Consider the following 71817-nt stretch of genomic DNA (forward strand, 5'->3'; position numbering starts at 1 on the left):
CACGGAGGAGGGGCACGGCCGGCGTCGTGGACGAGGAACGAGGGCACGGACAGCATGGTGCTCCGGCGTGGGGCGGTGGACGGCATCGCGAGCGCTGGCGTGGGACTAACGGGGACACAAGAGGGGACGCATGGTCGTCGACGTCGAAGAAGAGGAGCGCGGGGTAGGAACAACGGCACGGGGGGCGGTGGACGTGTGCGCGGGGGCGGTGGTGCCCATCGGCACGGGGTGGTGCTCCGGGGGCGTGGGGGGAGGGGTTGGCGCGGGGTTGAAATGACTTTGGAAAATTTCACCCCGCGCCTTGCTTTTATCCCAATGGCTCATCACTGCCGGTTGCAAGGTCTAAACCGATAGTGACCTTGCAACCGACAGTGATGAGGCAACATCACTACCGGGCCATTCTTGGACCCGATAGTGATGGGGTGCAGCGGTTACGGGTTAAGTAGCATATCTTTTCCCTTTCTTTCGAAATCCTCCGACTAGCGCAATGGTTAAGACTACGCAATATAGCCCCCGAGATCCGTGTTCGAGTCCCAGGCGGCCCAATTTTTTTGGTTTAATTTTATAAATTATTAAGCGCTCTAAAAGGTCAAAAAATAAAAAATAAAATACGCCTTGACACACGTCCTATACTAGCGCATCGGTTAAGACTCAGAACTTTGGTCCCCGAGACCCGAGTTCGAACCCCGGCACAATTTTTTTAATTTTTTTATAAATCACTGCTGGTTTTCAAAACTTACCGACAGTGATAACCAGCATCACTTTCGGTTTTGTCTCATCACTGCCGGTTTTTTGAAACCGAGAGTGATGTTTATATATATATATATACAATTCCTTTTATATACTAAATAAATAGAAGCATGTGTATTCCTATGTTGACATGGCTTAAAATTTTTTTGGCAAGCATGTATACCCAAACTAAGACCCCACATGGGATCTTAGGTTTTTCTGATCATTTTTTTATTTATTATATTTTTCTGTGTGCTGAATAAGACAAAAGAGGGTGAATTTCATCTTGGACCCAATAGATTTTTTCATCGACCTCCACAAAATTCTTATTCTTAGGGCACATGAGAGCCTGTGTAAAAGTTTGGCACTATTCCAGATCTTTTCGTGGGTAGACTCCGTTCAATCTATAATTAATCGGTGACGTCGCGTGGAAATTCAATTAAACCTTAGAAAGTAGCGAACCATCTCTAGAAAATCCCAAACTTGGGGTTTCCTTCACCCGTGATATGTGCAAGCCTAAGAAAAAGTTTGAGACCAATATGACACCGGAATGCATATGAACCACAGAAACCTTGATAACCTATGTGTATAGTCATGGTTCGATGAAAGGGCTGATGTACCTCTATGAAGCATGTATACTCTGCCTATGTCAAAATGGCTTAAATTTTTTTTGGCAAGCATGTATACCCAAATTAAGTCCCCACACAAGATCTTAGGTTTTTTTGTTCATTTTATTATTATTATATTTTTCTCTATGCTGAATGATACAAAAGAGGGTGAATTACATCTTCGACCCACTAGATTTTTTTATTGACCTAAACAAAATTCTGATCCCTAGGGCACATGAGACGCTGTGTAAAAGTTTGGCACCATTCCGGATCTTTTTGTGGGTAGACTCAGTTCAACTTATAATTAATCGGTGTCGTCGCGCGGAAATTCAATTAATCCTCAGAAAGTAGCAAACTATCTCTGGAAAATCGCAAACTTTGTGTTTCCTTCACCCGTGGCACATGCAAACCTAAGAATAATTTTGAGACCAATGCGACATCGGAATGTGGATTTCTAGTTGCCCAACAAATGTGAGAGTTCGTGGGTGGGTAGGATCGATGTATGTGGCCAGTGATTTGTTTTATATGGGGGGGGGCATGCACATCACTAGTCGGTTTTTAGTTACAACTGATAGTGAAAGTGAATATCACTGCCGGTTTTTAAATAGAACCGACAATGAAGGTGCATATATATAATGGATCGTGGGAAAGTTTTAACAACAACGATATATTTATTTAGATAGAGTACAGAAATACATCAAAAAATAATAAAAATATTAGAAATAAATTACATATATGATAACAAAGACCTTACACTAAAACTACATATATGATAACAAAGACCTATTTGCGTACATGTCAATGTTACAATCAATGTGTATCAACACATTATAATTTAACCACCTAAGTTGCAATCTTCTAGCACCAACTAGGGTCAAATAAGCAGCGCCGAGGTGGTCTACGAGCTATACCGGTTAGAGATGACAAGGTGGCATCGATGAATCCATGCCTCTGTTATACATGGCCTTTTTCTTAGGTACAGTCCAGAGCACACCGAATTCAGCTCGGCACCGCACCGATGAACCAATGCCGCTCCGGGATAGAAAATTGCCCAGAGCACACCAGGTCTCTCTAGACATACAGTCTAGAGCGTACCGCAGCTGATGGCTCAGAGAACCTCACGACATCTCCAATTTTCGGCGTTGCTCTATCTTTAGTAGGATTCTTCTAGTACCTCTTGTATGCTCCATTTTAGTGGACTACGACACATAATGATATCTGTACATGGAGGGCTTTCTTCCATAGAGAGGCCATGTATGTGGAAACTAGCAAGCAGAGAATGAACTAAAGAAATAAATAGCAAACAAACAGAGTTGCAAAATAAACACAAGTACTAGCCGTGGAGAGGCTCCCTAGCAGGGCGCCATTTTATAGGCTAGCTGTCGTGGTAGGTGGAAGCAGTGCTCCTACTGTAGTGATTAGCGTGAGCACTGCTGGCCCGTGGAGGGAATATTCATATCACTGTCGGTTTTGATAAAAAACCGGTAGTGATAGGGATCCTTAGTGCCGGTTTTTAGAACCGGTAGTGATTCTATGTATCACTGTCGGTTTTTATGCAAAAACCAACAGTGATAGGCCTGGCAAAGCAGCTGCCTGCAGTCGCAGGCACTCAGCTTTTATTTTTTTTTAAATCAGAGCCAGTGCCACGGGCTTTGGATAAAAAAATAATTTTTTTTGTCCCGCCTAGGTTTCGAACCGAGGGAGCGAGAAAGAGGGATTAGTGGCTTAACCGCTTCGTTAAAAGAGGATTTACGTTAGGAAACGTTTTGTTATCATTTTTATAGTTTAAGTTGAGGTTCATTGAATTTTATAAAAATATAAAAAAAAGTTTGCCACACCTAGGATTCGAACCAAGCGCATGGGCTTCATAGTAGCTGGCTTTTACCACTGCACTATGATAGGGAGTACGTCAAGGTAGGTTTTCTTTTTTGTTTTATCCTCTGAACAGGAGTTAATTAATTCGAGGTCCAGATTACAGGGCCTTAAACGCTGTGCTAGCATTAGGGATTACATTAGTTTAGGTTATGTTTTTTCTTTTATCCGTTTAGTGCATGTAAATACATATAATTTATTGTAAAATAATACAAATATTTGTGTCTCGATTATTTAATTCCATGATAATTAATTAATGGTCTATAATTATCAAATAATAGTGTTTCTGAACATCATCTCAATATTTGATTACATAGTCAATTATTTAATTTTAGAGAAGTGCACAAAATATAAATTAGATTACATAGTTGGTGAACAACGTTCGAATAATGATTACATAGTTAACAATAATCTAACTATCTTTAGGTGCATCAACAATGAGGGCCTCATTGTGATCAAGCCGTACGTAAGAAGGTTCGTCACCCTCTTGAAGGATAGGTAGGGGTACGTTCGCCCCGAATGGAGGCATTTTCTAATAGCCCCTGTAGTCTTCTTCGTCCGTCACTCCATCGACACCGACAATCTTCCATTTCCCTTCTAGGACTACTTTTAGCCTTCCTTTTGTGTTGTTGTCCCTTGCTTAGAAGACTTGCATAACATCTCTTGCAAGGACGAAGGGGTCGTCTCTGTATGCGGTCTTAGTGAGATCAACGGTAGTGAACCCTTCGCTGTTAGTGTTGATTTCCTCAAGCCGGACCCACTGGCAGTGAAAAAGAGCTGCCTTCAACGGACCGTAGGCTAGCTCCCATATCTCCTCTATGAAACCATAGTATGTCTCCTGCACGATGCCGTTTTCGTCGTGAGTATCAAAACGAACACCACAATTTTGGTATGTTCTCTTTCCATCTTGCTTTTTTGTGTAAAATGTGAATCCATTGATCTCGTACCCTTAGTACTTAAGATATGTACTTGAAGGTCCCTTGGCTAAGGCATACAGTTGATTACCCAACTTTATTCCAAGCAAGCGGCATCGCAACCAGTTGACAAATTCCTCCTTATGTTTTTTATCCATCCAAGCCTATGACCTGCTCGGATACAGAGTTTGCAGCGATTGCCTGTGCTCATCAATGTATGGCATCACACCCTCGGCTTGCTGGAGAACAGCGAACTGTGCCCGTCTGAAAGAAATAAGGTCGTCTACTATAACAGATTTCTCCCCGATCGTTTTTTTGCCACGCAGTCTTCCCTCGTGAGGAGATTCTAGAACTCTGACCCTTTTGATGTCCAGATAATATGTGCAGAACTCAATGGCCTCTTCCGTTGACCATCCTTCAACCATGCCCCCTTCTAGCCTGAATCTGTTCCTAACATACCTCCTAAAAACTTTCATTAATCTTTCGAAAGGGAACATCTGATGCAGGTACATTGGGCCAAGGGCTCTAATTTGATCAACAAGATGAATGAGCAGATGCAATGAGATATCAAAGTAAGCCGGTAAGAAATGCATCTCAAGCCTAATGAGAGTTTTGACTATGTCCCGCTACAGCTGCTCTAGCATGGACACATCAATGACCTTTTTTGAGATCGCGTTGAAGAACGAGCACAACTTTATAATTGGGGCATGAACCTTTGGGGGAGGATACCATGCAGGGCAACATGGAGCAGCTAAGTCATAATGACATGATAGTCATGGGCCTTCATAGGGCCATAGTTGAACATGAGTTTTCTCATGTTCACTAGCCTCTTCGGGTTCGCACAGTAGTCCTGTCAGGACTTTGAGTTCATTGAAGAAAGAAATAAGCGTACACTTTTCTTCCTTCTTCAATGTCCATGACGCAATCGGAAGTTTGAACTGGCCATTCTCTAGCTCCATGAGATGCAGCTCCTTTCTGATTCCCAAGTGTTGGATGTCTAGGCATGTGGCTAGTGAATCCTTCGATGTCCCCCGGTGTCTATCAAGATGTTAAGCGTGTTAGCGCACACATCTTAGTGATGTGCATGGGATCAAGACAGTGGCGTACACTCAGAAATGGCCAGTAAGGTAGTTTCCAAAAAACCAATTTTTTCTTCCAAATGCTCCCATCAGGCGCTGCTACTGCATTGTCCCCCTTCCCAAGGACAACCTCCAGTTTATTGAGTTCTCGAAGTATCGTAGGCCCGTCTCGATATTTTAGAGCTAAGCATTTCTCAATAGTACCGTTGAAATCTTTTCTGTTCCTACGGTAAGGGTGATCCTTAGGTAGGAACCTACGGTGTCCCATATAAACTATCTTCGAGTTATTTGGCTAGATTTACCGCATCGGTGTCGTCCAAGCACTCGACACATCCAGTATAGCCTTTTGTCTTCTCTCCGGACAATGAACCTCAACCTGGCAGGTTGGTGATTGTAGCGATAAGTACTCCCTTGATCATGACATGTTCCTTTTTATACTCATCCCAAACATCTGGCACACCCTTTTTAAACATCTCCACTAGTTTATCGATCACTGGTTCTAGAAACACATCGATGTCATTCGCAGGTTGTCTTGGCCCTTAGATTAGTAGTGGCATCTGGATGTACGACCGCTTCATACAGACCCAAGGTGGAAGGTTGTATATTAAGAGCGTCACTGGCCAGGTGCTATGATTGCTTCTAACTTGGTCGAAAGGATTCATCCCATCTGTGCTCAAAGCAAACCAAAGGTGTCTTACCTCTCCACCGATGTCCTTATAGAACAAAGTATTGATAATCCTCCAGTCATGCCCATCGGCGGGGTGCCTCATCATTGTATCTTTCTTACGCTCTTTGCCATGCTAGCGCAACAGCTTGGCTGACTTTACACATGCAAACAGCCTATGCACCCAGGGAGCTATAGGAAAATACCAAACGACCTTTATGGGACCTCCTCTAGTCTTGGTACCCTCATATGACGGTCCTTCCTTGTACCGTAGAGCTTCACACTTCAGGCACTTGTCCAAGTCTTTGTATTTTTCTCCATAGTATAATATGCAATTATTGGAACACGCGTGGATTTTTTCAACCTCGAGGCCGATGAGGCAGATCATTTGCTTGGCCAAGTATGTCTTTTTTGGCAACTCATTTTTTCTAGGAGCATTTTCCTTATTATACCTAACAACTTATCGAAACCTTTATCGCTCAATCCGTTTGTCAATTTAAACTTTAACAGCATGATGTTGGCTTCCAGTTTGCTCATTGGATAATTCTTATACAATGGTGTTTTGCCATCTTGTCTTATTTTCTCTAGCTTTCTCAACTGTCTTTCACTAAGACATCCGGTCTCTACATTATGTAACAGCTGAGAAATGCCATCGTTATCCTCAGTGTCGTCAGCTAGCGTGTTCCTAAACACATGATTAACTGTGGCATAGGTTCTGTGTTGACACCAGGTTCCTCATCAGCATCGTGGATGGCTACGTCAGGCATGTCCACATCATCATTGTTTTCCTGCAGAACATTCACACCAACCTTGCCATGCATAGTCCATATCATATAGTTTGGCATGAACTCCCTAGTAATCAAGTACGATCGTATAGACTCAATTTGATGAAAGTTCTTTAGATTCTTGCAATTTTTGCATGGGCAGAAGACAGGGTTCCCATTTCTAGCATGGGCTTTGGCATCGGTGATAAACTGGCTGACGCCATGCATGTACCACTTGTCCGTTCGGGACAGATGCATCCACTCTCGATCTATCTCTGCAAAAAAAATATTGAGACAATAATTACAAAGAATTAATAAGAAATCGAGCTTCATGAACAACAATTGTAGCTCGAAAGTACCATTTTTGGAAAATATTATTGTACACTAATTATTGAAAAAATTGAAATTGGTAGCCCCGGCCCTGTAAATTAAAAATCGTAGTAAAAAATAATTATTGCACAATAATGAAGAACAACTATTCTACTCCATGCCATATAAAAATGGAGACACTTATTTTAAAAAGACTAAAATTAGAGACATGATCATGAACAACAATGTAGCTCCAAACAATGCCCATATAAATTGAAAAACGTAGCCCCATAAAAAAATTATTGCACAATAATGAAGAACAATTATTCTACTCCATGTCACATAAAAATGGAGACACTAATTTAAAAAAAGTCTAAAATTGGAGACATGATCATGAACAACAATGTAGCTCCAAACAATACGTTATTATGTGACACATAGATTAATTTTCTCAATAAATTATAAAAGAATCTACTCTACTTCTAAGAACTAATTATAGCATCACATACTAAAAATGATGATCTTGACCACTATGGATAATTAGCTAGGAATTGAAATGTGTTCATAGACACCAACCTTTTGGATGATGGATTCACCACAATTTGAGTCTCGCACAAATGTCCAATTAGAAAAGTGCTCTCTAGAATGGAGAAAGAACTAGAATGAGAATCAAGCAATGTAGCCATCAAAACGAAGCTAATTAAGCAATAAAATCAAAGGAGTGGATGTTTGTTACTAACCTTAAAGCAAAAAGATCAAGTCATTCTTCAAAATCCAAACGCTAGCTTCATGGTGAAGAGCAGCCGCAACAATAGAGGAAAGGGCACAAACGCGAGCCTCTATTCTTGGGATGGAAGAGAGGAGGAAGTAGAGGACGGCTGCAGCCTTTTGTGCTATAGGCTTATCACCGTCGGTTCTTGGCTAGAACCGACAGTGATAGAGCCCAATCACTGTCGGCTCTTGGCTTGAACCAGCGGTGATATGTGGCTGTCAAGCCACTGCCGGTTAGAGACACAAATCGGCAATGATAGTTGTCATCACTGTCAGTTCGGTCATATCTCAAATCAATTTCTGGTTTTCAGAGCCCAAAACCGGTAATGAAGGGTCAACACTGTCGGTTTTCCTAATTTCGGTAGTGACGAGGCCAGCAGTGAAGTGCTATTATATAGTAGTGAATAGATATGCATGGTTGCCTACTGTCGGTCTGAACATCAGAACATGTACGTGGCTTGTGCGCTTTATGCTTGGCTAGCTCACTAACCGGTCGCTTCTAAGACCGGGCATGTAGCCATCATCCGTCGTCTGTCTTAATCCATTAGCTAGCATGCACACAAGCAACTGTTGAAACAAGCAACAAAAGAAAATCAATTAAGGGACTCCACTGAAAAGGTTTGGCTAAAGGCTAGCTATATATGCGGGGTTGGTAGGTTAGTAAAGTCATGTTTGTATCGATCTAGATCTCGATTGGGCCCCGTATCAAGTATTAGTACTACAAACCAGTCACATGTTTCTTGGCAATCTCCGTGTCGATCTTCTCTGGAGAAGTTGCCCATCCAGTAGTCAATTATACTTGACGTACGTTCAGACAGGGAAAACAAGTTGTTTAGCTTGTTTTTTTGCTGCCCAAAACATCAACTAAACATGACTTGAGCTAGTATTAAGCCACTCATGTGATCAATAATAAATAGAGCAGTTCAAGGCTCCTCTGAGCCCTAGAGTATGTTCGGTAGAGATCCAAATTCTATTAATTAGAAACATTTTGGACCCATATTCCCTCAAAAAATATTTCGGACGATAAATAGGTCGTTCAAAAAAATGTTCTTTCATATAAATGAAAACATTTTTTAATTTTTTAACTTTTTGTGAGCAAAGAATAGCTTAAATACAACTTGTTTTAATTTGTTGCACTTAAAAGGATTAATTGAAAAAAAATATGACGCGGGAGTCGATTGGTTAAATTATTCTTGAACACAGGGATAAATTAGCTCCAAATTAAACCGTAGTTAGCAACAAAATCTAGATCAGGGGCCGATTGGGTAATTAGCTAGCTTGGAGACACAGACACTAGACTTAAAAGCATGGATATCGTATTGACAAAAGTAGAGTTGTGCAAGCGTCATGTAGTCGTCATTTTGGTGGCTCAAAAAAAGCTACAGCTTTCAAGAATTGATCTGTACGGTCTACGGCTCGGTTGGATACTTGGATAGGCTGTTGCGCATGCGTCCGTACGTATTGGAGATACAGTATGTAGGTACAGCACGAATTCTTCAACATCATGCATGTCATACTCCGTATATACATACATATCCTAATAGCAGCAAGACTGAACAATTAACGGTAATGCTAGGCGTCTCACGTCCGACACGAGCAAATGGTCGGAAGCTCCCGCAGGGCCACCGCCTCGTTGTTTGCGCTTTTATCCCACCGCTCGCTCTGCCAGTGAGTTTATCTAAAAAAAATCACCCATCCTTATCCCTTCCGCTTCCTCCTCCCCTATCGCCTTGCAGCTACCTAGCCATGGACGTAGACGAGCACTCCCCTTGCTGCTACCGCGCGCCCCATCCGCCACCGCTCACTCACGCCCCGTCGCGCGCTGGTGCTCGTGGTGCTGGCTCCGCATGTTGCACGCGCCGCCCGCCCCAACTGACCCAAGCCCGCTGCTGGTGGCGGTGGTGCTTCGCGCGCTACCACTCGGCGCCGGCTCCCACCCCCGACAGCCGGAATTGATCCGCATATGCGCTCCCCCTCCCCTATGTTGCAAATATATGTTTCAGGTGTTTCAGAGGTATGTTGCAGGTGTTTCTATGGATTTTGCAAAAGTAGATCGGAGATGTTGTTGCACATGTTGCATATGTTGCAAGTTTTTCAGAGACATGTTGCAAGAGTTTATTCAAAATGTTTTATCTGTTCCGAACATATGTTGCAAGCGTTTTGATTTGGATGTTGCATATGTTTCATACATATGTTGCAATAGTATGTCCGAAATGTTTCATCCGTTCTAGTCTTCCGTTGCAGCAAGTGTTTTCATGTTGCAAGTTGCTAGTGTTCTATCTGGTTGTTGCATATGTGTTTCACATATATGTTGCAAGTATATTTTCTAGATGTTTCATCTGTTTTAAATGTATGTTGCATGTGTTTCATGCTGTTTTGAGAGTCAGGGGCGCGGGGGAGTGATGGTGGCATGGCACGGGCGCCGAGGAATGGGGCGCGGTGAGCCGGTGGCTGGCGGACGTGGCGCACGACGCTCTGGGGGCCAGCGGTCAGGGGCACGACGGTGCGGGGTGCACCTACGGGGCGGATCGAATCGAGGCGGACGCGGGCTGATGTTGCGAGCGAGTCGTACGGACGCGACGACGGCGTGATGCGTATGCGGGCAGGACGAATTAGCGGACGAGGGGCATGCTGCACAGGCACGCGCAGGAAACAGTCGTCCGACGGAATCCTGCCTCGGCGGATGTTCGGGCGCCAGCGCATCCCAACAATTAATGTAGGTAGCACGATCCTCTTGAATACTCTAATCATAGACAAAAACTATACCAAATTCTCAAGGACATTCTTCCGTAGACTCAGAAGAAACCGAGCTCTATAGTGTTTCAATAAGCCCGATCCAATAAGATGTTTATATGCTACCGATCCACTTGCTTAATTAGATACGTTATATACACTCCACAGTCCACACACCAAGAACCCAACAGAGCCTAATGGATAATCCTGGTACCTACGTATGTTGCTCAGCTAACTACGCCACCTCCGGGCTCCGGCACCGGCAGCAGATTTGCATCTTGCGTCAGCCGTGCATGCGCGCGCGCGCTCCCGCGTGGCCTCCAAATCAACCTTGTCCTTGCGTCCACCCCACCGCATCCTGCCTGTCCCTGGACCTCCTGCCGGCCTACGTTCCCTCTCCGGTCGATCTCCACCACAGCGCCGGGCGCTGGCTTGCTGGCTCACACTCGCGAACAGCCACCCCCTTGCCCCTTCATCTCTTGCCTTCCGGACAACCTCGTCTCCCGCGCTCACGCAACCGCCCCTTGATCTCCACAGCCATGGCGACATCACGCCGCCACGCGCATACACTGGCCGCGTATATATGCACCGCACTGACGCACCCCTATCGATCATTGCATCTCCATCGAACCTTGAAATAAACAGACATTCAAAGCTCGAACCTTGAAATTAAGTAAGGGATCGATCGATAGTCAGATCAATGGACGTCTCCGACCGGTCGGTGCGGCTGACCATCGAGGCGCAGCCGAGCGACCCGCCAGCGGGTGCCCCGGGGTTCATGGCGGCGGCAACACCGTTCGAGCCGCAGCTCTCGGACTCGCCCCCGCGCCCGAGCGTGGCGGCCGACGACGACGACAACAACGAGGCGTCGTGCAGCGCGCGGGTGCGGCCGGACCCGGACGACGACGGCGCGGCGGGGCCCGAGCGCCGGCTCACGCTGCTGGCGCTGCGGCTCGCCGTGCTGGAGAAGGCGGCCAGCGGGCTGGGCGCGCTGGGCTTCATCTGGGCCACCGTCGTGCTCCTCGGTGGCTTCGCCATCACGCTGGAGCGGGTCGACTTCTGGTGCGTCACCGTCATCCTCCTCGTCGAGGGCGCGCGCATCTTCAGCCGCAGCCACGAGCTGGAGTGGCAGCACCAGGCCACGTGGTCGCTCTCGCTCAGTGCCGCGGGAAGGTCCAGCGTCCGACTCGTCGCGCGATCCTTCCGCTTCGTCTTCCGCAAGGGCGCCGGCTGCGGGACGAGCGGGAAGGCGGCCGGCGGAGCCGCCGCCTCGGCAGCGTCCTGCAGCAGCCACGTCGGCCGGAGCGGATGCGGATGCGGCTGGCCCTGGATGAGCTGGAGCTGGAGCTTCCTGTCAGGCCACGTCGGGCGGCTGTTCTACTGGCTGCAGCTCACCTCCGCGACGGCGTGCGTGGTGCTGTCCGGGGTGCGCCTCTCCAGGCAGGACTTCGGGGAGGCCGTGGACGCGCGGACGAACCGGCGGTCGGCGCTCGACATCTTCTACGGCCTGGCGCTGGCCGAGGCGCTGCTGTTCCTGGCCGAGAAGGCGGCGTGGGAGTGGGAGGTCAGCCACGGCCGCCTGCTGGAGCGCGTCGCCGCCGAGTGCCGCCTCGCGGGCGCGCCGGGGCTCCTCGCCATCCGCCGCTTCTTCTACGACGCCTACTCGCGGTGCGTCGAGGGGAGCATCTTCGACGGCCTCCGCATGGACCTCGTGTCCTTCGCCGAGGAGCTCATCGTGGGGGGATCCCCCGACGAGCAGCGCATCGGCGCGGGCATCCTCGTCAACGTGGCCGCCAGCCCGCGGCTCGGGGACGCCGCGCTGCGCCGCGTCGGCACGTCCCCCGCCGTCGTGGAGCGCCTCGTGGAGATGCTCAGCTGGACGGGCCCCGCCGAGCGCGGCGCGCGTGCGTCCGCCGCGCTCGTCGTGTCCAAGCTCGCCAGCAAGAAGCGCAACGCGCTCCGCGTCGCGGGGGTTCCCGGCGCCATCGAGTCTGTGTCGTCTCTGCTCTACGCCGCCGACGAGGAGTGCAACCTCCTCGGCCTCCTCATCATCAAGAAGCTCGCGCGCGACCACGACAACTGCAGCAAGATCGGCACCGCCCGCGGCCTGCTCGACAAGATCATCGACTTCTCCACCATCGGCGTCACAGGACCGCCCGCCACGTTCGTCATGGCCCCTGCGAGCGCCAAGGCCGTGCAGCGGTCGCTGCAGGTGATCAAGATGCTTGCCCAGACCACGGGCAGCACCGGGAAGCAGCTCAGGCGGGAGGTGGCGGAGATCGTGTTCACGGTGAGCAACATCCGCGCCGTGCTCCGGCACGCGCCCCCCGCCCACGTCGGGCTGCGGCGGCTCGGCGCCGAGGTGCTGACGCGCCTCGCCATGGACGCGGACGCGCGCGAGCGGATCGGCGGCACGGGCGGGCTGGTCGCGCTCCTACTCGACATGTTCCTCCGCCCCGGATGCTCCTCCTCGGACGACAAGTCTGCCGACGCCGACGCCTCGCGCGTCGAGGCCGGCGAGGCGCTCGCCATGCTGGCTCTCGAGAGCCCGCGCAACTGCCAGCGCATCCTCAGAGCCGGTGGCGGCAGCTCGAGCTCGGCCACCACATCCACCACCACCGTGGACAGCCTCGTCGACGCGCTCGGGGACGCGGCCATCGGCGTCGGGGCGGGCAGGATCCTGACGAACCTCTGCGCGTACACCGGCGGGAGCAGCGAGTGGTTCCCGCAGCTCCGCCGCGCGACGCACGGCGCGGCCACGGTGCTCCGGGACGTGGCCACCGTCAACGAGTCAAAGCCGCTGGAGGTGTTGCTGGGCTTCGCGGCTCAGCTCGTGAGGCTGATGGGCCCGCACGAGCTGGCCCACCACCTCGGCAACGCCGGGGTCAGCGAGGCGAGCCTGGTCAGCCGGCTGGTCAGCGTGCTGGCGACGTACGACTGCCCTTCGATCAAAGCGCCGAGGATCCGGAGGTTCACGGTTGAGCTCGTCATCGCGCTGCTGAGGACGTCGTCTCCGCCGGCGAGAGAGATCGCCGAGGCGATGGCCGCAGCGGGGATGGGCGCGGAGCTGCGGCGCGTGGCGGAGACGACGTCGGAGCTGGAGTGCTTCCACGTGTTCTCCGGCAGCGCTGGGCTGAGCAGGCACGCCGTCGGGCTCGCCGCGCTCGTCGACACGGCGCTGGAGCTCATGGGCACCGTCGCCGAAGCCGAGCCCCACGGCCACGTGTGACTACTGACAAGTGTGCGTGTGTGTGACCGTGTGTCGCTGTTGCGTACGGCGGTACGGGCAAGAGCTGAGGAACTTGTTGTGTACAGGGATTCTTGGATAAATTTCAATCAAATGCATAAAGAGGAACTTGTTATTTTTTTTTTTTTGCATGTAATCACGTGACTAATGACTGGGTTAATAATTGATGAGAGGGGTTCCTGAATCCTGACTCTTGTTCCTGCTTATCTTTTTTTTTGGGTGCAAGTGTCATGTTTCTTTTGCGTTAATTTTGTTCTGCGTGGACATGAAGCTGAAGCGAGTGGAGACGCGCAGTTTGCAAGACGTGCAAGGAACGGAGAGGGTTGTACTAAGATTCAGATGATATGGCAGGATGGATGATTAAATTTAAACATACCAAATCACTTTTTAAAGAAGGGGGAAGGGGACTTGGTGCCGCCGCAGGTGCACCGTGGACACCACTTCTGTGTTATGAGATCTGAGAATTTTTTCCCTACTTCTGTGTAATTTGTAGCTGGAGTCTTTGTGTTGCTACTTTGCTAGTTAGTTGGTCAAAAATTAGAACTAGATTTCGCTGTGCTGTTTGATCATTGAACTCAGAACTGAGAATCTTGCTGTCAATTTTGTGTCACATGCCGGAGTTCTTTACTTCTCCTATGTCATTGTATGAACTCAGAACTGAGAATCTTACTTGTCAATTATATGTTGTTCAGTTGTGTCAGTTTCTTACATGCCAATTTCAGTGCTAAAATATTGTTGTCCTCCTATATTAATTCATGATGATATACTTTCTGTGGTGCTGCTATAAAATACCCAACGAGCACCTAGAACCCATCGGGTGACCCACGAGTGTGGGTGTAACATTTGACCCATTTTCATAAATAAAAACATTTTACCCACATATAGGGTGTTTTGAGGACGAGTGTGATAAAGTCTCTGTGTTGTCGAGGGCGGGTTTTTAGTCCACCCATATGCCATTCGAGCTATTGCCATCACTACCTTCCACCCACCTTTTTTTATGGAAAAAGTCTACTTAACCCCTCACCTTTTATACTTGGTCTACTTCACCCCTCAAACTATGAAACCGTCTGTTTTACCCTCTTGAAACTTTCCAAAACCGTCTATTTTACCCCCGGGTGGTTTTTGACAGTGGTGTGCTACAGTAAAGCGAGTTTGGTAAGTAACGGTGGTTTGATGGGTTTGAATTTTTTTTATTTTCGGTGTATTTTTGAAAAATCATAGTAAATCATAAAATGAAAAATCTAATTTTATTGGACTCCACATGAGTAGATCTACACAGTGAATATATAATACGGTATGCTTTAGTACAAATTTTTTTTGTAGCTTTAGATTAATTGGAAAATCCAATTTTGTCTGTAATTAATTAGAATTTATCTATAACTAAGTTATACATAGTCCAATGAGTATGAAATTTTTACTATAGTTCAAGCATACAATAATTAGCGTACCATAAAAAATTCACCATAATTGGACCATAGAAGCTGCAGCTATGAATTATTCCAATTAATTACAGACAAAATTAGATTTTCCAATTAATCTAAAGCTAAAAAAAAATTGTACTAAAGCATACCGTATTATATATTCACTGTGTAGATCTACTAATGTGGAGTCTAATAAAATTAGATTTTTCATTTTATGATTTTTCTATGATTTACTATGATTTTTTAAAAATTCATCGAAAATAAGTAAAAAATTCAAAACCACCGACACTGTAGCAACACATCGTTACTGTAGCAAACCGCTGTCGAAAACCGTCCAGGGGGTAAAATAGACGGTTTTGGAAAGTTCAAGGGGGTAAAACAGACGGTTTCATAGTTGGGGGGTGAAGTAGACCAAGTATGAAAGGTGGGGGGTTAAGTAGACTTTTTCCTTTTTTTTATCTCCTATGCTTGCACCATCATGAGCTCATGGCTATAAGTCGTTAGAATTTCAGCTTGGGGGTCAACGGAGGGAGTATTTTTTTTTCAAAACTTTTCTCAACCATCGCAGCCGTCGTCCTCCCAGTAAACCTGCTCGGTCCCATCCTCTCTCCTAACGATCTCGCTAGCTGGACAGAGGACCGGGGACCCGACCCCTTTTTCCTTTGTAGTTTTACATTGGGTTTGTGGATCTTTGTTGATCTAGGGTGTGGTTCTAATGACATGGACGAGGTAGTGGCGATGATGTTACTTTGGAATTAGGTCTCTTCCAGTTCCTCCCTGTCTCGACGACGTTTGATCTGGCATCGACAAATGATTAGTGTCAGTTTGGTCTATCAGATCTGTGATCTTTTTCAGATTTTGGTAGTTGGTGTGCTTATCAGAAGAAGTAGTTGGTTAGCTTTCGATGAGACGATCTAGACCTCTTCTTTTTATCTGTTCTACCCCAAGATTCGGAATCTTTAATACTTTATTTTAATGGTGAATGATTGTAAGCTAGTGTTTTTAGAGGATTTCTCCGGCCGATTTTCTTTCGGTGGATATTAAATTTTGTTGTCAGCAACGAGTGGTTTTTGCAGTCTTCAAAGCCATGTGTCGGGTACCTTAGAACGGGGTACCCCGAGCGAACATCAAAGGGGTCGCTTAAGTCCCATCAAAAAACAAAGCTAGAAGGTAAGCCGTGGGCCCCTCACCGCCACGACCGAGCCCACCAGGCCCTCCGCCTCGCCTCGAGCCTCGCGCAGGAGGTCTCGGCGTCCTGACGCAATCTCCGCCTCACGCGAGGCTCTCCACGGAAGGCCTCGGCAGGGGGTGCATTCTTCGTATCGTGCGAGGCCTCTCACGGAAGGCCTCGGCAAGGAGTCCAATCTCCGTCCCGCGCGAGGCCTCATTCTCCGCGTCGCTCGAGGCCAGTTCGTCCACAGCCCGTCGCCCCCCCGCCTTGGCCGACCCTCCCGACAGCGCGTCATGTCTCATTAATACTTCAACCACTCCCGCAATCTCAGCCGGACGATGGCTCGATGCCACAGAATGGCCGACGGGACCTGAGGTCGCATCAGCGCCATACCGGCTGGGATAGGGCACGACAGGGATTACCGGCCACTGTGTTCTGACGCTGTGCCCACGATCAGCGCCCACACTACACTGTGTCCCGCGATCCCCGCCTCGAAAACAACATCGCACGCACAACTTGGCCTGGGTCATCACCGCCTCCAAGCCGGCGCACCAGATTAGCCGCCCGCTCGGGGCCTCGGCACTGTGCACCAAGGTCTCGGCTATCTCGGGGTCTGTGCCCGCCGAGACCCCCCACTGCGGTGCAGCCTCGGCACCGACCAAGCCCCAGCCTTGCGCATAGTCCGTCCACAATGGCACGCACGTCCACCGCCGCACCCACTCCGAGGCAGTCCCGGGGCTCCCACGACACACAGGATCGGACGGGACTAGCACGCCGCCCCAGTGCTCCAAGGATGGACCACTCCAACGACCACGCCGCCACAGGAACAGGCCACAGGGCTCGGACATGCCGCCCCTATTAGTACGACGCCGCATAGTTAACACATGTACTATCCTTGTCCTCCCTTCAACTATAAAGGAGAGGACTTGGGCCACTTAGGGAGGGGGACAAAAAAGAGAAGAACACCTTGTAACACACACACACGCACACATCCCAGCCGCCTGAGAGCAACGTCTCAAGCGGCCCACACGACCCCTTGCCGAGACCTGGGACTAGCTCCCTCCCCTAGCTTGTAACCCCCTACTACAAGTACTTCGGTGTAAGGAATACAAGATCGATCTCTCAGACTGGACGTAGGGCATCGATTGCCTGAACCAGTATAAACCTTGTGTCTCTTTGCATCACCATCCGGGATTAGGGGCATGCAGTTCAAATTCACTGGTTGGTTGAGGACCCCCCGGTCCGAAACACCGACAGTTGGCGCGCCAGGTAGGGGCCTCTGCGTGTCAGTTTCGTCATCCCAACAAGTTCCGAATGGCAGACCTCGTATGACCATTATGTCTTGGCACGGTGGTTTGGTTTGGAAGCCTAGAGTTCATGTCTCTAGGGCATGAGTACGACATGGTACTCCTCACTCCTCGAGCCTCACCAACCGACGATGAAGTCATGCACCGGCAGCCCAGGCGCAGGCGGCGCCCGGGCGGCCGCTCTCGCTACGCTCGCCAGGCACGACGCGAGCAGGACCACCCCGACGCTACGCGAATCCGGGATGGCACACCGCTCCCCTGCCGATATCCTACGGCCAGCTGTTGGCACAGGGTCCCTGGCTAGGGGACCTGTCTAGCCTAAGCTTGGACAAAGGAAAATCGCCGATGGCACGCGGCGATGCCCAGTCGTCAAGCTCCGCTCCACCACTCCCTTGAGGAGCCGATCCCGATGGAGCAAAGTCCGGCGACGGCACCATCCCCATACCCCTTTGGGTTGAGAAATGCCGCTGCCTCTTATGCTTACTGCTTATGCTGCTGCTCACGCGGATCCCTCGGCACACCGCCAACGCTTCGCCCTCGACTTCGACATCACCGCGTCGACCCACACCTATGCTGATTCCTCGGAGGAGGACGAGGCATGGGCTAGAGTGGATTTCTCCGGATTCCATGACCCTGGGGCTATGCGTCAGTTCTTGGCCGCAAGCGACTACTGCTTAGGCTACTCCGACTCCGACGATGAGGGCACCTACGACCCCACTCATGAGTGCTTCCACGTCGGGCTTGGAATGCCGAGGGCGAGCGAGGACAACGAGGGGGTAGGCAGCCGTTCCCCGCTTCGCCTAGGTACAGGTGCTGCCACACCTCCACGCATTGTCCTGCCTGGCCACACGAAACGAGAACGTCGCTCTTGCGCGACCTCAGCGCCCAGACCTAGAACAGCTCCGTGAGCTCCAGGCCAAGGTCGAACAAGACCAACTTCTTCTGCAGCAGCTTTGAGACTCTCTCGAACAGGAACAGCGAGGTCGTGGCAAAGGCGGAGGAGCCCGACGGAGGGCCTGCGATGTGCATCACCGCATCCATGATGATGAAGGCAGTGAGCAACCCCTAGTCTTCAATCACGCTAGCCAGAATGTCACGGCTGTGGCAATGCTGGTCCACGCAATGCCTGAGCCTTCTACCACAGAGGGGCGGTGGGTCCGCACAAGCTCCGGGATCTCCTAGAGACCACCGCGGTCCAGCAGGCCGAGAGTTCCGCCTCCCGACGGCACGGGGGCGTCTCGAACCTGCCCACGGCTCCGCCTCGACAGGACAGGGAAGCCTTGGCTCATCCCGAGCCCACTCGAGCACCAATAGCCCACAGGGTCCTCATGCTTCTGGACTGCCTCGGCAATTGATGCGAGGTGCAGGGAGACCATGATGTGGTCAGCAGGCGACGACGCCACGACAACGAAGGGCCTGCTCATGGTTACCACCCGCACCAAGGTGGCCGCTATGACAGCGAGGAGGACCGCAGTCCTTCTCCTGAACCGCTAGGCCCTCGGGTCTTCAGCAGGGCCATCCGCGCTGCCCTTTTCCCGGCCCGGTTTCGGCAACCAGCCAATCTCGTGAAATATAGCGGCGAGACCAACCCCAAACTCTGGCTTGCCGATTACCGCCTGGCCTACCAGCTAGGTGGCACGGACGATGACCTGCTCATCATCCGCAACCTCCCCTTGCTCTTGTCAGACTCAGTGCGAGCCTGGCTCGAGCACCTTCCTCCCTCACAAATCCACGACTGGCGCGACTTGGTTAGGATCTTCGTCGGGAACTTCCAAGGCACATACGTGCGCCCTGGGAACTCCTGGGACCTTAAAAGTTATCGCCAGAAGCCGGACGAGTCTCTCTGAGACTTCATCCAGCACTTCTCCAAACAGTGCACCGAGTTGCTCAAGAAACCCTGCCCTTATCACCAAGGCCCTGGTCAAGCACGCCCTCGAGGAGTGCTCCATGCTATGACATTACTACGCTAGGCTCGGGCTCCCTGACGACTGATGCCAAGCAGAAGGACACCGGCGACTGAGACGAGGACAAGGACGATGGGTTCCCTGAGGTACGCAATGCCTTCATGATCTTCGGTGGACCCTCGGCGTGCCTTACGGCGCGACAGCGCAAGAGGGAACGCTGAGAAGTCTTCTCGATCAAGGTGGCCACCCCCAGTACCTCGACTGGTCTTGGGAGGCGATCACCTTCGATCGAGATGACCACCCTGACCATGTTCCGAATCTTGGACAGTACCCACTGGTTGTCGACCCGATCATCGGCAACACCTGACTCTCCAAGGTGATGATGGATGGAGGTAGCAGCCTCAACATCCTCTACGTCAATACCCTAGAGCTCTTGGAGATCAACTGGTCGAGGCTCCAAGGCGATGTCGCCCCCTTCCACGGCATTGTGCCAGGGAAGCGCACGTGACCCATCGGGCGCATCGACCTTCCCATCTGCTTTGGCACCCCCTCCAACTATCGCAAGGAAGTCCTTACCTTTGAGGTAGTTAGGTTCGGGGGAGCCTACCACACCATCCTAGGGCGGCCGTGCTATGCCAAGTTCATGGCAGTCCCCAACTATACCTACCTCAAGCTCAAGATGCCAGGCCCCAGCGGTATCATCATGATTGAGTCCACGTACGAACATACGTACGACTGCGACGTTGAGTGCATCGAGTACGCCGAGGCTCTTACGGAGGCCGAGACCCTCATCGCCCACCTCGACTAACTTAGTGGCAAGGCGCCTGACTCCAAGCATCGCGTAGGGGTGTTCGAGCCCGTGGAAGCCATCAAACTCGTCCCGGTCGACCCTGCCTGCCCCGACGACCGAGCGCCGAGGATCAGCGCCACCCTCGACATCAAATAGGAAGTCGTGCTCGTTGACTTTCTCCATGCAAACGCTGACATATTCGCATGGAGTCCCTCGGACATGCCGGGCATACCGAGGGAGGTTGCCGAGCACGCTCTAGACATTCGGGTCAGATCTAGACCGGCGAGGCAATGCCTACGCCGCTTCGATGAGGAAAAGCGTAGGGCCATCGGTGAGGAGATACAGAAACTCTTGGCGGCCGGATTCATCAAAGAAGTGTCCCACCTAGAGTGGTTGGCTAACCCCATGTTAGTCAAGAAGAAAAATGGGAAATGGAGGATGTGCGTAGACTACACCGGTTTGAATAAAGCCTGTCCAAAAGTCCCCTTCCCATTACCCCGAATCGATCAAATCATTGATTCCACTGCAGGGTGCGAGACCCTGTCTTTCCTTGATGCGTATTCTGGTTACCATCAAATCAAGATGAAAGAGTCAGACCAGCTCGTGACTTCTTTCATCACACCATTCGGCATGTACTGCTACGTGACTATGCCTTTCAGCCTCAGAAACGCAGGTGTCACGTACCAGCGGTGCATGACCCAGGTCTTTGGCGACAACATTGGGCGGACCGTCGAGGCCTACATGGACGACATCGTGGTCAAGACCAGAAAAGCTGAGGATCTAATCGACGACTTGAGGATAACCTTCAAATGCCTTAGAGAGAAGGGCATCAAGTTCAATCCTGAGAAGTGTGTGTTTGGGGTCCCCCGAGGCATGCTCTTGGGGTTCATAGTCTCAGAACGCGGCATCGAAGCCAACCTAGAGAAGGTCTCAGCCATAACCAGCATGGGACCAATCAGAGACCTCAAGGGAGTACAGAGGGTCATGGGATGCCTTGCGGCCCTGAGCCGCTTCATCTCGCGCCTCAGCGAAAAAGGTTTGCCTCTAGTACCAACTCTTGAGAAAATCCGAGCATTTTTCTTGGACCCCCAAGGCCGAAGAAGCCCTCGACAGACTCAAGAGGCTGCTCACAAATCCTCCCGTCCTGGTACCCTCGGCTAGGGATGAGGCTCTCTTACTCTATGTCGCCGCAATGACCCAAGTGATCAGCACTACCGTAGTGGTAGAGAGGCAGGAAGAGGGGCATGCTCTACCCACCCAACATCCTATTTATTTCATCAGCGAGGTGCACTCCAAGACCAAAGCACGCTACCCTCACATCTAGAAGCTGGTCTACGCCGTGGTCTTGGCCTAGCACAAATTGCATCACTACTTTGAGTCACACCCAGTGACTATGGTATCATCTTTCCCCCTGGGCAAGATAGTTCATAACCGGGAGGCCTCGGGCAGGATAGCCAAGTGGGCCGTCGAGCTTATGGGGGAAACCTTGACTTTTGCACCTCGAAAAGCGATCAAGTCTTAGGTCTTGGCCGATTTCATGGTTGAGTGGACAGACACCCAACTGCCACCTGCTCAAATTTAGATGGAGTGCTGGACCCTGTACTTCGATGGATCCCTGATGAAGACCAGGGCAGGCGCGGGTCTGCTCTTCATTTTGCCCCTCGGAGTACACATGCTGCTACAGTGGTGCGGCTCCACTTCACCTGCCTCCAACAACAGTGGCCGAGTATGAGGCCCTCATCAATGGCTTGCAAGTCGCCATCGAACTTGGGGCACTGGCGCCTCGACAGTCCGAGGCGACTCGCTGGCTCGTCATAGATCAAGTGATGAAGTAGTCAAATTGCCTCGACCCCAAAATGGAGGCTTACTGCAAGTTGGTATGACCTAGAAGACAAGTTCGACTGGTCTCGAACTAAATCACATCGTGCGGAAGTACAACGAGGCCACCGACAAGCTAGCAAAGATGGCCTCAAGCACGGGCACCGGTCCCCCCGAACATCTTTGCCAGAGACCTCCACAAACCAGTCCATTGACTACACCTCGACGACTAGAGGAGGGCTCACCTGTGGGACCCATGGCAAAGCTCGATGCCCCCTCTACTGTCGAGCCCCCCTTGACCTGAGCCCGAGGTCATAGAAGTCAATACCGAGCCTCCACATACTGATCAGGACGCTGGATTGGTGAATCCTGTTCCTCGATTAGCTTGATTGGGGGGAGCTTCCTAGCGACAGAATCGAAGCACTGATGGCTTGCACACCGAGCCAAGACCTATGCCCTCTACAATGACGAATTGTACAGGCGAAGTCCCTCAGGTGTCCTCCTAATGATGCGTCACTACCGAGGCGGGCCGAGCCCTGCTTTGGGACTTGCACGCAGGCACCTACGGGCACCATGCGACGCCTTAGATGCTCATGGGGAATGCTTTTCTCCAAGGGTTCTACTGGCCGACGGCGGTCGCCGACGCTACCAAGCTAGTACGCTCCTGCGAAGGATGCCAGTACTATGCTCGGTAGACATATCTCCCGGCCCTAGCCCTACAAACCATCCCCATCACGTGGCCGTTCGTCGTGTGGGGGCTCGACAAGGTCGGGCCTCTGTAGAAGGCCCCCAGGGGCTACACCCATCTATTGGTATCAATCGAATCAAATCCGAGCAGGTAGTGCTGTTCTTCACTGACATTATCCATAGATTTGGGGTCCCCAACACCATCATCACCGACAACGGGACACAATTCACTGGCAAAAAGTTCCTGATGTTTTACGACGACCACAACATCCGTGTGGCCTGGTCGGCCGTAGGACACCCAAGGACCATCGGCCAAGTAGAGCATGCCAACGGCATGATCTTACAAGGCCTCAAGCCAAGGATTCACAACCGGTTGAAAAAGTTTGGCAAGAAATGGCTCGCCGAACTCCCATCGGTCATCTAGAGCCTGAGGAACACTCCAAGCCAAGCCACAGGGTTCACGCCTTTCTTCTTAGTCTATAGGGCCGAGGCCATCCTCCCCACTGACTTGGAATATGGTTCCCCGAGGCTACAAGCCTATAACGAATAGAGTAACCGCACCACCCAAGAGGACACCCTTGATCAACTGGAGAAAGCCCGAGACATCGCGCTACTACACTCGACCAAATACCAGCAGAGCCTACGGTGCTATTAGGCCCAACGCATCCGAGGCTGAGACTTGAAGGTAGGCGACCTGGTGTTGAGGCTAGCACAGAGCAACAAGGGCCGCCACAAACTGACCCCGCCATGGGAAGGACCGTACATCATCGCCCAAGTACTGAAGCCTAGGACCTACAAGCTAGCCAACGAGAAGGGCGAAGTCTTCACCAACGCTTGGAACATAGAACAGCTACAGTCGCTTTTATCCCTAAATTTCCAAGCATTGTATATTTCGTTTCTCGAAATACAATTAAAAAGCATTCTTTAGCTGGTCTAATTTTTCGAGAAACCCCCGAGCCCATCGTAGGTCTCGGCAATACAGTAACATGGCAAGGGAGACTTGGCTCTGCCTCGGTAGAACCAAGCCTCCCTTGGGGGCTAGATAGGGGACTCCCCCCTAGGTCCCACACACCATTCTTCAATTGTTTTTCGCAAAAATTCCTACGCCAAGACTCTAGCAGGCTCTAACGAATTAGTTGTAAAAACCCCTCGGACCAAGGTCTGTTTCCTAAGCAAGAGGCCGGTAGAGCCGAGAGATGGCCTACGCCTCCTGGGCTATGGCACTCCCTCACTACCTCTCGCCCAAGGGATGGCTTAGGCCCCAAGGGGGTGTTTTGCAAACGAAATCTGATGAGGAGCGATAGAGGGCAGAGGCTCGGAAACATAAGAAAAACAAATAAAAAACACAAATACTTTAAAAATAAAGGCCTCAACGGCCACAAGCATTACGATATAAAAATAACTCCTACTCTATTTTTACATAGCCCCCGGAGCCCAGATCAAGGCTTAGGGCCTTTAGCACCGACAGATGGTAGGGGAGGAACCACCTCCTCTTCAAAGAGCGTCGCCAGCACTGTGCTAGGGCCTTCTGCTGCCTCCATCAGCTTCATGACCACCGCGTTAGCCTCCTTGTCATTATTAGGCAGGACATACCCATCACTAATGGCTAGGAGGTCGACACCGATGTAGTGAGAAGAGATGACGGCCAGCGCATGCTTGACACCCATATGCAGCGCTCCTCGGAGCCATTCGTGCATCTGGTTGCTCAGCACGATCAAACGGCTCCCTAGGGAGCTGCTTGACTGAACCCCATCAACCTCCAAAGCCTCGTAGGCGGAAAGGGCAGCACGTTTCAGCGCCTCGTGCTCCCCGATCTCGGTCTCAAGCACCATCTGCACCGCGCTGTAAGCCTCGACGGCCTGAGTAACCTCCGCCTCTGACTCTGCACCGCGGAAAATGGAATGAGGTCGAGCGAGGGAAAAAACAACCTAAGTTAGGGGTGGAAGCCCATGGAACTCACCCTTGGCCTTCTGCTTCCAACATCAGGTCTCGACCTGACAGGCCTCGGCTTTCTCCTTCCAGTGCAGGGCCTCGGCCCAGGAAGCCTCGGTCCTCCTCCTTCAAGCATTGGGCCTCGACCCGAGAAGCCTCGGCCAGTCCTAGAAGCTTCACTCCCCAGCTCTACGTCACGCAAGGGAGTTAGAGAGCGAACATAAGGAAAAGAAAACAACGTGAGGGGACTAAAACTTACCCTCAACCGTCCCCCTCCAAACCATAGCCTCAGTTCACAAGGCCTCAGCTGCAGTAAGGGCCTCATCCAAGGCACCTTTCAGTCAGCTGGTGCGCCCTCTGTTCTGCCCCCAGCTGCCCCGCGAGAGCCGCGGCTAAGGCCGTAGCTTCAACGGCTCGGCCCCTGAAGGCATCCCGATCGCCGACTACACGGGTGAGCTCCTCCTCCAACTCCTTCACCCACGCTGCTAGAGGGGCGAGCTACGTCTGGGCCATGGCCGCCTTGACCTTTGCGTTGGCACAACGAAGGCGGAGGTCCTCTACCTCCGCGCTCTGCGCTGACAGGAGCTCGTTGGCACCGGCAAGAAGGCCCTTCTGCCGCTGAAGCTGGTCCCAGACGCCCCTCTCCTACCATAGAAAGACCGACTTCCCAAGGGACCGGGTCTCGAGCTCCTAGGGAAGCAGAGCAAGGGTCATTGATTGCAACAAAACCAAAAAAGGACAACGTCGCGCGAGAAAGGAAAATGCGAACCTGGGCGACCCCGGGCAGTTCGTCGGCCACCACGGATAGGGCCGTCCGTAGCGATCGCTCCGCCAGTTGGCGGTATTGCTCGAAGGTGCCCCAGCGCCCGCCCTCGGCTGCGTCCTCAAGGATGAACAGAGGCTCCCCCTTAGGGTCATCCCGGCTCCGCCACAGTACCCGCGGGTGATCCCACCCACGAGGCTCAGGTCGCGCCCACACGAGGGCCGAGCTTCCCTCGTCCAAGATTGGCGCCGGCTATTCCACGGCACCGGCATCCTTGGCGTCGACCACCTCCCGCGCCCGGGAAGTATCGTTAGAGGAGATCGGATAGACCTCCGCCTCCCGGTGTTGGTGTTTTGGAACCGGGGGTCCCTCAACCAACGAGTGAATTTGTGCTGCGTGCCCCTAATCCCGGATGGTGATGCAAAGAGACACAAGGTTTATACTGGTTCAGGCAATTGAGGCCCTACGTCTAGTCTGAGAGATCGATCTTCTGTTCCTTGCACCGGAGTGCTCGTAGTAGGGGGTTACAAGCTAGGTGAGAGAGGGAGCTAGCCCCAGGTCTCGGCGAGGGTGGTGTGGGCTGCTTGAGGCGTTGTTCTCAAGCAGCATAGAAGTGTGTAGTTCTATCGGTGTGTTCGTCTTTTTTCCTCTCCTCAGAAATGGCCCCGGTCCCTCCCTTTTATACTCCAAGGGAGAACCAGGGACGTCCATACATAGCGCTCTATAAATGGGGGTGGCGTGTCCAAGCCCTGTAGCCAGGCCACTGTTGTGGTATGGTCGATGGAGTGGCCCCATCCTTGTCGTGCAGAAGTGACGCGCCGGTCATACTTGATCTTGTGCAGTCGTGGGGCTCTAGTACAGCTTGATGCAGGACATGGCGGGCGACATGCTGGTCATCGTGCGATGACAGTCGTAGGGAGCTGTGGCTCTACAGATGCCGAGGCCGAGCCATCGCGGGGGGCTCGGCGGACATGGATCCTCAGGCTGCCGAGCCCCTGAAGCAAACTGTCGAGGCCTTGGAGGGAATTATTGGTCCTAGGGTACTGATTCTGAGGCCACAGTATCCTAGACTGTGGCTCCCCACACTGCGTTGTTCTCGGAGCAGGAGTTGGCAGCACAGTGAGGCATGGGCAGTCAACCATGTGCATAGTGGTTAGCACAGTGGCGGGCAACCCCTGCCCAGTTCCGGGCGACATGCTGGTCATCGTGCGATGACGTCGTAGGGAGCTGTGGCTCTACAGATGCCGAGGCCGAGCCATCGCGGGGGGCTCAGCGGACATGGATCCTCAGGCTGCCGAGCCCTTGAAGCAAACTGCCGAGGCCTTGGAGGGAATTATTGGTCCTGGGTACTGATTCTGAGGCCATAGTATCCCAGACGTGGCTCCCCACGCTGCAGTTGTTCTCAAGCAGGAGTTGGCAGCACAGTAAGGCATGGGCGTCAACCATGTGTATAGTGGTTAGCACTAGTGGCGGGTAACCCCTGCCTAGTCCTGCCTCCTGTCCCGTCGGCCATTCCGCTGTACTGTGCTGAGCATGCGGCCGATGTCAGGGGCAGCAGTTGGCTGAGTTAATGCGGCACGACGTTTTGTCAGAGGGATGGGTGAAGGAAGAGGCAGTGGAGTGCTGTCGAGCCCGCCTCGCGCGAGACGGAGGGTCAGCGGCCCGGCCGAGGCCTGCGACGAGAGGGGGTCGGCCGAGGCCTTTGGTGGGGGATCGCCCGAGGTCAGCGGTGAGGGGGCCTCGGGCGAGTCGGAGAATCGGCCGAGGCCAGCGGTGTTTAGCTGGTTTCGACTTTTACGAAGTCTAAGCAGTCGTTTTTTGGTTCTTGCTTAGGGTACCCCTTCTCACTGTATCCGACAGTAGCCCCCGAGCCTTGGGGGGAGTGGAGGCACTCCCCCTGAGGTTCTGACAAGAATTGGCTCTTGATAGTTCCTGTTGGGTTATGTTTTGTACTTGAGGTTTCGGTGGGTGCGCGCGAGCGCACCCGCCGGGTGTAGCCCCCGAGGCCCTGGAGGAGTGATTTCACTTCTTCAGGGGCTTTTTTCTCTTTCGAGTGAGGGGTTTTCATTGTGTTTGCCGGGCCCGTGGGTGCGAGTTCGGATCGTAGGGCCTCGATGATGCTGCGGAAAGAGCCCCTTAGCCTCCGCCTGGAGCGAGAGGGCCGTTAGGGGTTCCCCCGGCTTTTTGTACGACCCTCATGCTTCCTTTTCGCTCGGAAGGAGGGGTGGAAGATGCCATGCTGCCCTCGGTGGGCGTGAGCGACAGCATTTCCGGTGAGCTGTTATCGGGTAAGTCCGAGTGGAGGCCCGTACCCCGTTCACTAGGGGTCGGCTAGCGGTCCGGAGACGCACTCCAAGAGTACCGGCGGGTTTCTCTAGTGGGTGCCGAGGCCGTTCGCTGGGCCTCGGTGGCTCGGTGCCTCCCTACGGTGGGATCCCATTCGGAGACCTCCCTGCCGGTCTCGGACACGACACAGGGCGCGCTCGTACAGGCTCGCCCGTAGTCGTCCCTGACTCTTTTGCCCTAGGGCAGCTGTCGAAACCCCTAGGGGCCCAGCCTTCGAACCCCTGGACCAGTAACGGGCTCGGGTCGCTTGTCTTTATCTTGGGTGCAGGAAGAGCCCCCGAGCCTCCGCACGGAGCTGAGAGGGCGGTCAGGGGTCCTCCCTGACTTTTTTGTCCATCCCCCGCACGTCCTTTTCGCTCGGACAGGGGGCTGTTTGTCGAGCCCACTCGTATGCGAGCCTGAGCCGCTGGGTCTCGGCAAAGTTGCAGGAGGAGCCCCCGAGTCTCTCGCACGGAGCGAGAGAGCGGTCAGAGGTCCCCCTGGCTTTTGGTTCGCCCCTCGCGCGTGAGGGTCTGTCTGCCGAGCCCCCCTCAGGTGCGAGCCTAGGTCGCGGGGTCTCGGCATCTTTTGCAGAAGGAGCTCCCTAGCCTCTGCACGGAGCAAGAGGGCCGTCAGGAGATCTTCTGGCTTTTTGAACGACCCTCGCACTTCCTTTTCACTCAGAAGGAGGGTTTGTTTTGCCGAGCCCCCTCGTGTGCGAGCCCAAGTCGCTGGGCCTCGGCAATGGTTTGCAGGAAGAGTCCCTTAGCCTCTGCGTGGAGCAAGAGGGCCGTCGGGGATTCTCCTGACTTTTTATTTGACCCTCGCGCTTCCTTTTCGCTTGGAAGGAGGGGTGGAATGTGCCACGCTACCCTCGGTGGGCGCGAGCGATGGCATTTCCGGTGAGCTGTTATTGGGTAAGTCCGAGTGGAGGCCCGTACCCCGTTCGCTGGGGGTTGGCTAGCGGTCCAGAGACGCGCTCCAAGAGTACCGGAGGGTTTCTCTAGTGGGTGCCGAGGCCGTTCGCTGGGCCTCGGTGGCTCGGTGCCTCCCTACGGTGGGATCCCATTCGGAGACCTCCCTACCGGTCTCGGACACGACACAGGGCAGTCCCAAGCGTTTTGCTTGCTTGGGCCGTCGGCCTCGTATAGGCTCGCCCGTAGTCGCCCCTGACTCTGTTGCCCTGGGGCGGCTGTCGAAACCCCTAAGGGCCCAGCCTTCGAACCCCTGGACCGTAGTGGGCTCGGTGCCCAGTTAATTTGCCTGAAAGGAATCGGGGGGGGGGGGGGTTATTTCTCTCCCTACGGCCAATAACGACAGGCGCGTCTTTTGAGGCGGCTTTTTCGAGGAGGCGAAACGGCGCCTGCTACTGCTGTGGTTGGACGCGACGTGGCGTCAGCCGACGGGATGTATCTGTACACGCGATTAATGAGGAGGGAGTGGGCGCGTGGGCGGTAAGACCGGATCTGGATAACCGCACCGGATTTTTTGGGGGAAACTTCCCCGATTTCATCGCCCGGTGGTTTCGTCTCGTCCCTGCATAAATACGCAAAGAGCCTCGCCCTCCTCCTTCTTACCTTTTCCGCATTCGCTTTCGCTGCCTCTGTGCCATTGCTGAGAGCATAGAGCGCCGGGGAGGAGAAGGGCGAGAGCGAGAGACTGAAAGAGAGAGAGAGAGAGAGAGAGATTACCGCCGTAGCAGCGACCTCCACCGCGCAATGGCTGGTGGTCCCGTCATCCTCCCGGCGGATCCCTGGGAGCAGTCTGATGTCACCGAGGAGAAGCTGCAGTCGCTCGTGGAGGCCGGTCTTCTTCGCCCGATCACCAACCCTGACGAGCCGGAGTGGATTGCTTCGGGGAACGAGTCGGAGCCGAGGCCGCGCGACGGCTACGTGGTGAGCTTCGTCGTCTTCCACGAGCGAGGCCTCAGGTCGCCGGTGGATAAGTTCATGCGGGCGCTCCCGCACTACTATGGCGTGGAGCTTCACTAATTTCAGCCCCAACTCCATCGCGCAGGCAGGCCATCTTCGTCGCCGTCTGTGAGGGGTACTTGGGGATCGCTCCCCACTGGGAGTTGTGGCTCCACTTGTTCCGAGCGACGTTCACCACCAAGCCAGGGGGAACGAGGGGGGCTCGGAAGGTGCAGAGGGCCGGCGGCTGCACTCTTCACGTGCGCCAAGACCGGCAGTCCCTCTACATCCTGGCCCAGCTGTCATCGTCCAACCATCGTTGGTACGACGGCTGGTTCTACCTCCGCAATGACGACGGAGGACTTCCTCCTTATACCGGGTGGGTTGTAGAGAGTCAACCAGAGAAATGGGGATACGGCGTTATCAAGGTTGATCAGCCTAGGCTGGAGCCACTCTTGCGGGCCTTGGGGAAGCTGCGTGACCGTGGCCTTTCGGCGGCCGTGGTCGTGGCGGCCTTTCACCGCCGGAGGGTGTTGCCGCTGATGGCCCGGCGGCGGCGGCTGTTCAAGATGACCCCGAGCGACCCGATTGCCGGTATCAAGATGTCCGCCTTCACCCTTACCGACGGCGAGACCCTGCATCGGGTGAGAGAGGCGGTAGATGGGAAGCCGAAGATCGACGATTTGATGCCGTTCCTAATGCGCCCGTCGCGGGGGTACATTTCACTGGTGAGTTGGATGTTGCCGACGCTTTTGCGGCCTTCTTGTTTTCTGCCTTTTTTGTCTGTTGTCTTACTTTGTCGTTCCCGCAGGGGATAAGAGACGTGCGAGACTCCCCGCCGCCTGTTCCCGAGGACGCCCGGCTGCGAGCCGTGAACAGGGCACGCGCCGAGGAGGAGAAGAAGAAGAAAGATGCCAAGGAGGCGAAGCGCACGAAGAAGCTCCTCGCGCGCGAAAAGCTGGACGCCCGTCGCCGGCATCAGAAGCTCGACGGTCTCCCGTTGGAGCCGTCTCCCTCGTCGTCGGTGTCGGATTCTTTGGGCGACGGCGGTGGGCGTGAGGTGGGGACGGCCTACCTGGAACACCTCCTCGACATTAGGGAGATGGTGCCCGGGGCGCCGGCAAGGAGCCTAGCGCTCCTAGGAGGAGGAGGTGTCCCGGGGCTGGTGGCGGCCCATCCCGGGGCCGAGGCCGACACGCCCGAGGCGCGGGTGTCAGAGGAGCATGCCGTCAGCCCGATGGGTTCGACGGTGGAGGTGGAGCGAGCGACGGTGGGAGCGACCCCATTGTCTCCGCGAAGGGTCGAGGAGGTGCCGGGGTCCAGCGGAGGCCAGCTGGCACTGGTGGACACCGAGGCCGCGCTGCTGCCACCACCGCCGCCGTTGCAGAGGAGGCTGGCGGTGTCGAAGCAGCTGCATCCCCGTTCGCGGTAAGCGTCTTTTCTGGTGGAGTCCGTAGTACTTCTTGTTTGCCCCTTGGTCGCATGCTAACCTTGGGAGTGTCTTTGCTTCCAGCCAGAAGCATCTGGTGGAAGATCCTGCCTTGGCGCCCCATAAGGCGCTCAAGGTGAACATTAGCTCCTCCGCCCATCAGGCAGCGGAGGCGCAGGCTGGCGTGCAGCATGGTGCGGCGTCGGGCGGGGCCATTTTGGAGGAGGCGGCTGCCCAGGAAAAGGGTGCCGAGGCGGCCACGGAGCGAGTGGAGGAGGAGGAGCCCACGCCTCACGATGTCATGAGTCTTGGGGCGAAGGAGGCTGGGGCGTCCACCATTGCCGAGGCCATTGAGGGTGAGGCCGGAGCCCCCAAGACCTCCGAAGTCAGGGCGGTGGACGCCGGGGCCACCGAGGTAGAGATGGCGAAGGCCAGAGCCCCTGGATCCGTCGAGGCCTGAGGCGATGGAGGTGGAGACGGAGCAAGTTTTGGCTGCCGCCCCTGGTTCAGACAATCTCGTCTGATGATTCCTCCCAAGGGAAGGAGGCTGGCGGATGTCGAGGCGGCCAGTACCGCGGAGCAGCTAGTCCCAGATCCTGCCGAGGGGAGTTCGGCCCTTGCCCGGCTATGGCCTGAGCCCCATGGGTGGAACTTCCCACATGTTTTCTAGCGGAACCGGGCTGATCCCAAGGGGGAGCCTGTGTTCGCCCTTGAAGATATCGTAGAGGGGGGGCGGTGGGATACCCTCGAGCAGTACCGCCAACTGGCAGTGCGGTCACTACAGACAGCGATGACTATTATGGGAGGGGACTTGCCCGGTGTCACCCAGGTAAGTACTTTCCTCTCCCGTGCTGCGTTGTTTTCTCTCCGAGCCCCCTCGCAATGTTTGACATGCTGTTTTTTGTTTTGCCTCTTTAGGAGCTCGAGACCCGATCCCTTGGGAAATTGGTATTCCTACGAAGGGAGAGGGATATCTGGGACTAGCTCCAGCGGCAGAAGGGCCTGCTCGCCGATGCTCAGGGGCTTTTGTCGATGCAGAGTGCAGAAGTGGAGGACCTCCGCCTTCGTTGTGCTGACATTCAGGCCGAGTTGGCCATGGCTAAAGAGCAGTCTGCCCCTCTGGTAGCGAAGATCAAGGAACTGGAGGAGGAGCGAGATGCCTCCAGGTCTCGGGCCTAAGAAGCGACGGCCTCTGCCAAGGCCATAGCCGGGCAGCTAGGTGCGGAGCAGAGCGAGCATCAGCTGACGAAAGTCGCCTTGGCCGAGGCTACCAAGGCGACCGAGGCCTCTCGGGTCGAGGCCTTAGACTGGAAGAGCAAGGCCGAGGGTAAGTTCCGCCGAACCGTGCTCCTTGTTCTTTTTGTTCTGGTTCGCGTTTGACTCCTGACCCCTCGTTGCAACGTAGATCTGGAGAAAGAGGCCTCCGTAGCAGCGCAAGCGGCGCTGGATGTTGAGGTCCGGGAGCACGAGGCGCTGCGCAGCGCAGTCCGTACTGCCTGCGAGGCCCTGGACATCGAGGGAGTCCAATCGGCCAGCTCCCTTGGGAGCCGCCTGATTGCATTGAGCGGCCGCGTCCACGAGAGGCTCCGGGGGGCATTGCACACGGACGTCAAGCGCGCCCTAGCCGTCATTTCCTCGCACTACGCTATCAACCTCGAGGCTGTCAGCGATAGCTACGTGTTGCCAAAAGATGATGAGGAAGCTGATGCAGAGGTCGTGAAGCTGTTGGAGGCGGCCGAGGCACCTAGCACAGCGCTGGCTGGTCTATTTGAAGAAGAGGTGGTCCCTCCCGCGCCGGCCGCCGATCCTTGAGCTTTGACCTGGGCCAAAAGGGGCCATGTAACCGGATTGAGTTAGTTGCCGTATCGTGACATTTTTGTGGCCGTCGAGGCCTTTAAAGTATTTGCGTACGTGGGTCTTTTAACCAGTTTTCTATTCTACTTCTGAGCCTGTGCCCTCTGTCTCGATCTTGGGAACCCGCAAAGAAATCCCTCAGGAACCTAAGCCGTCCTTCGGCGAAGGGTGGTGAGGGAGCTGCCGTAGCCCAGAGGCGTAGGCCGTTCTCATGACTCGACCGGCCCTTTGGCCTCGAGACAAGCTTTTGGTCTTTGGGTTTCTTGTGAAGGTCCTATCGGAGCGCGAGAGAGTTTGGCGTAGAATTTTTTTTTGAAAGACCATTAACAAATGGTGTTCGGGACTTAGGGGGTTCCCCCTTTTTAGCCCCCGAGGGAGGCTCGGCTTTGCAGAGGCAGAGCCGAGTCTCCCTTATAGCGCTATTGTGACGTCGAGCCCCTATTGATAGACAAGCTCTCTGTACAGAACTTCCTCAGGAGCTTACTGTTGTCCTTTGGGTGAAAAGGTGGTGAGGGAGCTGCCGTAGCCCTGGAGGCGTAGGCTGTTCTCACTGGCTCGGCCGGCCTTTTCGCCTTTGAGACGATCGTACTATCCTTAGGTTCTATACAATCGACTTGTCTATAAGGGGGTTCCTCGAAAGATTATAACAACTAAGAACGCTTCTTTATTGTATTTCGAGAAACAATGTAAACGACGTTTGGAAATTTAAGGGTAGAAACGACGTAGCTATTCTATGTTCCAAGCGTTGGTGAAGATTTCGCCCTTCTCGTTGGCTAACTTGTAGGTCCCGGGCTTCAGCACTTGAGCGACGATGTACGGCCCTTCCCAGGGTGGGGTCAGCTTGTGGCGGCCCTTGTTGCTCTGCCTCAGTCTCAGCACCAGGTCGCCCACCTTCAGGTCTTCGGCTTTGGACGCGCCGGGCTTGGTAGCGTCAGTAGGGCTTGCTGGTACCTGGCTGAGTGTAGCAGCGCGACGTCTCAGGGCTTCCTCCAGTTGGTCGAGGGTGTCTTCGCGGGCGGTGTGGTTGCTTTGCTCGTTGTACGCCTGTAGCCTCGGGGAACCGTATTCTAAGTCAGTGGGGAGGATGGCCTCGGCTCCATAGACCAGGAAGAATGGTGTGAATCCCGTGGCTCGGCTCGGGGTGTTTCGTAGGCTCCAGATGACTGACGGGAGTTCGTCAAGCCATTTCTTGCCAAACTTCTTCAACCAGTTGAATATTCTTGGCTTAAGGCCTTGTAGGATCATGCCGTTGGCACGCTCTACTTGGCCGTTCGTCCTTGGGTGTCCTACGGCCGACCAGGCCACCCAGATGTGGTGGTTGTCGCAGAACGTTAGGAACTTGCGACCGGTGAATTGTGTCCCATTGTCAGTGATGATGGTGTTAGGAACCCCGAACCTGTGGATGATGTCCGTAAAGAACAGCACCGCTTGCTCGGATTTGATCTGAGTGATCGGACAAGCCTCGATCCATTTGGAGAATTTGTCGATGGCTACCAACAGATGGGTATAGCCCCCAGGTGCCTTCTGCAGAGGCCCAACCATGTCTAGCCCCCACACAGCAAATGGCCATGTGATGGGGATGGTTTGGAGGGCTTGGGCCAGGAGGTGCGTCTGTCGAGCGTAGTACTGGCATCCCTCGTAGGAGCGTACTAGCTTCGTGGCAGTCGGCCACCACCGTTGGCCAATAGAAACCTTGGCAGGAAGGCGTTACCCACGAGCGCCCGAGGCAGCCGCGTGGTGCCCGCAGACTCCCACGTGCAATTCCCAAAGTAGGGAGTGGCCAGCCTCGGTGGTGATGCATCGTTGGAGAATACCCGATGGGCTACGCCTATACAACTCGCCGTTGCAGAGGACATAAGTCTTGGCTCGTCGCGCAAGCCGCCAGGCCTCGGTTCTGTCTATAGGAAGCTCTCCTCGAATGAGGCGATCAAGGAAAGGGACTCGCCAGTCCGTTCCTTGGTCGGCCTTGGGAGGTTCTGCGTCAATCGCCATGGCCTCGGGCTCGGCTGGCGGGGTCTCAGGTGGCAGAGGGGGCCTCGGGCCCTGCGTTGGGCTCGGCTGATATGCCCTCTTCCGTCGCTGAGGCGTAGTCGACGGATGGCTTATGGAGGTCTCTGGTGAAGACTGTTCGGGGGACCGGGGCCCGTGCCGACTGCCATCTTTGCCAGTTCGTCACGTGGCCTCGTTGAACTTTCACGCAACGTGGTTGAGTTCGAGACCGTCGAAACTTGTTCTCTAGGCGACGTACTATCGCGCAGTACGCCTTCATTTTGGGGTCATGGCAGCTTGACTCTTTCATCACCTGATCGACGACTGAGCTGGGAATCACCCCGTACGTCGAGACGTCGTACTCCAAGTTCGATGGCGATTTGCAGGCCAGTTGACGAGGGCCTCGTATTCGGTGACATTGTTGGAGGCGGCGAAGTGAAGCCGGATCATGTAGCGCATGTGTACTCCAAGGGGCGAGACCAGGAGTAGGCCCTGCGCCAGCCCCAGTCTTCATCAGAGACCCGTCGAAGTACATGGTCCAGCATTCTGATTGGATCTGAACGGGTGGCAGCTGTGTGTCGGTCCATTCGGCTATAAAGTCGGATAGGACCTGTGATTTGATCGCTTTCCAAGGCAGCGAAAGACAAGGTTTCCCCCATTGAGTTCGACAGCCCACTTGGCTATTCTACCCGAGGCCTCCCGGTTTTGGATTATCTCTCCCAGAGGAAAAGACGACACCACAGTCATCGGGTGGGACTCGAAGTAGTGACGCAGCTTGCAGTCGAGCCAAGACTACAGTGTAAACCAGCTTCTGGATGTGGGGGTAACGCATCTTAGTCTCGGAGAGTACTTCGCTGATGAAGTAACATAGGTCGTTGGACGGGTAGAGCATGTCCCTTCTCCTGCCTCTCGACTACTACTGGCCGCGCTGACCACTTGGGTCGTCGCGGTGACGTAGAGTAAGCGGTGCTCGCCCTCGGTGGGCGGAACTAGAACGGGGGGGTTGGTGAGTAGTGCTTTGAGCCTGGCGAGGGCTTCCTCGGCCTCGGTGGTCCAAGAAAAGCGCTCGGACTTTCTCAAGAGGTGATACAGGGGCAGGCCTTTTTTGCCAAGGCGCGAGATGAAGCGGCTTAGGGCCGCAAGGCATCCCATGACCCTCTACACCCCTTTGAGGTCTCGGATCGGGCCCATGTTGGTCATGGCCGAGACCTTCTCCAGGTTGGCCTCGATTCCACATTCCGAGACTATGAATCCCAAGAGCATGCCTCGAGGAACCCCGAAGACACACTTCTCGGGGTTGAGCTTGATGCCCTTCTCTCTGAGACATGTGAAGGCAACCTCCAAGTCGCCGACGAGATCACCGGCCTTCCTGGACTTGACTACAATGTCATCCACGTAGGCCTCGACGGTTCGCCCTGATGTGTTCGCCAAAGACTTGGATCATGCACCGTTGGTAAGTAGCCCCTGCGTTTCTGAGTCCGAATGGCATGGTTATGTAGCAGTACATGCAGAATGGAGTGATGAAAGAAGTCACTGAGCTGGTCGGACTCTTTCATCTTGATTTGGTGGTAATCGGAATATGCATCAAGGAAGGAGAGGGATTTCGCATCCTACAGTGGAGTCGACGATTTGGTCAATTCAGTGGTAGTGGGAATGGGACTTTCGGGCACGCTTTATTTAGACCAGTGTAGTCCACTGCACATCCTCCACTTGCCACTTTTCTTCCTAACTAATACAGGGTTAGCCAACCACTCTAGATGGAATACTTCCTTGATGAACCCGGCTTGCCATGAGATTCTACACTTCTTCGCCGATGGCCCTGCGCTTCTCCTCGTCAAATCGGCGCAGGCACTGCTTTGCCAGCCTGGAGCCTGCCCTGGATATCTAAGGCGTGCTCGGTGACCTCCCTTGGTATGCCTGGCATGTCCGAGGGACTCCACGCGAACATATCGACGTTCACATGAAGAAAGTCGACTGAGCACGGCCTCCTATTTGCTGTCGAGGGTGGACGCTGATCTTCAGTCCTCGGCCGTCAGGGACGGCGGGATCGATAGGGGACTGAGCTTGACGGCCTCCATAGGCTCGAAGGTCCCGGTGCGCCGCTTGGCGTCTGAGAACCTCGCTACCAAGCTGGTCGAGATCGGCGATGAGGGTCTCAGCCTTCCATGATGGCCTCGGCGTACTCGATGCACTCGACGTCGCAGTCGTATGCATGTTCGTACGTGGACTCGACGGTGATGATGCCGTTGGGGCCTGGCATCTTGAGCTTGAGGTAGGTGTAGTTGGGGACCACCATGAACTTGGCGTAGCACAGGCACCCCAAGATGGCGTGGTAAGCCCCCTTGAATCCAACCACCTCGAAGGTGAGGACCTCCTTGCGGTAGTTGGAGGGAGTGCCAAAGCAGACGGGTAAGTCGATGCGCCTGAGGGGTCGTGTGCGCTTTCCTGGCATGATGCCGTGGAAGGGTGCGGAACCTGCCTCGGAGCCATGACTGGTCGAGCTCCAGGAGCTCCAGAGTGTTGACAGTAGAGGATGTTGAGGCCGCTGCCTCCGTCCATGAGCACTTTGGTGAGCCGGGTGTTGCCTGACGATCGGGTCGATGACAAGCGGGTACTACTCAGGGTTTGGAACATAATCGGGGTGGTCATCCCAATCAAAGGTGATTGCCTCCCGAGACCAATCTGAGGTACCGGGGGGTGGCCACCTTGACCGAGAAGACCTCCTGGTGTTCCCTCTTTCGCTGGCACGCCGTGAGGCATGCCAAGGGTCCGCCAAAGGATCATGAAGGCATTGCGTACCTCAGGGGAACCCATCATCTTTATCGCCGCCCCTTTCGCCGGCGCCCCTTTTCCTGGCCTCATCAGTCGTCGGGGAGCCCAAGCCTGGCGTAGTAACGCTGGAGCATGGTGCACTCCTCGAGGGCATGCTTCACCGGACCTTGATGGTAAGGACTAGGGCTTCTTCAGCATGTCAGTCAAATAGCCCGGGGCCCCGGGGGCCTCGGGGATTCCTGCGATCTACTGTGGCGACATGGACGGCCTCGAGGACCTCCTGCTTCCCTGGGCGACCCTTCTTCTTTCTCTTGGGGACGCAGGGTGGGCGAGGCCTCGGGGGCCTCGTCCTTCTGCTTCCCCTTGGCGTCGTTGTTGGGGAAGATGGCCCCAACCGCCTCTTTGCCTGAGGCGAAGTTGGTGGCGATGTCGAGGAGTGCGGCCGCTGTGGTTGGTACGTTCTAGGCCCAATTCTCGGACCAGGTCTCGGTAGGAGGTGCCAGAGAGGAATGCTTGGACAATTTCCGAGTCACCGACGTAGGGGCAACTCGGTGCATTTCTTGGAGGAGCGCCTGGATGAAATCTCGAAGAGATTCGTCTAGGCTTCTGGCGGCAACCTTTGAGGTCCTAGGAGTTCCCGGGGCACACATAGGTGCCCTGGAAATTCTTGACGAAGACCCTCACCAAGTCGCGCCAGTCGTGGATCTATGCGGGAGGAAGGTGTTCGAGCCAGGCTCGTGCTGAGTCTGACAAGAACAAAGGGAGGTTGCGGATGATGAGCAGGTCATCTTCCGCACCGCCTAGCTGACAAGCCAGGCGATAATCGGCTAGCCATAGCTCGAGGTTCGTCTCGCCGCTATACTTTGTGAGGTTGGCAGGTTGCCGGAACCGGGCTAGGAAGTGAGCGTTGTGAATGGCTCTACTAAAGACCCGAGGGCCAGGTGGCTCGGGAGAAGGACTGCGGTCCTCTTCACTGTCGTAGCGACCGCCTCGGTGTGGGTGGTAGCCCCGGGCGGCTTCGTCGCCGCGGCACCGTCGCCTGCCAACCACTTCGTGGTCGCCTTGTGCCTTGTGCTGGTCTCCAGGTCGATCGCGCACCGAGGGGGCCCCGTTGGCCGTCGGCGCGCGAGCGGGCTCGGGACGGATCGAGGCATCCTGGCCCCGGCGAGGTCGCATCGTGGGTTGCTCCAAAGTGCCTCCGCGCCGGTGGGAGGCGGAACTTTCGGCCTGCTGTACCGCAGCGGTCTCGAGGAGGTCGCGGAGCTCTTCGCGGACCCGTCGCCCCTCGGTGGTGGAGGGCTCGGGCATTGCTCGGACCAGCTTCGCAGCCGCTGCGACATTCTGGCTAGCCCGATTAAAGATTGGGGGTGGCTCTCCCCCCTCGTTGTCGTTGATGCGGTGATGGACGTCGCGGGCCCTCCCTCGGGCTCCTCCGCCCTCACCGCGCCCTTGCTGCTCCTGCTCGAGAGTGTCCTGAAGCTATTGCAGAAGGAGTCGGTCTTGTTCGACCTTGGCTTGAAGCTTGTGGAGCTGCTCTAGGTCTGGGCGTCGATGCCCCCCGTGGATGGGATTCTCGTTTCGTGCCGCCGGGGCTACGAGACGTGGAGGTGTGGCATCGCCCGCCCTTGCCTAGGGCAGGGAATGGTTGCCTATCCTCTCGTCTTCTTCGCCCGCCCTTGGCATCCCGAGCCCGACGTGGAAGCACTCACGAGATGGATCGTAAGTCCCTTCATCGTCGGAGTCGGAATAGCCGAGGCAGTAGTCGCTTGCGGCCAAGAATTGGCGCAAAGCCCTAGGGTTGTGGAGTTTGGAGAAATCCACCCCGGGCCATGCCTCGTCCTCGTCCGAGGAGTCAGAGTGGGTGCTCAGGTCGAGAGTGAAGCGCTGGCGGCGTTCTGAGGGGTGCTCGTGAGCGGTAGTGTAGGCGTAGGCATAAGAGGCGGCGGCATTCCTCAACCCAAAGGGGTATGGGGACGGTGCCGTCTCCATATTCCGCCCCGCCGGGGTCGACTCTTCAAGGAGTGGTGGAGTGGAGCTAGACGACTGGGCATCGCCGCGAGCCACCAGCGATTTTCCTTTGTCCATGCTCAGGCCAGACAGGTCCCCAGCCAGGGACCCCGTACCAACAGCTGGTCGTAGGATATCGGCGGGGGGTGGCATGCCGCCCCGGGTTCGCGTAGCGTCGGGGTGGCCTTCCTCGCGTCGTGCCTGGTGAGCACGGCGAGAGCGGCTGCCCGGGCGCCGCCTGCGCCTGGGCTGCTGGGGCGTGACTTCATCGTCGGACGGTGGGGCTCGAGGGGTGAGGAGCACCATGTTGTACTCATGCCCTAGAGACATGAACTCTAGGCTCCCGAACCAAACTACGGTGCCAAGACGCAATGGTCGTATAGGGTCTGCCATCCGGGTCCTGCTGGGACGATGAAGCTAACACGCAGCGTCTCCTACCTGGCGCGCCAACTGTCGGTGTTTTGGAACCAGGGGTCCCTCAACCAGCGAGTGAATTTGTGCTGCATGCCCCTAATCCCGGATGGTGATGCAAAGAGACACAAGGTTTATACTGGTTCAGGCAATCGAGGCCATACGTCCAGTCTGAGAGATCGATCTTCTGTTCCTTGCACCGGAGTGCTCGTAGTAGGGGGTTACAAGCTAGGTGAGAGAGGGAGCTAGCCCCAGGTCTCGGCGAGGGTGGTGCGGGCTGCTTGAGGCATTGTTCTCAAGCAGCGTAGAAGTGTGTAGTTCTATCGGTGTGTTCGTCTTTTTTCCTCTCCTCAGAAATGGCCCCGGTCCCTCCCTTTTATACTCCAAGGGAGAACCAGGGACATCCATACATAGCGCTCTATAAATGGGGGTGGCGTGTCCGAGCCCTGTAGCCGGCCACTGTTGTGGTATGGTCGATGGAGTGGCCCCGTCCTTGTCGTGCAGAAGTGACGCGCCGGTCATACTTGATCTTGTGCGTCGTGGGGCTCCAGTACAGCTTGATGCAGGACATGGTGGGTGACGTGCTGGTCATCATGCGATGACATCGTAGGGAGCTGTGGCTCTGCAGATGTCGAGGCCGAGCCATCGCGAGGGGCTCGGCGGACATGGATCCTCAGGCTGCCGAGCCCCTGAAGCAAACTGCCGAGGCCTTGGAGGGAATTATTGGTCCTGGGTACTGATTCTGAGGCGACAGTATCCCAGACGTGGCTCCCCACGCTGCGTTGTTCTCGGAGCAGGAGTTGGCAGCACAGTGAGGCATGGGCGTCAACCATGTGCATAGTGGTTAGCATAGTGGTGGGTAACCCCTGCCCAGTCCGGGCGACGTGCTAGTCATCGTGCGATGACGTCGTAGGGAGCTGTGGCTCTACAGATGCCGAGGCCGAGCCATCACGGGTGGCTCGGCGGACATGGATCCTCAGGCTGCCGAGCCCCTGAAGCAAACTGCCGAGGCCTTGGAGGGAATTATTGGTCCTAGGTACTGATTCCGAGGCCATAGTATCCCAGACGTGGCTCCCCATGCTGTGTTGTTCTCAGAGCAGGAGTTGGCAGCACAGTAAGGCATGGGCGTCAACCATGTGCATAGTGGTTAGCACAGTGGCGGGTAACCCCTGCCCAGTCCTGCCTCCTGTCCCGTCGGCCATTCCGCTGTACTATGCTGAGCATGCGGCCGATGTCAGGGGCAGCAGTTGGCTGAGTTAATGCGGCACGATGTTTTGTTCAGAGGGACGGGTGAAGGAAGAGGCAGCGGAGTGCTGCCGAGCCCGCCTCGCGTGAGACGGAGGGTCGGCGGCCTGGCCGAGGCCTGCGACGAGAGGGGGTCGGCCGAGGCCTTTGGTGGGGGATCACCCAAGGTCAGCGGTGAGGGGGCCTCGGGCGAGTCGGAGAATCGGCCGAGGCCAGCGGTGTTTAGCTGGTTTCGACTTTTATGAAGTCTAAGCAGTCGTTTTTTGGTTCTTGCTTAGGGTACCCCTTCTCACTGTATCCGACACCCAGGGCTCTCTCTCGCAACAACGGCGGCCCCTGAACCAAGGGCGCCACCAAGGCCTCCATCTCCGCCTCCTGGATAGATGGCCTCGCCACCATTACGATGGCCTTGGTGATCTCAGGGGCTTCGGCCTCTACAATTATGGCCTCGACGGTCTCGGGGGCTCCAGCCTCCACCATCGTGGCCTCGGAGGACACAGAAACACCGACCGCGGCCACTGCGGTCCCAGCGGTCTTGGGCGCCCTGTCCTCCATCGCCTCAGCCTCGGAGACCCTGAGGGCCTCAGCAACCAAGGGCACGCCGGCCCCATCCGACTCATGAGCCTCGCCCCCACGGGGCGGAAGCGCTCCCTCCCTCATCTGTGTAGGGGCCGCCTCGGCAACCCCTCCTTGGGCGGCCGACCCCTTCGGGTCAACCCTCGTCGACGCCGCGCTGCATTGGATAGCGGCTTGTGCCTCCGCCACCCAGTAGGTGGAGGAGCCAGGGCTCGCCTTAAGCGCCTTAAGGGGCGCCAAGGGGAGCTCGTCCGCAGGCCACTTCCGGCTAAGGAAAAATAGCCTACAGGGTCAGCGTGAGACCAAAAAAGCGAACAGAAGGCACTATGACCCTACCAAAAATACACTTACCTTGAATGGGGCGGCAACCGCTTCACCACGGCAAACCTCGTCCGCAACGGAGGAGGCGGCGGCAGAGGCGTCGCCTCCGTATCCATCGGCGTCGGTCGGTCCTCGGTGGACCCCGGCGCCCCTTCATTCCTCTGCGGGGGCGGTGGCATCGTCTCCACCGCTACTTGCTCCACCACGGCCGCCGAGCTCACTGGGCTGATGGCGCATTTGCCCAACGCCCATGCCTCGGGTGTGTTGGCCTCGGCCCTAGAGCGGGCAACCGCCGGCCCCGGGTCCGCTTCTCCACCTCCTCCCGGGAGTGCCGGGCTGCTTGCCAACACCCCGGGCACCACCTCCACTACGTCAGGAAGGTGGTCTAGGGGACCTCACCCCGCCTCGCCCCCATCATCCCCGTCCGAGGCCTCCGTCGACAGTGACATCGACGGGGATTCCTCCAACGGGAGACCATCCTTTCGTTGTTGACGGCGACGCTTATCCAGCTCCTCACGCGCAAGGATTTGCTTCGTGCGCTTCGCCGCCTTGGCATCCTTCTGCTTCTTCTACGCATTGGCATGTGCGTGATTGATCGCCCGCCGCCTCACATCCTCAGGAACGGGCGGTGGAGAGGAGCGCACGTCCCTCATCCCCTGCAAGAACGATGGATGCACATAAGGGAACAAGGGGTAAGGGGAGACTGAGGAGGCTCGAAGGCTACAGCGGCACACGACTTACCAGCGAGAGGAACCCCCGCGACGGCCGCATCGTGATAGGGGTCAAGTTGCCGCCCCTTAGCTTCGCCTCTACCGTCTCCCCCACCCGAAAAAGAATTTCCTCGTCGGAAAGGGCAGAGGAGGACATCCGAGTGCCCTCAATGGGCTCACCCGGCTTCATCTCGAACAGCCACCGCCGCCGAGCCATCAGCGGTAGCACCCTCCGGCGGTGGAAGGCAGCCACAACCACAGCCACGATGAGACCGTGGCCTCGCAGCCTCGCCAGCCCCTCTAGAAGCGGCTGTAGCTTGGGCTGGTCGTCCTTCGGGACACCGTACTTCCATCTCTCCGGGCAACTCCCCACAATCCGCCCAGTGTAGGGGGGAAGTCCTCCGTCATCGTTGCAAAGGTAGAACCAACTCGTGTACCACCGGTGGTTGGAGGACGCGAGTTGGGCCAGGATGTAGAGGTGCAGGCGGTCCTAATGCACTTGGAGAGTGCAGCCGCTGGCCCTCGTCGCCTTCCTCTTACCCGATGTGCCCGTCGGCTTGGTAGTGTGCCCCGCCCAGAATAGGTGGAGCCACAACTCCCAATGGGGAGCAATCCCCAAATATCCCTCGCAGACGACAACAAAGATAGCCGCCTGAGCGATGGAGTTCGGATTGAAGTTGTGGAGCTCCATGCCGTAGTAGTGCAGGAGCGCCCGCATGAACTGATCCGCCGGGACACCGAGGCCACGCTCGTGAAAGGAGATGAAGCTCATGATGTAGCCGTCGTGAGGCCTCGGCTCTAGCTCGCCGTACGAAGCAATCCACTCCGGCCTGGTAGGGTCTATCACTGGGCGAAGGAGTCCACCGTTGATAAGCGACTAAAGCATCTCCTCGGTGACGTCCGACGGATCCCAGGGGTTCGCCGTGACAACGACGATGTTGCCAGCCATGGGTGTGATGGAGGAATCAGGTGCGGCGGTGAGTTTTTATCTCTCCCCCACGCTCTCGCTTTTTTCTTGCTTTCTCCCTAGGCTCGCTCTTCTCTCATCTTCTTCTCGGCACCCGCTGCTCTAGCGACGGCTCGACGGAGGCAGTGCTAATGTAGGCAAGGTAAGATGAGGGGGGCAAGACTCTTTGGGTATTTATGCAGGGAGGAGGCGAAATGAATGGGCGACGAAATCGGGGAAGTTTCCCCCCGATCCGGCGTAGTTAACCATGAGCCGATTTCGCCGGCCCACGCGCCCACGTCTCCCTCATTAAATGCGAGAACAGTTACGTCCCATCCACCACGTCACGCTCGGCCACTACGGCAGTAGGCGTCGTTTCACCTCCCTAGGAAACTGCCTCAAAAGGCGTGCCACCTGTTGCCGAGCCAATAGGGAAGATATTCCTCATGGCCTATTCCTTTCATATGAAGGAACCAGGCTCCGAGCCTATTACAGTCCAGGGGTTCGAAGGCTGGGCCCCAAGGGGTTTCGACAGCCGCCCTAGGATAACAGAGTCAGGGACGACCATGGGCGAGCCTATACGGGGCCGAGACCTAAGCAAGCAAAACGCTTGGGACGCCCAGAGTCATGTCCAAGACCGGTAGGAAGGTCTCTGAATGGGATCCCACCGTAGGGAGGCACCGAGCCACTGAGGCCCAGCGAACGGCCTTGGCACCCACTAGAGAAATCCTCTGGTACTCTTGGAGTGTATCTCTAGGACCACTAGCCATCCCCTAGCGAATGAGGTTCGGGCCTCCACTCGGACTACCCGATAACAGCTCACCGGAAGTGCCACCGCTCGTGCCCACCAAGGGTAGCGAGGCACATTCCACCCCTCCTTCCGAGCAAAAAGGAAGCGTGAGGGTCGCATAAAAAGTTAGGGGAACCCCCGACAGCCTTCTCGCTCCGTGCAGAGGCTAAGGGGCTCTTCCTGCAACCTTGCCAAGACCCAGCGACCCTAGCTCGCACTCGAAGGGGCTCGACAAAACAAACCCTCCTTTTGAGCGAAAAGGAAGCGTGAGGGCGTATAAAAAGCCAGGGGAACTCCCGATGGCCCTCTCGCTCCGCACAGAGGCCAGGGGCTCTTCCTGCAAATACGCCGAGACCCCATGACCTGGGCTCGCGCCCAAAGGGGCCTCGGCAAACAAACCCTCACACACGAGGGGCGTATAAAAAGCCAGGGGAACTCCCGACGGTCCTCTCGCTCCACGCAGAGGCTAGGGGCTCTTCCTGCAACCTTGCCGAGACCAGAATGGGCTCGGCAAACAAACCCTCCGTCCAAACGAAGAGGATATGTGAGGGTCGAATGAAAAGGTCAGGGGACCCCCGACCGCCCTCTTGCTCCAGGTGGAGGCTCGGGGGCTCCTCTTACACCCAAGACAAAGACAAACAGTCCAAGTCCACGCTAGAGGTTTCATTACAAACACGATAAAGGGCACCGAGCCTGTTACGGTCTAGGGGTTCGAAGGCTGGGCCTCCAAGAGGTTTTGATAGCCGCCCTAGGACAACAGAGTCAGGGATGACTTCGGGGCGAGCCTACGAATGGCCGAGGCCTGAGCGAGCAATCGCTCGAGGCGTCCTAAGTCGTGTTCAAGACCGACAGGGAAGTCTCCGAATGGGATCCCACCGTAGGGAGGCACCGAGCCACCGAGGCCCAGCGAACGGCCTCGGCACCCACTAGAGAAACCCTCTAGTACTCTTGGAGTGCATCTCTAGACCACTAGCCGTCCCCTAGCGAACGGGGTACGGGCCTCCACTCGGACTCACCCGATAACAGCTCACCGGAAGTGCCCACGCTCGTGCCCATCGAGGGTAGCCTGGCACATTCCACCCCTCCTTCCAAGTGAAAAGGAAGCATGAGGGTCGTACCCAAAGTCAGGGGGACCCCTGACAGACCTCTCGCTCCGTACGGAGGCTAGAGGGCTTTTTCCTGCAGCCTCACCGAGACCCCCGCAACCCGAACTTGTGCTTATAGGCTCGGCAAATGCGATAAGAACTACTCGCTCAAACGCGAAAAATGAAAAAAAGCCCCTAGAGGAGTAACTCCACTCCTCCAGGGTCTCGGGGGCTACACCTGGCGGGTGCGCTCGCGCGCACCCACTAGAACCTCAAGAAACAAAACCCAATTCCTACAGGAGCGGGTATAAACCAAACCTCAACAAACCCTCAGGGAGAGTGCACGCACTCCCCCGGAGGCTCGGGGGCTACTGTCGGGTACCTTAGAACGGGGTACCCTGAGCGAACATCAAAGGGGTCGCTTAAGTCCCATCAAAAAACAAAGCTAGAAGGTAAGCCATGGGCCCCTCACCCGCCACGACCGAGCCCACTAGGCCCTCCGCCTCGCCTCGAGCCTCGCGCAGGAGGTCTCGGCGTCCTGACGCAATCTCCGCCTAGCGCGAGGCTCTCCACGGAAGGCCTCGGCAGGGGGTGCATTCTCCGTATCATGCGAGGTCTCTCGCGGAAGGCCTCGGCAAGGAGTCCGATCTCCGTCCTGCGCGAGGCCTCATTCTCCGCGTCGCTCGAGGCCGGTTCGTCCACAGCCCGTCGCCCCCGTCTCGGCCGACCCTCCCGACAGCGCGTCATGTCTCATTAATACTTCAACCACTCTCGCAATCTCAGCTGGACGATGGCTTGATGCCACAGAATGGCCGACGGGACCTGAGGTCGCATCAGCGCCATACCGGCTGGGATAGGGCACGGCGGGGATTACTGGCCACTGTGTTCTGACGCTGTGCCCACGATCAGTGCCCACACTACACTGTGTCCCGCGATCCCCGCCTCGAAAACAACATCGCGCGCACAACTTGGCCTAGGTCATCACCGCCTCCAAGCTGGCGCACCAGATTAGCCGCCCGCTCGGGGCCTCGGCACTGTGCACCAAGGTCTCGGCTATCTCGGGGTCTGTGCCCGCCGAGACCCCCCACTGCGGTGCAGCCTCGGCACCGACCAAGCCCCAGCCTCGCGCACAGTGGCTCGCACGTCCACCGCCGCACCCACTCCGAGGCAGTCCCGGGGCTCCTACGACGCACAGGATCGGACGGGACTAGCACGCCACCCCAGTGCTCCAAGGACGGACCACTCCGACGACCACGCCACCACAGGAACAGGCCACAGGGCTCGGACATGCCGCCCCTGTTGGCACAACGCCGCATAGTTAACACATGTACTGTCCTTGTCCTCCCTTCAACTATAAAAGGAGAGGACTTGTGCCACTTAGGGAGGGGGACAAAAAAGAGAAGAACACCTTGTAACACACACACACGCACACATCCCAGCCGCCTGAGAGCAACGTCTCAAGCGGCCCACACGACCCCTTGCCAAGACCTGGGACTAGCTCCCTCTCTCCCCTAGCTTGTAACCCCCTACTACAAGCACTTCGGTGTAAGGAATACAAGATCGATCTCTCAGACTGGACATAGGGCATCGATTGCCTGAACCAGTATAAACCTTGTGTCTCTTTGCATCACCATCCGGGATCAGGGGCGCGCAGTTCAAATTCACTGGTTGGTTGAGGACCCCCCGGTCCGAAACACCGACACCATGTTTGGCGAATGTGTTTGCAGGTGACCCTTTTCTTTGCAGTCTTTGAAGTGCGATCTTCAAGCTCCGGCAGATAGTAGACGTCCGAATCAAGAAGACGATCCTTTAGTCTTTGATGTACTCTTATATTTTAGAGGTTGTTTTGTATATTTTTATCCATCATTTGTACTAGCCTTTATTTTCCTTCAAGATATATCAAATGTGAAACACTCTTTTGAGTGTTTTTTCAAAAAAAAAGAGCTTAGGCTACATGAATATTCCCATAATTCTAAAAAAATATTAAAGACTAATGCATGGCAAGGGAAGGGACGATGGAACCTATAGTCTCACCTTACTTTAGAGCAACTCCAACAGACTACCTAAATACACTACATATCCTATATTTAGGTAGTGGAGGACAAAAAAAAAATACATTTCATCACGTTACCTATCAGACTACCCAAATTTGCTAGCTCAACAAATTTCCCCTCCTACGACTTATTTCTGTTGAGCCAACAGGTGGCTACCTATTTTCTGTTGGGTGGTTTCTCTGCCCGAGCACTCATCTTCCTTGCGTCCACCCACGAACTACTTAAATATGGAGGTTCCTCCACCAGACGAAGTCATGCGTGTAAGGAGAGAAGAAAACGTTACACTCGCTTGCTCACCTATTTACTATTGCAAGGTACAGACATATTTATTAGCAAATCAAAAATAAAAACAAATGTCCAACGCTAGGTAGATTTAAAGAAAAAATAAAAACGAGTTGTTCAAGTAACCATGCAACAAGTTGTATTTATCGTTACAACGATCTGACATGTTTACTAGTAAATACAGAAATAAAAGATGCCCAATACTGGGCAGATTTTTTTAAAAAAAATTGAAACACAAGCAAAAAAAAATAAATAAAAGATGTCCAATGCTATGTAGATTTTTTTTTAAAATTTTAAACACAAAAAGTTATCTTAAGTCTTCCCCCTTAACCACTCGGGCATACCAGCACATTACAGTTACTTGGTGATCATCTTTTATTAAACTTTATTACATCTCTTACAGACATAAGAAAAAGCAGAAAAGAAACATGAGACGAGGAAGCCCAGCTGATTACCGCTAATCCATCTTGCTCTAGCATAGTGAAGAGGCATGGAGCTCATAGCCCTACATTTGGAGCACATGTTGGATCAGAGATCACAAGAGGCGCTGTTCGGCCGGTAAGAAAACCAGCCGGAATTCACTGTTTATAGCTGAAATTTACTGTTCATACTCTCACAAATTCCTCCAGATTCATCCATATTCCACTAAATTTCTCCTAGCGAACAGGGCCCATTCATGGGAGAAGATGGTGAGGCAAGGGAATCACGGTATCCACCCGGATAGGGTCTGCATGAGAGAAGATGGAAAATGATCCATTCATGGGAGAAGAGTGAATGGGAGGGGTCAAACATATAAAAAAATACCACACTAACATGCCACACCAGCATGGAACGCATATGTGTCGGACATGGACCTGCGGTGCGCCGCTCATCAAGTTTATGGATGTAGAAATGCATTTTCAAAGTTGGTGAAATTTGAAAGCTGCTGGTGCATTTAACTCAATATAAAATGATATGCCATACAAGACAATATTACCACCACTCTATTTTGCTGGTCCCAAACTAAGGTACTGTTGCCAATCCTACAGGACATATGTATTTATTGGAAAAAGTCTACTTAACACCCCACCTTTCATACATGGTCTACTTCACTCCCCAACTATGAAACCATCTATTTTACCCCCTGAATTTTTTAAAACCGTCTATTTTACCCTCCGGGCGGTTTTTGGCAGCGAGTTTACTACAGTAACAGCAGGTTGCTAAAATAATGGTGGGTTTGAATTTTATTTTTTTTTATTTTCGGTGAATCTTTGAAAAATCACAGTAAATCGTAGAAAAATCATAAAATAAAAAATCTAATTTTGTTGGACTCCACATGAGTAGATCTACATAGTGAATATATAATACGGTATGCTTTAGTACAAAACTTTTACTGTAGCCTTAGATTAATTGGAAAATCTAATTTTGTCTGTAATTAATTGGAATAATTCATAGCTGCAGCTTCTATGGTCCAATTATGGTGAAATTTTTATGGTATGCTAATTATTGTATGCTTGAACTATAGTAAAAATTTCGTACTCATTGGACTATGTATAACTTAGTTATAGATAAATTCTAATTAATTACAGACAAAATTGGATTTTCCAATTAATCTAAAGCTACAAAAAAAATTTGTACTAAAGCATACCGTATTATATATTCACTGTGTAGATCTACTCATGTGGAGTCCAATAAAATTAGATTTTTTATTTTATGATTTTTCTATGATTTACTATGATTTTTCAAAAATTCACCGAAAATAAGCAAAGGAAAAAGGAAATTCAAAACCAGCAACACTGTAGCAACCCACCGTTACTGTAGCAAACCGACGCTGAAAACCGCTCAGGGGGTAAAATAGATGGTTTTAGAAAGTTCAGGGGGGTAAAACAGACTGGTTTTATAAGTTGGGGTGAAGTAGACCAAGTATGAAAGGTGGGGGGTTAAGTAGACTTTTTCCTTTACTTATTTGCAATTTGTAGATACAACATCATAAATTTGGTCGATCACTCTCATGAACGCGGTCTTTATCGTTCAATATTTCTCAAGTAAATAATGTGATGTACTTTTTGGTGGATGAACTATGGAGCTTAAACCCTTATTTTTTTTATAATTTAGCTTTTTTTGAAGAAAATTTACGTTTGGCCCCTGGGAGGCGTAAACTCATCTTTAGACCCTGGGGTTGACGCCAGGACTCATGGTGCCGAGGTAACATGTCTCGACGTCACAGATTTTAACTCCGAGGTGTCTGACTGTGCACAACAGGACATTCCAGGTGGTGTTGACGTGGCTGGTACCTCGACGCTAGAATACATAGGCCTCCGAGCTCGGTGCCATATATCTTGGCGTCGACCGAGACGTCAGATGATGTGCTGCGACGGGGTGATGAAACTTACAAGCAGTAGCGTGTGGGGATTCCTGCAGGGCCTGGTGGCCGCCGAGATGGAGAACGCCAAGCGTCTCGTCGAGTGCCTCGGCAAGGGGAAGATGCTGGCGTCTCTCCGCGGACGTGACGCTGACGTGAGTCATGCCTCGGTCCGCTGGCCCATCAAATACTACCTCCGTTTTCGTATTTTTACTATAGTAATTTTGATCATACGTTTTTTTCTACAAAAGATTTTTAGATACATTAAGTTTTCACATATATGATTCTTTATTGAACATATTTCATTAGTGTTATATGCATTGATGTATCTAAGATTTTTTAAAAAAAAACAGATGATCAAATTTACTACAATAAAAAATTACTGACAAGTAAATACAAATTGCTGCACCCAATACTCACCGGATGCCTTCCGTGTTTCAGAAAGCCACGATTCTTGACCAAAGGCCAACCACTTCATTCACCGGAACGGCACCGCCGTGACTGCAGGTTACCCGCCATCGTGGTCCGACCTCGCTGTAGCGTCCCGGTTCATGTTTCCACAGCCAGGCACCTCAGAATCAAGATCTGTGGTGCCAAGACGTGTTACCTCGGCGCCATTAAGTCCTGGCGCCGACCCCTAGGGTCCAAAGATGAGTTTACGTCTCTCGGGAGGCCAAACATAATTTTTTTTTCAAAAAAAAGACCAAATTATAAAAAAATTGGGGCTTAAACCCTTGTGTTGCTTTTCTGCTATTTTAATCTTCCTATTCTAGAGGATGAACCATTTTACAGGAGATGTACTATGTATGGTACTCTCATAAATATTCTCTGCCCATCAATTTTGGTATCCTATTGACGTTGCTTAATCTAAATGTTGTCATGGTTTAATATTGAATTGTTTGATTGCTTTAGATTAAAAAAAATCAGTTTTTGGTGGGAACAACCTTTGCGAAATTCTCTTCTTCTTTATCTTATGATTTATGCGTGGTAAATATTTGGCTCTAGGAATTTTATAATTTTCTATTGTTTCCATTTTTTCTGTATTTAAATACAAATTAAATACAAATAACTAATTGGTTCCACAAGACAATATTAGTCAATGAAAAGAGAAAATTCCTTATCAAACACTAAAAATCTCGCTCTTCCCTATTTAGCACCCTAAACTTCAAATCTTTTTTATCTGGTACCTCTTGAAATTTTTATTCCTAAACTGACACTACAGTGAGTTTGGACATGTAACGATGTTAACTCAAACACGAAAGGATGATTTTGCCCTCAGGGGCGCCATTGTCTCTCGTACAGAATATTTTTGGCGACATTTTTTTTCTTTTAGCATGGCTGCCGTTCCCTAGAAAACAGAGGGAGTACATAACTGTTTGGTGTTTTTTTATTTAGCACCATTTTTTCTTTTAGCATGGATATTTGTTTGTTGCATGGTACAAATTTCATGTAGCGAGGAATTATTTTGAGTTCATGCAACAATGCAACATCCATGCGCATAAATTCAAATGCACCATGATAATAAGGCAAACAAATTTGAAAGAACATCCAAGTTGACATCCACATTAACATCTAAGTTCACATACACCCATCCAGGTTCACATCAACACATAAATATCAGGTTCACATGCACACAAAGGCACCAACATCCAGGTTCTCTTCACCTAAACAGAAAAGACAATTTGCATGCGGGTTCACATCCAAACCAAAACACATGTCATTTCAGCTTCTTAGAATCACAAACTCAATCTTCTTTTACTCCTTGTGCTCATTGCAAGACTAGTAGGCTCCACCCTTTTGCTTCTTGTGCCCATTGCAGGGCTGTTAAGTTGCAGCGTCTGAATTTTTTAAGCCTTTTTAGGAATTTCCTTCTTCCTTTTGCCCTTCGCCTTCTTAACTACCTTCAGGTTCATCTATGGGTGTGGGAATTTTCATTGAAAGTGCCTCAGGCTGATTTGAGCCACTTCTTACCTACACATGTTCATGTATATCAACAATTATTTGAAGAACATATGGAAAACTGGCCATGCAAAAAAAGTTCAGATTTATTAGAGCTACCTTTTCGAGGCTCTAGAGTTAGAGCTACTATGTTTTCCCTTTTTCTTACTTGAAGTTTCCAAGTTTGGGCTATGAAAAATCAGAATTGGTATATTGTCTTAGAGTTCAATATGAGCTTTCAGAAATAGAAGAACTACCTTTTCGAAGCTTCAGAACGTGAGTCAACGTGTTTTCTCTTTTTAGTAGTTGTAGTCTCCAAGTTTTGACTACACAAGTGTGAAGGAAAGTACTACGATGAGACACCATGTGATGCAATATAAATTCAGAAAAATGAGAGATGAACAAACCTTGGTGGTGGAAAGGACATACAAGCTGCTGGAGCTTCATCCTCCCATGGCATCTTCAACTAGAAAGCCCTTCACCTTCTTGCATACCCAATGTTTGGTTCCATTCCTAACCTTCCTTTTCCTTCTAGTATTAGAGCAATCATGCTTAAAGTCATTCTTCTTGACCTACAAAAGAGAAAAATATGTCATTAGTTAAACACGAACGGCACATAGCAAGCATATAATGCATGAGAACTATTTGTGCACATCTAATCCTATTGCTACTTAGAAGAAATCTTCTTAAAATACTTTGCTATGGAAAACAACAAGATGGTTAACTCACCTGTACAGCCAGCCTCCAAGGATCCCTCCCTAGCCGTGCCAAACTCGTGCGCGGTGCCCGCCTCGGCCAGCCTGCTATGCCCGCGCCAGACGCGTCGGCCTTGCGCGGGGAGCCCGCCCCTGCTGCACGCGCGACGCCTGCCGCAGATGCGCCGGCCTCGCGCTGGGAACCGCCCCGGCTACGCATGTGGCAGCACGTAGGGAGCCCCCCTGGTCGTTTGTTTTAAGAGGTGCCAGATAAGCAATATTTGAAGTTTGTGAAGAGCAAGTTTTCTAAGTGTCAGATAAGGAATTTTCTCCGATAGGAAGGTAGGGATTTGATGTCTTGCTTTCTTTTTTCTTTTTTCTTTTTAAGCTTTATCAATTTATCATACAAACCACTTATATCCATAGTAACATTGCCATGATTCTCATTCTGCCTCTCATATACCAAACAGAAACATTTGACAGCCATAAAGTAGTTCTGCACAGGTTTACCCTCTCCTCTAGAAATTTATATGAAAAATATTTACTTTAGATTCTGTCTCTGGCTTAGTGACCCTGGCATTTCGATCTTTGGTTAAGTTCAAGTTAGATATTGATCTTTTCCCTTGAACTTTGCGGGTCACTTTATGATAGGCAAATTATAATAGCTATATCTAAGTTTTGCCTATGCTTACACTGATACGTTAAAATAACATCTTAAATATACATTACAGAATTATCTGATGGAAAAGATCTTGGCTAAGGCTGTTGTTGTGACTCGGATTGTGTGCCCAATATATGATATTTGAATACTATGACAGCCACTTCTCTCCACCCGCCCAAACAATTGTCGCAACTTGGAGCTATGAATTATTCATCATCGTATCACCACCTGAAACAAGTGTTAAACATTTGTGTACCTGTACTACCTCACAACAACAGTAATACAAGGCTACGTATAACATATTATGTTGTGACTTGTATTACCTTTGTTAGCAACATCATCTCCTATGTAATATGTATTATGCTACCAATCTTTATTTATGATTATTTTGATCTCCAGCGCTCCAATTCTTTTATATGCTATGTAGATATATATGAAATTGACATACTGAATTGAACTTTTATGTTGGTTATGTTAGGACCTATGTTATTATTACTTGCATTCTAGACAGGCACTCCATATTCGAAAGTGGTGAAGGTACCCTTAAGCTACATCATAGCTTCTAGCTTTGGTACCCAACGAACCACGGAAACCATAGCTGCCGACCAGTCGTACTGAAGCCACGCGCCGACCCCCCCCCCCCCTCCGCGCTCGCGATGACGGCCCATAGCAGCGCGCGCACGGCCCAGCGGCAGCCCAGGTAGGAGGGCGCTCACACGATGATGCCCAGCGGTCCGCGCTCACGTGCGGTCGACACGACATCGATGGTTTGGTTTGTTAGTTATGTTTTTTTCTTTTCCTTTTTTCATTTTTCTTTTTCATTCTTTTGAACTATTTCTTTTTTCTTTTTCTTTCTTTTCATCTTTTATTCCTTTTTTATTTCTTTATTTTCTTTTATTTCTTTTTTCCTTTCCTTTCTTTTTCATTTTCCTTTTTTTGTGGTCTTTTATTATTCTTTTTGTTTCCTTTTTGGTTTTTTCTTTCCTTTCATTCATTTCTTTTCCTTTTCTAGACTTTTGTCATTCTTTTTCTTTATTATCTTACTATATTTATTTAACTCTATTATTTTTTATTACCATTTTATTTTTTTTTCTTTTCTTGTTTCCTTTCTGCTTCTATTTAGTTTAGTTTATTTTTCTTTCTTTTTGTTTTCTTATATTTTTTAACATTTATATATTTTTTGTTTCTTTTTTATATGTTTCATTTTTTTATTTTACAGATACACGTGATGTTCATGTAATATATATGTAGTGTTGTATGATGTATTTTTTTTATATCCGCGAGTAAAATGTGATGGTCTACGATGTATTTTGTGAAGTTCAATAAGTATACATTGATGTTCTAGGATATATTTTATGATGTTCAGTAGCATTTTTCTTCTTTTTTATTTCACTTTAATTAAATACTTTACTAATTTTATTATTTTGTTTTACATTTCATGATATTTTGTGATGTTCACGTACTATACAGATGTTGTATGCTATATTTTTGTGATGTTCGTGTAGCGTTAATGTGGTGTTCTATGATGTGTTTGTGATGTTTGGTAGTACATTAATGTTCTATGATATATTTTTTGATGTTCGGTATCTTTTTTCTTCTTTTTATTTGATTTTAATCAATTACTTCACTAATAAAAAAATTATTTTATATTCATGCTATATGTGATGTTCAAGTAGTATACATATGATGTTCTATGCTATAATTTGTGATGTTCGTGTAGTGTTAATATGACGTTATATGATATATTTGTGATGTTCGATAGTATTTTTTCTTCTTTTTATTTGACTATAATTAATTATTTCACTAGTTTTATTTTTTATATTTCATGATATATGTGATGTTCATGTAGTATACATATGATGTTCTATGCTATTTTTTGTGATGTTCATGTAGTGTTAATGTGATGTTCGACGATTATCTTTAAATACATGTTTATCATAAGATAAATGCTCGTTTAAAAATTGTTGAAATGTATCCATGTGTGGTCTTGTTTTGAAGAGTTTATTGCAAGGAACACGATAGTGCAATCAGATTTTAATTAGAATACTTGGTTTAAAAGTTATGACTTTTTTACTTCAAAAATCATGGGTATATGCTGATGTCAGCAAATTGGATCTATTGCATGGCTGCTGTCTTGCTGGCTATGTGGGGCGTGGGCCTAAATGAAACAATGGCCCAAATACAAGAGAAACGACCCAATTCAAACACTAATTGTGGGTGTGGGTGTGTGTCGGCGGGGCCAGGGGGGGGGGGGGGGGGGGGGGGGGGCGGGGCTCGCTGCCACCCAGTCGGCATGTAGGTGCCCCCAACTAACCAAGGGTGAACAGTGAAGTCTCACATTTCATCAAAACAAAAACAATCCAAAATCATGGGAGCTATCGAACCGAGGACTATCCACAAAATTTATTTCAATTAATATATTGCTTTCATGGGAGCTATTGAACCGACGACTATCCACAAAAATCATTTTAATTAATATATTGCTTTCCTTTACTTAATGCGCTAATTATTAGCATATTTAATATTATCATTTCGGCACTAAAACCCAAGGTCCTGAGCTCAAATAGTTCACCGACGGTGCTTTCGCAAGGCTACTGGCTACGCTCGTTACACGCAAAACAAGAAAACTTAAGCATAGTTTTTTAATTCCTATGTGTACTCGCAAGGGCATAATTTCCCAATTCTTATGTGCTCACATAGGCTAAAATTTTTCTGGATGTTCCCATATATTATGCATACTTGTTGTCTAGACGTTCAATGCAGGGGATCTCAAATTCACAGATGACTTTGTCCCTCTGAAATACGCGAGGGTGCAACAGATTCAAAGCCAGGGGTAAGGACTTCATCCCTCTGAAAATACGCGAGGACGAAACATATTGAAAGCCTAAGGGAAAAAACTCCGACCATCTAAAAATACGTGAGGGCAAAGCATATAGAAAAGCCTAAGGGCTCAAGACTTCTAGTCTCCAAAATACACGAGGGTCAAGCTTAATAAAAAGTCTAAGTGCTTAAGACTTTGACCATCCAAAAATACGTGAGGACAAAGTTAAATGAAAAGCCTAATGGCTATAAACTTCGACTCTCCAAAAATACGCAAGGACAAACCTTAATAAAAATCCCAAGGGGTCAAAACCTCGACCCTTCGAAGATACATGAGGGCAAAATTAAATAAAATTACTTTCATTCTTTTTATGTGTGAATGCATCCATCACATATATCACGACATTCATCCATAATGTCCGTTCACCGCATGAGCATTTCACATAAGCCGAAAGGGGCGCCTTACCATTGTAAGGCCCTCGATATCAGCAAAAACATATTCGATGAGATCAAAACTAGTCTGCAGTCGCCAATCGCCGCATGCATCCTTTTTGTTCTCTATGCACTCAATGATATCAAAAGAAATCAGGGACTTCAAGACATGTAACAGAAGGAAAATACAAATCTATGATTTGTAAACTTTGCTGTAAATAAATTTAAAATCAGCACCAGTGTCATCAGCTAAGCTTTCGCCAACACCCCTACAAGGGGCTTCGCCGTTAGTGATATTGACTATGAGTTGGCCCCTAAAGTAATCTAAAAGCTACCAACGAGGGGCTCATTTCGCGACCCTTCGCCCCTCGCCCGAAAGGGTGTGAGCGGTTGGTGCCAAAGTAATCTAAAAGCTAGCGCTGAGGGGCACATTTCACAACCCTTCACCTCTTGTCCTAAAGGCTATGAGGGGTTGGTGCCAAAGTCATCTAAAAGCTAGCGCCGAGGGGCTCATTTCATGATCCTTTGCCCCTCGCCCAAAAAGGTGTGAGGGGTTGGCGCTAAAGTAATATAAAAGCTAGCACTGAGGGGCTCAGTTCGTGACCCTTCACCCCTCGCCTAAAAAGGTGTGAGGGCTTGGCGCCGAAGCAATCTAAAATCAAGCGTGGAGGGGCTCATTTGTGCCCCTTCGCCCATCGCATGAAAGGATGTGAGGGGTTGGCGCCAAAGTAATATAAAATCTAGCACCGAGGGCTCATTTTGTGACCCTTCGCCCCTCGTCCAAAAAGGTGTGAGGGGTTGGTGCCAAAGTAATCTAAAAGCTAGCGTCGAGGGGCTCATTTCGCAACCCTTCACCCCTCGCCCAAAAGGGTGTGAGGGGTTGGCTCCAAAGTAATCTAAAAACTAGCGTCGAGGGGCTCATTTTGCGATCCTTCGCTCGTCGAACGAAAAGGTGTGAGGGGTTGGCGCTAAAGTAATCTAAAAGTTAGCGCAAAGGGGCACACTTCGTGACCATTCGCCCCTTGCCCAAAAAGGTGTGAGGGGTTGGTGCTAAATTAATCTAAAATTTAGCACCGAGGGGCTCATTCCATGACACTTCGCCCATCGCACGTGTTGGCGAGGAGCGCACAACACCTCCTCCATCATCCACTAGCGCCAACCTTTCGACGAGGGGCTTCAACATCTATTTTGCCATCAACTATATGATTGTTTTCACCATCGACTCTAGCGTCAACAAAAAATGCTTGGTGTCAGTTGACAACCCTTTACTAACTTCTCGACTATTTCTTCACCGTCGATTACACCTTCTCCAGCGTTTTGGTGAAGGGCTTCACAAATGACTTCAGAGTCATCGATAATGCCCTCGCCAGCTTTCTGACGAGGGGCTTTGCCACCAACTCTCGCACCATCAACTATGCCTTCACCAAAGTTTTGGAAGGAGTCTCACCAACAACTTTGGCATCATTAACAACACATTTGTCAACAGTTGGACAAGATGTCACCATCAACATCATTGAAAGAATTTCTCATAGGCGCCATCCAAGAGGGGATGGCGAGGAGTGCATTGGACAAGCAATCCACTCGAAGACAAAAGCTTTGCCTGGTGCCCATGGGTGAAATATTGAAGACATGTCATGATCATCTACAACTACTTCACCTGCATCGATAGCTTTGCCTACTTCAATTCAAGTACATCAATGTCTTCGGCAAAGGCTAAATTGTGAAAACAAGGTACCAAGGGCTCAAGGTCAAAGGAGCAAGCTACCAAGGACATGATCATGGAGGTTGGAGCAAAGGTTTCCACCAAAGACTAGCTGAAAGCCTAGTTTGATTTTGGATAATTGATGGAACCTAAGTGGACTAACCCTATGTCTAAGTGTATGGATGAGATAGGTTGGTTCACACCAAGTAATGGAGCAGGATGGCATTGTTGGCGATTCACTAACGACCATTTCTAACTGCCAATTATAGTTCAAAACAGGAGAAATAAACATACTTTTGACACATATGCCTTTACTATTGACCTAGTTCCATTTGTATTTGAGAAAACATGTTATGTAGGTCACATATTCGAATACAAGTGGAAAACATACCAAAAGGCGCAAACAGAAGGCGTAAAGCAGAAATGTTCGAAGGAAATAAGAAGATAAGCCCACCTACACAACCTACCTAGGCTGGATACCAACGTGGAAGGGGCCCAGTGTGACAGAACCGACTAATTTATAAGAGCACAAGTACAATGGCAACCACCAAAACGATCACACTGTCATACTTGAGCCCATATAAACCCGGTAGTCCGTCGAGTACCACAAAGGGTCTCAATTCATCACAAACATACAACCAAGACATACATGATTCAACATACATGCCACATATTACATAAAGTTCATAATTACCTCACCATACATCAGAGTACAATTAAAGTTATTACAAACCAAGTTCAAATGAAATAGTAGCGGAAGCAAATATAGTTTGAAACGAACATCTCACACCATCATTCAAATAATTTGCTAGTTTACGATCACAACCCACAAAAGCATCATAGAGGAGTTAATGAGAAGCGCCTTGCCCAGGGCCTACTCCTCGTCCATGGTGGCATAGAAGCAGCTTCTTACAATATCCATGATAGACTGTATTATCTGCAACAAGTGGGGAAATAAACCCTGAGTACAAGAAGGTACTCAGCTAGACTTACCCAGTCATAAACCAAAAATAATGTGACTCTAAGGATCATGCAAGGCTTTATAAGTAGAGCTAGCTTGACAATATTTTGCATAAAAAGCCACTAGTTCAACTATACATTTTATAATTCAGGGTATCAAGTTAATTATAGCTATTCACCTCTAGATTAACAACTAACCTATGCCAAACATATGATATATCATTATATAGCATCACAATAATAACCACAGTCGGTGTAGCATTCCCATGTCCAATATAACCATCAAATTCTATAGTCCAGTTACTATGATGCTGGGACTAGTCGAGTTTCTCACTATCCAGGAGAGACGGCGATTCGAATCGGCTACAACCAGCTGGGCAGTTATTCCTAACACAAACCCACACTTCCCCTCATCGAGGTCATGTTGGGTCACCTTTGGTACAACTTAGGTACACATTTTGCGGGTTCGATCAGCGCCGCACAACCAGGGACAACCAACTACTAGGACGTTCAGGCCCGGTCTGCCCTTAGGCTCAATTCTGGCTCCCTGCACATCCTTACTACCATCCAGAGTGCGCACTCTAATAGAATGAGGCCCGGCCTAAGTTGAGCTACTCGACTTCATGGTCAAAATGAGTAATCCGGCCAACTAAGTGAGAGGCATGCGTTCAATCTCAACAGAAGCGCCAATAATGGTACGATCCTTAATCGACATAGACGGGACCAACATAGCCAAACCAACACCATTGCATATAAGTTCCCGCCCAGTCTCCACTTATTAACACCCTAGGGTTATTTTCTACGATAGCAAATATAGCCAATTGTGCTCCGGTACCCACCTATATCTCGCAGGTGACAGGAAATCACCCAACTTCTACCGGTCTAAGCATGGCTAAGTATATGTTTGATCCTGGACCTACATAGGGTTCAAGGTATATTTCTAGACAAGGTAGTTCTATGCATCAAGTGTTTCCAACCAACTCTTATAACCTAATGCATCAAACATAAATGACTCAAGTGATATTTATAAAAACATAGGAGGCTTAGAATGCTCTGGGGTTTGCCTTTTAGAAAGGAGGTAGGCATGTGATAGGTGCACTCCGGTATTCCTCAGGAGCCTACTCCTCACTTTTGGGGGCTACCTGCTATGGTGCCTCCTGATTCTCCTCCTCCTTTGCCTCAAACTCCAAGAGTGTGATTCCGTCTGGCGATCCTATATGCATGAGTGCAAAATAAGATACAAGAATGCATGGTAATGATATGGATGATATGATATGATGCATAAACATAAATTTCCTTAACAACAAGGTATTAGGGTGATAACAAGATTAACTTTCTTTTACTGAGTAGGTGCATATCTCCTCTCTAGTAATTAAATAAACACCTATTTAGCATTTTCTGGGCTGCAAGACAGCACTACATGTTTTCACCATAACTGGAGTTTTATACACCCAAATAATATGATCTTGGACTTTCTGGAAAGCTTATAAAATTGCATACAACTTTCCTTTAATCATCTTAAGGTGATTGAGCAGCTATATAGGTCAAAAAATTCAATCTTCTAGATCTGTCTAGAGGACAAGCAAATCTGACAGCAGACTTCTAAGAGTTATAACTCTTAAACCATTAGGCCTATGACCATGAAATTTTAGGACAAGCAAGATGAGTAAGTTATCTATAACTTTGTTATTAACAAGTTTCACGGGAAAGGTCACTATCATCATGAATTTGTCAACACAACAGAAACTACTCATGCAGCCATTTAGTTGAATTATAAAGCAATAATTAACTAGCTGCCTATAACCAATTACTTCTAAGCCCAACTAATAACATCAACTGATCATATGCATCATAAGCACCATAGAAAACATCCTGGTTAATCCCAACTAATTTATTTATGTGCATTTATTAATTTCCTTATATAATAGGGTGATTTAGAGGATAAATATTTCCTAGTGCACAATAAATCCTGAGAAAATTAAAGTATCTTACATATGACCCAATAGTCTACTGTATAAATTTCATGCCATTTGGATAAGCATAGCCACCTCTACAAAAATGACAAGTTGCATAGGCTTATTTTAGCAAAAATAGTTTAGCCTAGTGAAAAGTGTCAAACAACAGCTTTCATATTTTTCTTACTCTCATCCTAGCATAATAACACTGTGTAGAAATTTGCATGATCATAAGTTATGTATTTTTACCCTAATTAATTTCACCAGAAACTAGCATTTAATTAAGGTGAAATAGAAAGACCATATTCCAAATATGCCTACGGTAGGTTTAGTATTTTTCCTAGCTAGAGCATGACAACATAAGACCAGCAAAATTATAATCACAATTTTAGCACTTCTCTAGCTCAAGTTATGCATTTTACAAGATAGAAACAAAATTTAAAGGCATTTATCTAGCTCAATTTAATTCTCCTAGAAAAATATACCAAATAGTTCAGTTTCATATTTTTATCAAATAGTACACTTTATTATGAATCCAACAAAATTTGGATCACCTCATTTGGATACTCCTAACTCCAGATATGATTTTTGTAAGTTTGCTACAAAAATAAGGAAAACAAAAATCAAAATCATTCTCGGGAGCTACAGCTAGGTACACCTGGTCTATACGCCCATGAGACTGATAGCGAGGACCCGTAGGTCAATCGGTCCCATGCGACAGAGGGACAGAGGCAGGGACGGCTTTGACCAGCGATAACTCACCGACTGGCGAGGTCACTGACGGCGTGGTCACCACTGTTAGACTCAACTCACCCTTGCACATCAACTGGTGGGTTGGTTAGCCAGGAGGCTCGCTGGAGCTACCTCATAGGTGACCACAGGTGGCTCAACAAGGGTGCATGGTGTTGGGCTCAGTCATCTCCGATGATGATACGGTTAGGCGAGTGTGGCTACAATGTCAGGAGGTCCTAGCGGATCTCTAGGGTTAGGTCTAGGTCACGATGGAGCGGTGGTGTGCTCCAACTGCGTGCATGGCAGCACAGGTGGGGCACAGCGCACGGCGATGAGGTCACCGTACCGATAAGACATCGGTCGAAGGCAGGTCTCTGTCTTTGAGGAAGATGCCAAAGTTCTAGATGACACGACAATAGGCACTAGAGGGAGCTAAAGGCGACCAGGTGAGGTTGGCGGCGGCGAGCTCGTGCATGCTGCCATGGCGGACGTGCAAGGTGCGGTCGCATGTTCTGGTGTGGTGGCGGTGGTAATAGTTAAACCGGCTTCAGCCTTAGCATCTATACCCTATGACGATGACAAGATGAGGGAGAGAGAGAGATCAGAGGTGGATGGGTTGTGGCTGGCCATGGGTGAGCTAGAGCTCGGCGACTGCACCACGGCCATGGTAGCGACGGCGACGCATGATGTGGCCTCACCTATGCTTGTCTAGTGGTGCTAGCTGCTTGGGGAGGTGGACTAGATCATGGCAGTGCTACGTGCGACGTGGATTAGGTGATGGTGCGACGGTGGTGGCGAGCGTTGCCGGCAACAACGTGGTGCCGGCGGTGCTACGCTTTGCTCTGCTCCATAGCCACGCGTGAGTGAGATGGAGAAGGTGAGAGCAAACATGAGTTAGTGAGGGCAGTGAGTGGTCAAGTGCTTGCCCTTGTGGCATGGCAGGGTGGGCCAGCGCCGGCGTACGGTTGCTAGATGGCATGCTTGGCCTATGCACGGTCGGCCACCGAGCCCGGCCAATTTAAATTGGTGAAGTCGATTCAGTCGACTGAAACTGCCATCATCCCTCTCCTCTATCTCCTAATTTGTGGCAAATTTGTGAAAACTTCAGTAATACAAAGTGTAGAGCTACATGAGTACTACAAGATTAGTTAAAGGAGTTTTGTCTAATTTACAATGGTTTTCAAACTACAATGCTCCAAAGTAGGCTACTTTGAAACTGAAAACCAGCTTTAGACTTAGCAAAATTTCTAAGTCCCTAAACAACATTTCATTGCTAATTTGGAGCTATTTTTGACTATGTTAGGCACTGAATTAGCTCATGGCCATAAACAAAATTTGTTACCCATGTCAAGAACTATAACTTTTTTTAAGGGTGCACTACCATGCTGTGAGGTTGAGATGGCGGACTTGAGGGGGGTGAATAGTTCATTTCTAAAATTAATCATGTTGGCTAACCGAAACAAGTACAAAATTAAAACTATCGGTCTAGCCAAGACTACACCCCTCTATTTATGTTCTCTAGCACCTTCCAAAGATACTAATTAAGCAATAAAGGTGCCAGGCTAGCTAGAGCTCACCTAACTAATTCTAGAAGAAAGGTCACACAAACATATGCCACTAGTACTTTAAGCAACAAGGGAGCTCCTACACATGCTGGTAAGCAAAAGCACAAAGCCAACTAAGCTCACTAGCATTACTCAATAACAAGGCAACCAAAGCCAAATTAGAGAGCGCAAATACTTAGCTACACAAACTAAGCAATGTGACTAACAAGGTGGCACAAACCAAATTAGCCACGCAAGGGAGCTATTTCTATGCTACACAAGCAAGAAGGTAACTAGTGAGCTACATAGGCTAACTAATTACAAGAGCAACTACACAAGCACAATGTATATAAAAGTAATCACAAGCCTGTGTAAAGGGATTCTAAAACAACGGGAAGAACAAGGTTGACACGGTGATTTTTCTCTCCGAGGTTCAAGTGCTTGCCAACACGCTAGTCCCTGTTGTGTCGATCCGCTCACTTGGTGGTTCAACGGCTAATTGGCATCACCCGCCAAGCCCGCATGTCGGGCACCACAAGAACCTACCCCAAAAGTGAGGGTAGCTCAATGACACGCTCAACTAGAGTTGCTCTTCACGGCTCCCACGGGGTGAGCACAATGCCCCTCACAAAGCTCTTCTTCGGAGCAGTGCACAAGCTTCTTGCAGGCTTCGACGGAGGCCACCACCAAGCCATCTAGGAGGTGGCAACCTCCAAGAGTAACAAGGACCATCGGCTTGCAACTCGATCACCTAGTGCCACTCGATGCAACCTCATGATGCAATCGCACTAGAATCGCTCTCTCACACAATCGAATGATCACTATCAAGCATATGTGAGATGGAGGGCTCCTAGACACTCTCAAGCATGGACACAAAGTCCCCCGAGGTGCTCAACACCAGCCATGGCTGAGACAACCTTCTATTTATAGCCCCATGGGCTAAACTAGCTGTTACCCCTTCACTGGGCAGTTTTTTGGGTTGACCGGATGCGCCGATCATATCGATCGGACTCTAGAGCTCATCATCTTGGTCAATGGATGCTCGCCACGTGTCGCCTTCGTTCAACCTTAGTCGCTTGATCTCAACATTCAAGTGATGACTGGATGTAGCTGCTCAAACTGACTGGACGCAGCAACCACAACATCCGGTCATTTCCAGTAAGGTACGAGTCACGATCGGACACGTCCGGTCGGTCACGATCGGACACAGCATCAGCGTCCGGTCCTTCACCAACTTCTCTGTGTCGCCTACGTCACCGTATGTAAGCCTGACCGGACGCACCATGCCAGCGTCCGATGACTTTCAGCGCTAGTGTCCGGTCGAAGACCGACGCCTACACGCTCTCTGCTGCCATTGACCGGATGCAGGACCCTAGTGTCCGGTCACCACATGACCAGTGTCCGGTCCACTCTATGAGACCCTGTCTTTTCTGTATAGAGTGCCGGTGGAGTTTCGAACCCTTCTCACCTTCGTTCCATTGCCGATATGATCCACATCAACTCCAACTTCATCTCCTTTATAAATGTGCCAACACCACCAAGTGTACACCACTATGTGTATGTGTGTTAGCATTTTCACAATTATTTTTCAAAGGATTAGCGACTCAACTTGCCATGCTAGTCAATCCTAGTGATGATGCAAAGTTAGATCACTCGAGTGGCACTAGATGACTAATATGCAAACAAGTTTGCCCCTCTTGATAGTATGGCCATCTATCCTAAATCCGGTCATCAACTTCTCTACACACCTATGACCAGTGAAATGAAATGCCCTAGGTTATACCTTTGCCTTGCGCATTCCATTCCATCTCCTTCATTGTTGATGCAACACATGCACCAACATGATCAATAATGATATGATCCACTTCATATCATCATGTGATCATATTGGTTCATCGATCTTGACTCCACTTGCTTTTCACCATTGCCTTCATCCATCGGTGCCAAGTCTTGCTTAAGCTTCACCGCCATGTGGTCCATCGCTCCAAAGCCTCTAACTTGCCCTTCATGCTTGCAACCGGCCCATCAAGCCAAGTCTTGTCTTGATCTTCTCCACCTTGATCACATGACTCAATGTCATGTCTCATGTGCAATGTGCTCCTCCATCATCACATGTGTGAGCTTTGCAACATCTCCAAGCCATTTTCACCTTCATGGCATATGTTGCTCACACATATGTACCTGTAGACTAATCACCTATGTATCTCACATAAACACAATTAGTCCACCTAGGTTGTCACTCAATTACCAAAACCACACAAGGACCTTTCACATGCAAACACGCTATGCTATAGTTCAACTTTGGTCAAAGTAGGATCATGAAAAATGACATTATGAGTAAACTAGGTCTTAGAAGCAAAATTGGCCCATGTCATGAATATGAACATTGTTCCATTTACCATCCTAGATATGCCTAAGGTGTTTTTGTGACCCCACAACCATCCATTGCATTGGTCACACATGATCACAAGCATATGCATGTATATAATTAACATCACATGTGATAATATGTAAAGATTAAGATGAAATTACATATGCTCATGCTCATGAATGCTTGAATGATGCTTGTGCTCATGAAATGCAAGTGCCAAATGCAATGCTTAACACTAGGGTGTTACACCTAGGCCCTAGCTAAGAACCGAGCACGCGAAGGAGGTCACGAGCTGGCCCCACCAGGGGTGCGACCGCACCCTTGCTGCTGCTGCCTAGGGCCTGGCTTCCACTGACTGATGCATGGCGGCATGCAATGGCTATTTCCGATGGTTTCCTAATTTATCAGTGCAGAACCGACCATCAGCTAGTATAAATAAGGGGCTAGAACTCATTCTCAAGACACACATTCATTTGGAGCCTCTACCACACTACCACCTCTTTGTCTCTTTTAGCTTTTAGTAGTATTTGTGAGCAAGGGCAAAGCTATCAAGGAGAGCTTGTCTCCTTGGAAGTAGAGAACCTTCTTGGTATGAATACTATAAAGAGTTCTTCCAAGTTCTTGCTCTCATATCATTCATATAGTAGTGCATATAAACTAGACTATAGTTTTCGTGTTATGATCATGATATATGAACTAGTATATAGTTTGTGTGTTATGATCTTGACATGTAAAACTGTATGCTTAATCATTCATATAACTTATATGAGTAGAATTAGAGCTAAGTTGAGATGGCGGTTCATCGTGCCTTTGGGTGTGCCCAAGTTCTTTACCTATCAATCCGTAGGGTCGGGGACCCAGGGGAATTTGGGTAGTTTCTGTGTACGCAAGCATTGTGCTTGGGTATGGAGAAACAGGTGAATACATTTCCCTTTCCATGGTTGAGGGGTTGGCGGCATGTGGTGACAACCCTGTCCGTCCCTTGTAACCCCATATGTTCATCTAGGGTGTAGGAGTCTAAATTGTCACATGAGGATGCTGGCATACCAGTACTCAGTGGCATCCTGACCTATCTCACATTTAGTTCTAGCTCTAACCATGCTCGTATGATTATCAATTATTCTTTGCATGTCTATATTAGAACATGCCTGCTCCACTTAGGAATATTCTTTTATTATTTGTTTTCCTTTTGTCCTTGAGGTTGGCCCAGATGTGTGTCCACTATCCATGATATAACATATTTACCCCTGTTATGAACTATGGTCCACTATGCAAGTGTGTAATCATGTTTATGTCTATGCTAGAATATATATACCTTGCCCTCCTTTGAGAAAATATAAATAACGATACCCTAAATACTTCTGGGTGAAATGATACAATGATAGCTCTATACGCTTGTGGATATTGTCTGTAATCTTTAAGGACTATCGTAGTTTGCATTTCTTGGCGGTGTTGCTAAGATTAACTCAATCTTAGTAATGGTGTTAAGAAATACCAACAGGCATTTCTAGCGCTGTTACTGGTGATGGACTTAAAACCCCCTCACTTGTTGATTGCGCTAAGAAATGCCAACACGCATTTCTGGCGCCATTACTGGGGAGGGCATAGGTTGAAAAGAATATAGCATAACATGAACAATGATCACATGCATGTAATGGTAGCCATAGTTTATGCAGGCTAATTCTGCTTGTTTTGTTCCTGTTGTGGAATGAAAACAAGATAGTGTATGAGTGGTTTTGATCTGCTAAACAAGTACACCGATAATCCAGAGGCACTCCTAAGGAAGAACATGTCTTGTACCACTTCTTCTTATGTTACTCCACCGACAGTCAAACCAGTCACCCCCGTAACATCCGCTACTATCACCATGGCCAAGTCACTCCATGACTACTCCACCCCCGATGTTGCCAATGTGCCCATTGGGCCCACTATCAACACGGGCACTAGGAGCTTCGAGGTTCGAACTAGCCTCATAATGATGGTGCAGGCAAACCAATTCTATGGTTTGCCAAGCGAGGACACAAGTGCACACTTGCAACACTTCCTTGAGCTATGCAACACCATCGTCATCAAAGACGTCGCACCAGCTAGCATCAGGCTCTGTCTGTTTCCCTTCTCCCTTGTGGGGAAGGTGAAATAGTGGTTTTACCAGAGCAAGGGAGCTATCGGCACTGTGGGACAAATGTTCTGTGGTGTTCCTCATGAAATTTTTCCCCATGGGCAAAACCAGTGCCCTACGGGGGAAAATTTCCAACTTCCAGCAAACCTCACTCGAATTCATCCCCGAGGCGTGGGAAAGGCTCTAGGATTACATCCAAGCCTGCCCGCACCACAGAATGGAGGATTGGATCATGCTCCAGAACTTCTATGATGGGCTCATGCCCATGTCGAATGGGCACGTAGATGCCGCTACTAGAGGAGCATTCCTCTCCCTGACCATCGATGGAGCTAAGGCTCTCATCGAGAAAATGGTGGCTAATCAAAGTTAGGGGGAGGAGAGCAAGCAACAAAAAGGCATGAATATCGTGAAGGAGGTGGACATGCTTGTCACAAAAATATATCTATTAATGAAAAGATTGGATGATCATGCTACCGAGAAGGAAGCCATGAAAAGCACCATCTAGGCCATGGACTCACACATGACGTGTGAGGTCTATGGTGAAGTTGGCCACTCAGGGAACGCCTGCCCCGAGACCAGTGAAGAAGCTTCATACATCAACAACGGGTTTCACCAACAAAACAATAATGGGTGGAACAATCAATCCCACCCACAAGGAGGTAATAATGTTTAACTCAAATTACAATTTGAATCAATCATCCTTGAAAGACCTGATATTAGGTCAAGCTAAAATCAATGAAAATCTTACTTAAAAGCTTTCTTATAATGATAAAATGATAGAAAATATCAATTCTAAACTTGAAAGTTTATCCTCCTCCGTTAAGAATCAACTAAGTTTTCATAAAATGATAGAAACACAAATTGCTCAAATTGCTGCCGCTATTCCTATCAACTAATCGAGGAAAATCGCGGGGCAACCCGAGAATTCCCCCAAATATTTATGTAGCTACAGAGCAATGAAGGAGAAGTCTTGCCAACGGACTATAAATGTTGAGCCCTTGCCGATGTTAAATCGGTAGTTATCTTTTAAAAATTCAAAAATTTCAAATTTTCAAATTCAAAATTTAAAATTTTACTTCAAAATAAAATTTTTAGAAAAATAAAATAAAAATCATTTTCTAGTAGTATAGATTTTTCTATTTTTTAAAATTATTTATAAAAATTCAAAATATAATAAAAGTTTTGTGGAAAATCAATATTGGGAGCAATTTTTCGAAACCGAGGAGAGCACCAATGGCTACCTCACCCAGATGGCCATTGGAAGCAACTGGCCAAAGGGGAGCAGCAGCGGGCCCACCTAGGGCACAGGCAGACCCTGGGTGTGGCCGCACCCTGCCTAAGGCCACCGGTGCTACTACTTCTCCAATGGCTCTAGCCGTTGCTCACACTCCTTCTCGACCGGTGCTTCGGTCTATAAAAGCCGAGAGCCTAGGGTTGAGCTCCCCTCACTCTCACACTCTCCATTTCTACTCTCTCTCACTCTCATTTGCTCTACCTCTTGCAAAAATATTTTCCACAAAGCTTGAGTGCAAGGAAACTCTACAAAAAATTCCTACACTCATCACCAGCAAGCCAAGCTCACAGGTTGCTCGATTTGTTTTCACTAACGTAACCCCATTTGCAAGTTTTGTTGTTGTCTTTTTTGCCATGGGCAAGTTCAGGAGGAAGCTCACCGGCTTTTTAACTAAGGCCATGGGAGCAAGCTCAAGTCGCTCCTGTGGAAGTTCAAACGCACGCTACATCGAGCCCGAAGAAAACCCGATGCATGAAGAGGAAGAAACAGAGCCAATGGAGGAAGAACAAGAGCAAGAGAAAGAAATGGAGGAAGGTGACAATGATCCTCACCTTGACTTGGAGGGAGATCAGGAAATGCAGGCGTACAACCACGTTAAGGACCACAAGTTTGTCCACATGTCGGCATATGATCCTGACCTCCTCGAAAAGATAGGTATGGACACCAAATTCACCACCATTTGGAAGGCTATAGGATGGGAGAATGTTGCTCCCGTTATCGAGCAAGGTTCTCGTGTCCTAATCATTCAATTTCTATGCTCTTTGAAAGAAGTTGGGGGTGGGATTACATTCGGTCTTTTTGAGAAAGAACATTATCTTACATGGAAGAATCTTGCCTCTCACTTAGGCTTCAATGCAAAATGCTCAATTGATCTAGATTATTCTCTCAGAGGTTTTAATCATCATGAATTTTGAAGAGTAATTTCAGGTCAAAATGTAGTTGGCAAGTTTCAACCTCATAATATGAATATTCATCATCCTACTTTGAGGTTCATGCATCGATGGATTGCTATGACTTTGTTCTCTAGACAAGACACTCGTTTTGTTTACCATGCTAAAATGCAACTGATCTATGACATGCTTAAAAAGACAAAAGTTGCTCCTATGAAAGAAATGTTTAATTATTGGTTAAAAACAATCAAGGCTTCCACTGCTATTACTTGCACATCCCTTGTGACTCGAATTGTTGCCAGTATTGGTGCGTTGGATGGACAATATGTGGCATACATATCTACTTCACGCATCCAAATTGACAAGCATTTCTTGATGCAAGGGCACCATTTGAAATATGATGATGCAGGGAACCTTGTATTTTATTTTCTGAGATATACAAATGAGATCCTGCTCCCTAACCTAGGACTCTCTTTGTATAAATTGCCGTCACTTACCTTCACTCTTGTCGAACAAGAGGAAGCACGCAGGAGCTCTATTTCTCGTAGGTCAACAAGGAGTAGGGCTAGAGACAAAGCTGGTAGCTCTCAGCAGCCACTACCCACACCGACACCACATGTACCTCCGATGCACCATGCAGGATGGTTCCCAGCTATGAAGATGCCTAGGTTCACCCCTAGGTTTTAGCTTGGATGGGGATATGCCCTGCATCCACATAAGGCTGGAGGGTCGGGATGGCACGAGGCCAGAGGATCAGGATGGCATGAGAGTCAGGCTCATTCCTCCGACTTCGAGGGGCTACCACCACCCGTCCATCCACGACCGTCCACTTCGGACCATTAGGGTGTTGGACGGCATAAACACCCACCTCAGAGGGTTGGAACTTTGTATAGGTGAAATTCAAAATACACTTTACACTCACGTGCATAATACAACCCAGTGGCACCAACAACAGAACAACAGTTCGCAAACATCAACACGATGCTGAGGCAACAACAAGAAGCGTAGGCGGCCTACTGGCGGTCCATGGGATACAACCTAGGACACTAGGCCTCGAGCTAGCTTACGGGAGGAGGACCCCCGCAGAGGTACCTTGTATCTTTTATTTTCACAATTTATTTTCTGCAATTATTTATTTATTAGTATTTAAAATTTTTGAAATTTTGAAAATACT

General features: G+C 50.6%; 2 protein-coding genes across 2 annotated transcripts; one reads left to right on the forward strand and one right to left on the reverse strand.

Moving 5' to 3' along the window:
* The first annotated feature begins 10886 nt into the window (after positions 1-10886).
* Positions 10887-13769, forward strand: LOC136508991 (uncharacterized). The gene has a single exon (XM_066503775.1). The coding sequence runs from the start codon at positions 11144-11146 to the stop codon at positions 13670-13672; it is 2529 nt and encodes an 842-aa protein (XP_066359872.1). The 5' UTR covers positions 10887-11143; the 3' UTR covers positions 13673-13769.
* A 23239-nt stretch (positions 13770-37008) lies between these two features.
* Positions 37009-42501, reverse strand: LOC136507521 (uncharacterized). The gene is made up of 3 exons (XM_066502221.1): positions 42353-42501; positions 41709-42284; positions 37009-37120 (listed from the first exon to the last, which is right to left on the reverse strand). Exons 1-3 carry the CDS (start codon positions 42499-42501, stop codon positions 37009-37011), a joined length of 837 nt encoding a protein of 278 aa, XP_066358318.1.
* Positions 42502-71817: the final 29316 nt, after the last annotated feature.

The sequence above is a fragment of the Miscanthus floridulus genome, chromosome 15 (genome assembly GCF_019320115.1).
Source record: "Miscanthus floridulus cultivar M001 chromosome 15, ASM1932011v1, whole genome shotgun sequence".
In the NCBI taxonomy this organism is placed as follows: domain Eukaryota; kingdom Viridiplantae; phylum Streptophyta; class Magnoliopsida; order Poales; family Poaceae; genus Miscanthus; species Miscanthus floridulus.

Coding starts and splice junctions, on each gene's coding strand:
- LOC136508991 (XM_066503775.1), top strand. CDS start 11,144: ATGGACGTCTCCGACCGGTCGGTGCGGCTGACCATCGAGGCGCAGCCG.
- LOC136507521 (XM_066502221.1), bottom strand. CDS start 42,501: ATGCCACCGCCCCCGCAGAGGAATGAAGGGGCGCCGGGGTCCACCGAG. Junction 42,285..42,352: donor CGGTTGCCGCCCCATTCAAG/GTAAGTGTATTT, acceptor CTGACCCTGTAG/GCTATTTTTCCTTAGCCGGA. Junction 37,121..41,708: donor GTCGGATACAGTGAGAAGGG/GTACCCTAAGCA, acceptor GATCTCGACCAG/CTTGGTAGCGAGGTTCTCAG.